The sequence below is a fragment of the Dendrobates tinctorius genome, unplaced genomic scaffold (assembly GCF_039654945.1).
Source record: "Dendrobates tinctorius isolate UK_male_01 unplaced genomic scaffold, ASM3965494v1 ptg000127l, whole genome shotgun sequence".
NCBI lineage: Eukaryota > Metazoa > Chordata > Amphibia > Anura > Dendrobatidae > Dendrobates > Dendrobates tinctorius.
The window spans coordinates 14,815,994-14,870,082 of NW_027361795.1; the positions used below are offsets into that span (position 1 = coordinate 14,815,994).

General features: G+C 43.8%; 1 protein-coding gene across 2 annotated transcripts; it reads right to left on the minus strand.

The window, feature by feature from the left end:
- Window positions 1-3,203: 3,203 nt before the first annotated feature.
- Window positions 3,204-51,159, minus strand: SHISA4 (shisa family member 4). Of its 2 annotated transcripts, none has more exons than XM_073542542.1 (5): window positions 50,985-51,159; window positions 25,976-26,147; window positions 21,474-21,610; window positions 8,686-8,961; window positions 3,204-4,101 (listed from the first exon to the last, which is right to left on the minus strand). In XM_073542542.1, exons 1-5 carry the CDS (start codon window positions 51,040-51,042, stop codon window positions 4,067-4,069), a joined length of 678 nt encoding a protein of 225 aa, XP_073398643.1. In that variant the 5' UTR covers window positions 51,043-51,159; the 3' UTR covers window positions 3,204-4,066. The 2 variants fall into 2 exon arrangements, with proteins under 2 accessions (XP_073398643.1, XP_073398644.1); XM_073542543.1 differs by having other exon boundaries at window positions 21,474-21,607; window positions 50,985-51,144.
- Between the last annotated feature and the right edge of the window lie 2,930 nt (window positions 51,160-54,089).

Sequence of the window (54,089 nt, forward strand, 5' to 3'; positions counted from 1 at the left end):
GATAGTGGGTTTGGCTCAGCAGCTGGTCCGACAACAGAATGTAGGTGTAGCTTCAGAACGACGAAGGCAGGGATGATGATTGTCGAGGACGACAATGGACAAAGGAAGGGAGAGTGTAGGGAAGGTGACCTGACGGACGGACGGACTAGTCAGAGTGAAGAAGGAAAGGTTTGCACAGTGTAGGTAGGTGTCAGTTATTACAGTGGGGAAACAGCTAGGAAAGTGTAGTGGATGTGCAGTACCTTGGGTTGACCATTAGATGGCAGGGAGGAGTGTGAGCAAAGGACTTGATAACAGCTTAGGGCTTTAGAAACCGTTGGTCATGGGGGGCGTGGTTACAGTGACAGGGGACCGGGAGAGCTATAAATACTGAGGGAGGGTTCCAGAAGGTTCCAGTCCCCAGGGGGAGCTCCAGTGACAGGAGGACTGCGACAGTCTGTGCGCTGTGAGGAGAATCTAAACCAGGGGGACTGAGGAGAGAGAACGTCAGGGGGGTGGTTCTGACAGAAAGAACCGCAGAAGGGACGAGGCACTGGGTGTGAGACACCATATTTGACACGACGACTGATTAGTGGAAGCGCTGTTGGTTTACAGGCCTAAGGCGGCCACAGTGACGGACCTGTCAGAAGCGTCGACGAGTGAGGAGGGGACGGTGTGTGCAGACACGTCCCCAGCATAAAGTATGGTGTGAGAAGCGGCTCTGGAAACGGAGGGCCGACAAGGGAAAGTGTATTGCTTGGAAGTGCGGTATACTTGAAGGCTGTCAAGTGGACGGCCAGAGAATAAACTTGGACCTGCTGCACCCAAAATCTGCCTCCATCGTGTCTCTGCGCGGTAAGAAGAGGGACCACCCCCCCAGCTCGGCCCCACCGACCCTGCACATGCACCCGCCATTTGCTTCCCGGAAGACGCCACCGGCCGGGGGACATCACAGGGGGATGCAGGAGAGTCCAGTGACACCGGAGGTACCGGGGGGGGAAATCGGCAGACCCCATTTCTCTCTCCTTTAACGTGCGATCACTTCAGGGGAGAGAGAAATTAAATGGGAAATCAGACTTATTTGTGGTTGCCGTTATTCTGTGAAAAACCGTGATCGCAACACTGGGGTAGGTAAAAACGGACCCAAATCATGTTCTCTCCGGGGTCTCAACTACCCCCGGTATCCGAGACCCCAGAGAATTTCCGCCGCTGGGGGGCACTATACACTTATTTCTCAGTGCCGTTAAAAGCGACGCAAAGGAACAAGTACCCTTAACTGCCACCGTTACAAGGTGTATCAGCGGTCGTTAAGGGGTTAAAGAAGTAGACACAGGAATAGTTTCTATTTGAAGTTTAGCTCGTTCATTTAGTCCTCATGAACCACGTTACCAGAAAACATAAATACAGCCTTTGTCTGGCACAAGGTAAAACAAAAAGTAACAAGTCCATACAATAGTGCCGGTTAGCCCACATGGCTCATAATCCAGTTGCTTAGTCCTTTTAGCAAAGGCATTCAATCCAGGAGAACTACACACCTCCATACACACAGCCCTGTGTGAGAGAAACAGCTCTCAATTTACAAAGTGAACTACACCCAGGGGTGAAGATATGGCGAGTAGCAGTCTCTCCCAACTCATAGGCTGCTCACAATCAAACTGTCGTGGCCGAATAACCACTCAGCACTTAAGAGTGCTGAAATATTTTCCTATATGTACTAAAGCATTACTGTCACGATTCAGTTGTTGGGTGTTCAGGGAAACCTTCCCTGTCCCTAACGCTAGGGGCACCCTAGCTCGCCCTTTTCCCCAGGTTACTTCTGATGGTGAAGATGCGAGGGCCATGTACCTTGCCTTAGCTCCTGAATCAGCCCTCAGTCTGCACCCAGGGACGAGGGTAGTAGAAGTAGTGTACCATAATACACCAACCAGAGTAACAAGGTAATACGAACAGGGGTAACGAAAAATACCAAACATACAAATATACACACATAAACAACAGAGGTATGCACCAGGGAGTGGAGGAAGGAGTTAAACCAAAGTAGGAGAAGAAAGGGAATTATCACACACTCAAGACCTAGCAACAGTCACAGATAAATCCACCAACAACCTCCAGCCATGCAGCATAAGCTATCTCTGACAATGATGCTATCCAAGACCCAGTTTGTATAGGAGATGGGAGTGGCCAACAATGCACATCTGAGAGCCTTAGCTGGAGGAGCTCTCAACAGAGCAGAGTAACCTCTGCACTGCCAAAAGAAATTTACACTTTAATAAGAGGGTGAAGTGGGTGAAGTGCTTCTAATCAGTCCAAGAGTAGTAGAAATCAGTTGCTGCGGTATTCTGGCTCTTCTCTGTCGCGGTAAACCCGTGACAATTACTTCAAGTTTATCTCCCAACCACTAGGTGTCCGACAGCCAGCTTACAATGTATACATTTGCATAGTGGTAATTACAAACCATACAGATGCTGTGTGATTTAGGCCACATTCACACATTATGTATTTTACATCAGTATTTGTAAGCCAAAATCAGGAGTGGAACAATCAGAGGAAAAATATAACAGAAACACGTCACCTCTTCTGCATTTTTCACTCACTCCTGATTTTGGCTTACAAATACTGATGTAAAATACTGACCAAATACTGAATGTGTGAACGTAGTCTAAAATAAATTATTGGACTAACATTGTTATTATAGACAATGAGACACAGACATTTATTGCTTTTTGGGGAACTTACACATTGTTATTTGCTCGTCTCATGAGCTGCCATCATAACCTGGATACATCTGATGGCATATACAAGTCCAAGATGCTTCACGTTGGCTAAGGTCATGGTAGTCAGGGTTCCTTTTGTCCCACAGTTCTGGCCTCTCCTGCACCAGGACGATCAGCATCTCCACATTTATGTGTGGGACCATGGTTCTAATCTCAGTGTAGGCATGTGCTTTTTTTTATAGGTTGCCTGGATGCTTTGGGCTTACAACTTCCTCCTTTTGAGACTATTGGTCTTGGCATAGTGGACATTATATAGTAGCAGAGTGGTGCTATTTTTTTTTATTCCGTAACTATAGTCAGTTTTACATATTTGTCAGTTTTCTTTTTTATGGGGACAGTCTCTAACACAGACTATCAACGCCACAAGGGCCAGGAACGTGTGCGTGCGTATGTGTGTACCGGACTCTAGTTAGTTACTGAATGGTGGATAATACAAGGCTACCACGCAAATAAAACACCTGTTTTGTTTATTATGACACAAATTGCTGGTACTGGTAATTACATATAAACAATGCAAACGTTAACATATTTGTGAATTTAGAGTCCTTCAATATATCACTATCATTCGTAAATATGTAATTAAACCCTTAAAGAAGTTGTCCGATCTTAGAAGAGAAGTCTGCAGTCACTCTACGACTGCAGACAATCAAGCTGTTACAGTGTGCAATGCGCACGCACACTGTCACGATTCCACTGTATTGCCTGTGCAGGTGGGTGGTCACGTCACGAATACGATTTACATACTGCCAGTCTCAGGCAGACTAAACACTGGCACTTCTCTCAATTATCTTCAAATGAGTGTAGAAGTGTGAGAATAGTTGGCCCGTGAATGCAAGTATGCAAATTGCATGCATGTAGCCACTGTCACTATTCAGCTGTCTAGTCACATGGAGTGACTGCAGACTTTTCATCGGAGACTAGACAACCCCGTAAAGGAACATTGGTTGTATTTACATGGGACTGATAAAGTTCTGCTGTTGAACGGATAATCTATAATTAAAATGCTAGTAACTTAATTTGCTATAAACAGTCTGAGAGCTCTGACAAAGATGTATCCCTGCACATTCAACAGTTTAATGGACATCATGTTAGTCCACAAGAATAAATACATATATACCCATGCAACTCAGGGTCATAAAGGAGGGAAGGCTTCCTGATAAAGGCATGTACATTTTCATTATATGGTAGAACAGTGGTTATTCAGAAGGTCTGTGATGAAACAAAAATAAATATAGAGTATCCTTCTGAGATGATCAATACATGCCACGATGATGAAATGAACCAGTAGCATCCATTTTTCTTCCTTTGTCTCGTCATACTCCAGGATACATTGTGTTTGGAGGTGCAACTAAGGAAAAGAAAGTCGGTTACCATAATTGTCAGAAATTTGGTGAAAATTTAGTAATTTTTAAACTTTTAATTCTTGTGCCATTAAACCAGAGCTATGTCACACAAAATACACTGCTCAAAAAAATAAAGGGAACACTTAAACAACAGAATAATACTCCAAGTAAATCAAACTTCTGTGAAATCAAACTGTCCACTTAGGACGCAACACTGATTGACAATCAATTTCACATGCGGTTGTGCAAATGGAATAGACAACAGATGGAAATTATTGTCAATTATCAAGACACCCTCAATAAAGGAGTGGTTCTGCATGTGGTGACCACAGACCACATCTCAGTACCAATGCTTTCTGGCTGATGTTTTGGTCACCTTTGAATGTTGGTTGTGCTTTTACACTCGTGGTAGCATGAGACGGACTCTACAACCCACACAAGTGGCTCAGGTAGTGCAGCTCATCCAGGATGGCACATCAATGTGAGCTGTGGCAAGAAGGTTTGCTGTGTCTGTCAGCATAGTGTCCAGAGGCTGGAGGCGCTATCAGGAGACAGGCCAGTACACCAGGCGACGAGGAGGGGGCCGTAGGAGCAGAACCACTGCCTCCGCCTTTGTGCAAGGAGGAACAGGAGAAGCACTGCCAGATCCCTGCAAAATGACCTCCAGCAGGCCACAAATGTGCATGTGTCTGCACAAACAGTTAGAAACCAGCTCCATGAGGATGGTCTGAGGGCCTGAAGTCCATAGATGATACTTGAAAAAGGCCATAATATGGCCGAAACGTTGTATTTTTCACTGGCAGAATAAATCTTTGATACAATTATTCACCCAGATTGGATGCTGCGCTCTCTCTTTTCAATAAATGTGGTTTAGGCATTCTGCAACATTGTGGTGCTCAGCAGGGGGGTGAAGAGCCATAGCGCTTTTCTCGAACCTTTGTGCTACCACTAAGTGGTAGCCCCCTATAATCCTGTTAACAGATGATGGACCTGAGTGGGGCTTGCTTTTTTGTGAATTGAGTTCAAGCTTTTGAGAACATTTTACATCACGTTTATCTGGTGCTCTACGCTGACCACTTACATTGGGGTTTCCATTTAAATCTTCAAATGACACGATTCAGATTAAGCCCTAGAGGGATCCATTAACTATAAATGAGGCAGCAGAGTTACTCTGGATTCCATCTGGCCTCTCTTCAGCTGTGTCCTTTTTAGAGGCGCACTGTGGCTGATGGCACTTTTATGCACGTCTACAAAGACCGACACCGCCGAATCACAGGTTAGACAGCATCAACCTTGCCGCCATCTGTCTCATTACAGGGAATAATCTGCTGGGAATTCAGTCACGTATTTCAGAGGTTTACACGGAGATAAACCCTGGTGTAAGCACTCAGCGTAGAAAGCAAGATAAATGTAAGCCAAGACTTACTGCAATCTTTGGAAGGCAAAATTAACAAATCAAAAACAGTTGAAGAATTGGTTTTCTTTATTTTTTTAAGCAGTAAGACTACTTTATTCTTCAGGTTGGTGTGATTACAGAGATTCCAGATTTATATCAGGTTTTTATGTTTGGCTGCTGACACACATTAAAAGATGCTTTTTTTGAATAAACAAAAAAACAAAAACTAGTTTTTGCATCACCATATTTTGAGAGCTATCATTTTTCTATATTTCTGTGATGGCTTGTTTTTTTGCGGGACGAGTTGACGTTTTTATTGGTACCATTTTCGGGAACATGACTTTTTTTTATCACTTTCTATTCCGATTTTTGGGAGGCAAATGAACAAATATCAGTAATTCAGGAATTGCTTTTTGGGGTTTTCTTTATGCCGTTCTGTGTGTGGTAAGATTGATAAGGCAGCTTTATTCTTCGGGTCAGAACACAATAAAAGCTAATTTTATAGAAAAAAGAATTATGCATCGCTCTATTCTAAGAGCTATAGCTTTTTATTTTTCGGCTGATGGTGCTATATGGCAGCTTGTTTTTTGCATTTTCAGCTATACCATTTTTTATTTACATTTGTCTTTTTGATCCCGTTTTATTACACTTTTTGTTTGGTGGTATGATGAAATGGCATTTTTTTTTGCAATTTTTTTTATTTTTACGATGTTCACTGTAGGGGTTAACTTGTGTGACGCTTTATAGGTCGAGGTGCTCCAGATGCGGCGATACCAAATGTGTGTACTTTATTTTTCTAAAAATACTTATATATACACACATACACAGTGATTCCAGTGGTGATAGGGGTCGCTGTTCCAAGGGCTCTTAAGTTGGGAAAATGGCTGCAACAGATCCCAGGAGCAACATCTGAACCCTCTATTCAGAAAAGCGCAATGCTGGGATCCGAGAATGAGAAAGGACAAGAGAAGGGGGGTGAGAAGGAAGTTTTTATATATTAATTTGTCTTATTTTGTGATTTAAACAAATAATAAAAACAAACAAAAAAAAACAATTTTATTTTATCACTTGCTTTATTCATGGTCGCAGCATTTGGAGGATTAAACTGCCAGGAGCGGTGCGGGCAGGTGATCGTTTGCACACAGCTCGTGTGAGCGCAAAAATCAAAATGACGTATCCATACGTCAAAGGTCGGGAAGTGGTTAAAGAGGTCCAACTTCATTTTGAAGAGACTATTTTCATACTTAAACTCCCAGAGGAGCATTGCATTGCCTACAAGTCATCTTAAGCAGATTTGGCACTCTTCACAAGAAGACATGTTACCTCTTAAACCAGAGGCCTCTCACCCAGCAAAATCAGACTTACTACTTTAACCCCTTAGTGACAGAGCCAATTTGGTACTTAATGACCAAGCCAATTTTTACAATTCTGACCACTATCAATTTATCAGGTTATAGCTCTGGAACGCTTCAACGGATCCCACTGATTGAGAATGTTTTTTCGTGACATATTGTACTTCACGTTAGTGGTAAAATTTCTTCGATATAACGTGCAGTTATTTATGAAAAACGGAAATTTGGCAAACATTTTGAAAATTTAGCAATTTTCAAACTTTTACATTTTATACACTTAAATCAGAGTGGTGTCACACAAAATAGTTCATAAATAACATTTCCCACATGTCTACTTTGTATCAGCACAATTTTGGAAACAATTTTTTATTTGTTAGGACATTATAAGGGTTAAAATTTGACCAGCAATTTCTCATTTTTCCAACAAAATTTACAAAAGCATTTTTTTAGGAACCACCTCACATTTGATGTGAGCTTGGGGGGGGTCAATATAACAGAAAATATCCAAAAGTGACAGCATTCTAAAAACTGCACCCCTGAAGATGCGCAAAATTCGCATTCAAGGAGTTTATTAACCCTTCAAGTGCTCTACGAGAACTAAAGCAATATAGAAGGAAAAAATTTACATTTTACTTTTTTCACAAAATAATTACTTTGGAACCAATTTTTTTTATTTTCACAAAGGTATCAGGAGAAAATGGACCATAAAATTTGTTGTGCGGTTTCTCCTGAGTACGCCGATACCCCATATGTGGGAGAAAGCCACTGATTGGGCGCATGGCAGGGCTCAGAAGGGAGCACCGTTTTACTTTTTGAACGCAAAATTGGCTGGAATCAATGGTGGTGCCATGTCGCATTTGGAGACCCCCTGATGTACCTAAACAGTGGAACACTCCCAATTCTAACTCCAACCCTAACTCCAACACATCCCTAACCCTAACCCCAACACACCCCCTAACCATAACCCTAACCCCAATATACCCCTGACCCCAACTCACTTCTAACCCTAACAATAAACCCAACACACCCCTAACACCAACACACCCCTAACCACAAACCTAACCCTAACCGTAATTCCAACAATAACCACAACCCTAACCCTAATACACCCCTATCCCTAACTCAAACACACCCCTGACCCACTTTAGCCCAGACCCACTTTAGCCCAATTTAAGGCCGTTAAAAAGCGGTGCTGTGGCATAAGTACACTTAACTGCCGCCGTTAAAAGGTGTATCAGTGGTCGTTAAGGGGTTAATCTGTGGGGTAAACACCTTGAAACAAGTTTGGAAAGAGTTTCTGGTTTGGCTTCTTATTATAAGTTATGTGGCATGAATGGATAAAAGGATTGAAGTTTACTTTTAGGATTACTAATTCCTAATTCCAATAGGTCATTCAATAGGTCCAGTTCTTGAGGTACAGTTCTCTTCTTTCTGAAGAGACTATTTGCATATTTAAACACAGCACAGCCTATAAGCCTCCTTAAGTCAACTTGACACTCTCAACAAGTAGAAACATTCCTCCATTAAAGGCACAGAATGAATGTTCAAACCAAGTACAGGCACTCGGTCTACTCTTGGCATGACCAAACATTTAAATGAACCTTTCTCACTTGTTTTCCCTATATCTCCACACCCCCATACTTTGGTTGACAATTTTGGCTGTCAATCAACGAAGCAAAGAGCCATAGAAGGGCAGAGACAGACAGAAAACAAATAGGTGGGAAGGTGCACTGAAATGTTTGGCCGCGCCATGGTGCAACCAGCACCTGTACTTGGCTTGATCAGTCGTTCTGTGCCGATAATCCCTTTAAAAAAACAAAATAAAACATGGTGTGTCTTACCATTTGGATTGTACAATGGAGGTCCTGATGGGTACATAGGGTATTGTGGTCTTGGACCACTTGGTTGATACACAGGCACAGGTTCATATCCTGGTGGTGATGACGCAAACTTAGGGTCCATTGGGTACGGTGGTTGTGGGGGATAAGGAGACTGCATAGGGTATGGAGGTTGCATTGGATATGCAGGTTGCATAGGATACGTAGGCTGTGTAGGATATGAAGGCTGTGTAGGATATGGTGGTTGCTGAGAAATTCCTGACATCTGAGTTTCTTGCACTAAAAGACAAAATAAATATATGATTAGTGACTGTTTTTTCCTCTCCTTTTCCAATAGCCATAACTTTTGTATTTTTTTGTCGATATAGCCATATGCTTTTTTATGGGACAATTTGTAGTTTTGAATGGCACAATTTCTTTTTGGATAGAATGTACAGGAAAAATAAAAATCCAGATGTGGTGAAATTCTGGGAAAAAATCTGCAATTCCACCATTATTTTTTTTAAGGCATTCATTGTGTGGTGAAATTGATCTGGCAACATAATTCTCCAAGTCAGTACAATTACACCTATACCAGTTTTTGTATCAAATTATTTTTATTGAGTTTTTCAAGATTATAAAGTCAACCATTTAAACCAGGGATCAAAAAACATTGGAATTAACTGGGAAAAGGGAAAAAGGAGTAGGAGAAATGTGAGGAGAGATGGAAACCTAACAAACTTAATTGGGCAGGAAGGTCTCCGAGCATTACAGAAAAACATGAGTATATGCTGTGAACTCAGATTACTATTACAAACCAATAATTGAGAAACTAAAATCAATCAAAGTTTGGTATTCAAGATTCTGACCATCTTAGACATTTGTATTAGTGGTGCTATTGGCCTTGGATTAGAATTCATTATTCCAGAAATACCATCTGACTATATTTTTGGAGAGTCATTTTTAATTTCGAAGGATCGTTTGAATGTGTTATGGAATTATATTTTATCTATTATATCTTCAATAGAAAGATTATTGGACGACTTCCAATTTGTTGCCTACAAAGGTTTCGTAACCAAAAAGGTATTATCAAAATGTATCTGCAATAAGTACGGAAGTCATGTATTTCTAGCAAAAATAATAAGAGGGAGGCTTCCTTAAGAATATTTAAGCTGGTAATTTTCTTTAAAATAACCAAGAAATCATCCCCTAGTTTACTGATCTTGGGGCAATCCCAGAAAATACGATAGAGATTAGCTCTAATTCCGTAATTTTTCCAACATTTGTCCAAACAGTCAGAGAAGGCATGTTTTAACCTTGGGGGACTGTAGTACCATTTAGTTAAAAGCTTAAAGAAGGACTCAATGAAGAGTGACGTTAGTTGTAGCTGTATAACTACCGGTAAGTTTAAAGGCTGTTTGCCATTTTTTAACATTAAATCGCTTACCTAACTCTTTTTCTCATTTAAGAGAGTATGAAGGCTTGGAAAAAGAGGAGTCTGAGTTAAATATTGCATAGATTGCCCTGATGGAATTCCCATAGAACTCTATAAAAGATATATTGATCAGATAGTCCCCGTTTTATTGCAGGCCTTTTCCGAGGCATTGGCTGGACACTCGCTCCCCCAATCATTTTATGATGCCACTATAGTGGTAATTCCAAAACCAGATAAACCTGCTGAGGAGTGTGGCTCTTATTGACCCATATCTCTACTCAATACCGACTATAAAATACTCACGAAACCTATCACCAATAGGCATAAAGCAGTAATTCTTAACATAACACATGAAGATCAATCCGGCTTTATGCCAGGGAGTGTTATGAACGGCGGAACACACTAAATAAAAATATAAATAAAGTGTGTTCGCCGCTCGGGGTCCACCGTGCGGTGGATGAAAAAACCGCAGCTAGGTGATGACAGAGCAATGTGGCGGTAGTGTGCACAGGGTTTGACGTCACCCAAGTACACAGGGCAATCTCTTAACTCACAGAGCTGCAACACAGAGAGAAACACAATAAGTCTGAGCCTGTTAGTGTCACAGGTACTCAGAGTAACACACGCGGTAATGCGGTCACAGGAGTAGCCCAAGATGGCAGTACTATGTCCGTCTAGACCTACCGTAGATATTCGTGTGTAGAGCGTCGCAAACGCGGACGCCCAAATAAGCTGCTATTACAGCGCGGCGTGAATAGTGCCACAGAGTGACACCGCTGAACAGCAGGCGCGATGTCTGACGCTAGCAAGTGTGCCTGGAGCAATGGCGCGCTGGTACTCAATCCCACACACAGTCGTAATATCCAAGGAAAGGGGTTTCAAATGAGTCATTCTCCAGATCATGCATCCATCAACATACACACAGCAGCAAGTATGACTATACTAGCGCATGGCGGAACAGCCAAGCGAGCTTTTTATAGCAAATGGGACCTTCCGGAAGTCTCCAGATCTCTGAGCTGAGCCAATGGAATCTGGAGCAGGACCTGAGCACCTGACTCCCGAACTCCAATGGGAGATCGTCCCATGAGCATGCCCAGAGGAAGGAACGAAGGACTTAGCCTCTAGAGAGTTTCTGCAAAGCAATCTCCTATGCAATCTCCTCTGCAGTGGACAAAGAGCAGGAGACTGCAGAATGTGAGGGTCTTGATTCCTGCATAGCAAGGGCAGAAAACTGACTCCTAACAGGGAGATCCACCTCCTCTAATATCAGAAGGGTGCAGGTTTTAACTATGCAAGCTTATATCTGGTAACCAGCTCTTTCAATCTCTGCTCTGAATCAACTCCTGTGTTTCTCCACTCCATTCAATGTCAGCAAGCAGTTAATCCTGAAGGCTATATATGTGTTTTCAACTATGCAAGCTTATATCTGGTATATAGTTATTTCAACTTACTCTGCTTGCCCCCTTATGTTGTGAGGTCAAGAAACTTTTCAAAGTGCTTTATGATCCATGTAGTGCTGGACATCTGTTTATCTGACCACAACATTCTATTGGGTCCTGCTGTCTCAATTTAGTTTGATTGATTAACGAGAAGAGAGAGAGCACAAAAAAAAATAAATCTAAGCCTTAGCCTCCTATATATTCAGACATAGCTTGGGGGAGCATTTATGCACATGTAATCGAAGTACATGTATCAAAGTACTGGCAGTTATAACATGGCAGTTAGACAGGGCAGGAGACAGGTAAGACATTTATATACATCTACTCCCTGTACATTTGGATTACAACAAATATATACCATATGCATTTGTGTAATTTATATCCTGGCCGCTGCATTCACACACATCCACCGCCCTGGCATTAACTCTCTACACTCCATCCATATCGGCCCCTCGCTCCTTTCCTCTCCTATGTATAGCACTCACGCTATTTTCACATTGTTAAATTGCACAGATCCAGTCAGTCCCACCATTCAACATAAGAGACGCTCTCACAAATCACTAAACCATCTGCTCACTCTTTCTATCCTCCTTCTCCTAGTCGCAGGAGACATTGCTCCCAACCCTGGTCCCCCATGTTATAGAAAGTCAAACCCCCCAACTGCTACACTCAGAAACCCCTCTAATCTTATTAATATTCCCTGCATGCCATCTGTCTCTCTTAATTGTGCCCTTTGGATTTCTCGCTCAGTGTGTAACAAACTTGCCTTCATTCATGACTTTTTCCTTTCTAATTCTCTTAACCTCCTGGCTCTTACTGAAACCTGGATCCAGCAGTCAGACACTACTGCTGCTGCTGCTCTTTCATATGGTGGACTACACTTCTCTCATACCCCAAGATCAGACAATAGAGCAGGTGGAGGCGTTGGTCTGCTCCTATAACCAAAATGTACCTTTCAGGTTATCCCTCAACTACCCTCACTAGTCTTCCCTTCTTTTGAGGTCCATGCCGTCAGACTCTACACCCCCGTCTCCATGCGAGTGGCGGTGGTATATCGTCCTCCCGGACCCTCCCATCAGTTCCTGGATCATTTTGCCACTTGGCTTCCACATTTTCTCTCCTGTGACATCTCTACCCTCATCATGGGAGATTTCAACATCCCCATTGCTCTTCCCCTCTCCTCACCTGCTACTCACCTTTTATCTCTAACCTCCTCGTTTGGCCTTTTGCAGCTTACTAATTCTCCAACGCATGAAGACGGAAACTCCCTCGACTTGGTCTTCTCTCGGCTTTGTGCAGTGGATGATTTTGCAAACTCCCCTCTCCCGCTCTCTGACCACAATCTTCTTTCATTCTCTATCAAGAACTGCCAGGCTGCTCAGGTCACCCCCACTGTCAATACTTATAGAAACATACAGGCCATTAACACCCAGAAACTTATGAAGAACTTGCAGTCTTCATTGGCCCCCATCTCCTCCCTCTCATGTCCTGATTCTGCATTGAAGCATTACAATGAAACACTTCAAAGTGCCCTGGATGAATTTGCACCCCCTATAAATAGACCACAACACAGACAGCGACAACCCTGGCACACCCTGCAAACACGTTTCCTGGAGCGGTGCTCCAGGTGCGCCGAACGTCTGTGGAGAAAATCCAATCTACACGAAGATTTCATCCATTATAAGTTTATGCTTAGAACATACACTGCCCTTCACCTCTCCAAACAAACCTATTTCAACACCCTCATCACCTCACTGTCCAATAACTCGAAACGTTTCTGACACTTTTCATTCCCTACTTAACCCAAGAGTACAAGCCCCAACCACGGAGCTCCGAGCTGACGATCTGGCCAGTTACTTCAAAGAAAAGATTGACTAGATTCGACAGGAAATTATCTCCCAATCACCTCATACCTTGCACTGTCCTCCCTCCCCCACTGCATCTAGCTCACTCTCTGATTTTGAACCAGTCACAGAAGTAGTAAGCAGGCTCCTTGCATCTTCTTGCCCAACCACTTGCACCAGTGACCCATTTCCGTCACATCTCCTCCAGTCCCTTTCCCCTGCTGTCACCCCTCACCTAACTAAAATAATTAACATCTCTCTCTCTCTCTTCTGGTATCTTTCTTTCATCATTTAAGCATGCCATCATACATCCATTACTTAAAAAACCATCCCTCGACCAAAACTGTGCCGCTAACTATAGACCTGTCTTTAATCTTCCCTTCATCTCTAAACTCCTGGAACGCCTGGTCCACTCCCGTCTTATCCGTTATCTCTTTGATAACTCTCTTCTCGACCCTCTCCAATCCGGTTTCCGCTCTTTACACTCTACTGAAACTGCCCTCACTAAAGTCTCTAATGATCTACTAACAGCTAAATCAAATGGTCATTACTCCATGCTAATTCTCTTGGATCTCTCTGCAGCATTCGACACTGTGGATCATCAGCTCCTCCTCACTATGCTCCATTCCATTGGCCTCAAGAACTCCGTTCTCTCCTGGTTCTCCTCCTATCTCTCTGACCGCTCCTTTACTGTATCTTTTGCCGGTTCCTCCTCCTCTCACCTACCCCTTACTGTTAGGGTTCCTCAAGGATCGGTTCTAGGCCCCCTCCTCTTCTCCTTGTACACTGCCCCTATTGGTCAAACAATCAGTAGATTTGGCTTCCAGTACCATCTCTATGCTGACGACACCCAATTATACGCTTCTTCTCCTGACATCACGCCAGCCTTTGTAGAAAACACCGGCGATTGTCTAAATGCTGTGTCTAACATCATGTCCTCATCTGAAACTGAACCTCTCAAAGACTGAACTCCTTGTGTTTCCTCCCTCTACTAATGTACCTATACCCGACATTGCCATTTCCGTGTGTGGTTCCACTATTACTCCTCAGCAACATGCCCCCTGTCTTGGGGTCATACTTGACTCCGAGCTTTCCTTTGCCCCCCACATTTGACCACTGGCTCGCTCTTGTTATCTGCACCTCAAAAACATTTCTAGAATTCGACCTTTTCTTACTTTTGACTCTGCAAAAACTCTTACTGTTTCTCTTATTCATTCTCGTCTCGACTATTGTAACTCTCTTCTAATCGGTCTCCCTCTTACCAAACTCTCCCCTCTCCAATCTGTCTTGAATGCTGCAGCCAGGATCATATTCCTCACCAATCATTACACCGATGCCTCTACCTTGTGCCAGTCATTACAATGGCTACGCATCCACTCCAGAATTCAGTATAAACTTATTACCCTCACCCACAAAGCCCTCCATGGCTCAGCACCATCCTACATCTCCTCCCTTGTTTCAGTATACCATCCTACCCGCACCCTCCATTCTGCTGATGACCTGAGGTTAGCATCCTCAATAATCAGAACCTCCCACTCCTGTCTCCAAGACTTTACACGTGCTGCGCCAATTCTTTGGAATGCACTTCCCAGGTCAATACGATTAATCCCCAATCCCCACAATTTTACGCGTGCCCTGAAAACGCATCTATTCAGACTGGCCCATCGCCTCAACACATTAACCTAATCTATCCCTGTGTGGCACAGCCAAAAGTTTTACCATAACCAGGTTCCCCGCATCATGTTCCCACATTCTTTATGCATCCATTAGCCCTCTGTCTGTACTGTAATACACTTAACATTATGGCTGGTCCATACAATCAGGGCAACTGTTACCACCCACCTTTCGTGTCTACCTCTTTCCTCATAGACTGTAAGCTTGCGAGCAGGGCCCTCATTCCTCTTGGTATTTGTTATAATCTATGTGATTATTGTTATGCTGTAATGTCTATTGTCTGTACAAATCCCCTCTGAAATGTAAAGTGCTGCGGAATATGTCGGCGCTATAGAAATAAAATTCATTATTATTATTATTATTATTAACGCAAATAGGACATAAATATAAGAAACCTTGGGCGACAGCCTTTTTAGACACTGCAAAGGCTTTTGATTCAATGGAGTGGGGTTTCCTGCAGCGGGTGCTCCGGAGATTTGGTTTTTCTGATAAATTTCGTAAGTGGATTAAATTACTCTATTATAGGCCCAGAGCTAATATCCTTGTTAATGGTTTATTATCGGATTATTTTGATTTAGGCAGGGGAACTAGACAGGGTTGCCCACTATCCCCAATGCTCTTTGCTCTTGCAATTGAGCCATTGCGCTAAGGATTAGACAGGATACCGTAGTGGAGAGAATCAGTATAAACTCCAGGATGGATAAAGTGGGATTATATGCTGATGATTTAGTATTTTTTCTGGACAAAATAGATCAATCTTTGAAAAGGGCAACTGACCTCAATCGATTTGGGGAACGATCCGGTCTTAAACTCAACTGGAGCAAATCTGTGATTATGCCGCTAGTGGATAACATAACTGTGCCTATGCCATGTGGCTTACAGGTAGTACAAAAATTTAAATATTTAGGTATAATAAGTCAAAACCCAATCGATGACCTTAAAGATAACATATATCCCCTGGGAGATATGATGAGGAAAAAATTAGAGATATGGTCCCGGCTTCCCGTCTGTTGCGGGCAGAATTGGATTAATAAAAATGATAATCCTTCCCAAAATGTTTATATATGCTGGAGCACATATCAATAAGGGTTCCTAAGGGTTTCTTTAAAAAAAATACATAGCATGATAGCAACGTTTGTATGGGGAATGTCTAGATCTAGATTGAGTACTGGATCCCTGCAGAGGCCCAAAAACCAGGGTGGCTATGCTCTCCCTGACTTGTACTTCTATTATTTAGCTAGTCAGTTGCGTTATTGAAAACACTGGTTAATTGGAGATAGCCCCAGTAATGCAGAGGCACATCGCGTGCACTTTTTGGATGGGCATACACCGTGGGCAAAATTGGAAGGTTCATACAGTATAGACCACCCCAGGGATTGTTATTTGCGCATAAATTAGTGATACAAATTTGGCAAGAAAGTAAAATATTATAAAGTTCAATGATCTGATTGGGGATGTTCAGAAATGGGATAATCCCGAGTACCCACACCTTCAGAGTTTACAAGATTCAAGTTTTTGGAATCAGAATGGAATAATAACAGTCAGATTTTTTAAAACAATATTTTATTATCGTTTGAACAAATTCATGTAAGATTTGGAGTTTCTTATAGAGATTTTTATAGATATCTGCAGCTGAGACACGCCATAATGTATCAATTTCCTTTTCCTAGAATGAGAATATCTAAATACCCATTTATAGGAATATTATCAACCCAGGGACCTCTCTTTATACCTTTTTATTGAATTCTAAAATTGTATCCACTCAGCTTGTTGTAGAAAGTAAGTGGCGCCATTTGATACCTTCTATCACTGATGAACAGTGGAATGATGCCCTAGAGGCACATACAATGGTGTCACCAGCTGCAAACAAGTTAATCCAATTGCACACTGCTCAAAAAAATAAAGGGAACACTTAAACAACAGAATATAACTCCAAGGAAATCAAACTTCTGTGAAATCAAACTGTCCACTTAGGAAGCAACACTGATTGACAATCAATTTCACATGCGGTTGTGCAAATGGAATAGACAACAGATAGAAATTATTGCCGATTATCAAGACACACTCAATAAAGGAGTGGTTCTGCAGATGGGGACCACAGCCCACATCTCAGTACCAATGCTTTCTGGCTGATGTTTTGGTCACTTTTGAATGTTGGTTGTGCTTTCACATTTGTGGTAGCATGAGACTGACACTACAACCAAGACAAGTATGTGATTCTTATGGATATAAAAAAATTTTTTTTACAATAAAAATATTTTTGTATTATTTTTTGCTTCAGTCATCCTTTTTTCTCCATTCATTTTTGGAGTTGTATTATTCAGTGAGTGTATGTGTGCAACAGTGTCCATTAAGTAACAGTGTGTGCACGCAATATACCATGTGTCAGTGGCATGACACTAATAGTGGTGGCAGACCATGTGGCTGTAATGGAGGTGAAACAAGTGGCGCCCTTTCCCCCTCAGCGTCACTATTTCAATGGTACCTGGATACTTGTTATGCAGGTACAGTGAAATTCAGTGGTAAAAGAGGGAGCCTGCTCCACCAACCTGCGTGTGCATGTGAATCTGAGCGCAGCATTTGTAGCATCATACTTTGCTGAGGGCACTGTGGGGTAATTATACTATGTGTGAGGGTACTAGGGCAAAAAAAAATACTGTGGTGAAATCATATGTGTGGCCCATTTTGAGGGGCTTAATACTTTATAAGAGCCATGAAAGTGAGTGAGCACACTAATGGGCTTCAGTAGGGGTACGATTTCTGTGCTAGTTCCGCAATACATATCTCTCTCCCTGTATTTGAAAGTTGGAAAGTACGCCCTTTTTTGACATGCCGACTCCAAATATTTTTTGATTTTTAGGGGAAGGTTTAGGACTTTTGCTATGTGGCCCCATGATTCTATACATATCCCTGCAGTGTGTGTGTGTGTGTATACATAATGTATATGTGACAAGGACTGTGTCAAGCATGGAGTGTGTGTTCTAATATTCAGAGAATATGTAAAATACATTGTGTGTGTTTGTGTAACGAAGTGTGTAGGTGTATGAAATATACAGTGTGCATGTGTAGCAATGGAGTGTAGGTGTGTAACTTACGGAGTGTGTATCATGCAGAGCATGTGGCAGTGTGTGTGTTTAGTATGGAGTGCATATCTGTGTAGCATTCATTGTGTGCTGTATAGCATGGGGTGTGTAACATACATTATGTGTCTATCATAGAGTGAGTGAGATTGTTTGTGTGTGTACCATCCACATTTAAAAATACCAGCAGTGTAGATGACTGTTCAAAGTTTAAATGTGTCAGCAATCATTCAGCAAATGATCAAAATGTTCATTCATCGGGTGATTGGATTGTTTATGGTTGAACAAATATCCTTCTCAATAGCAGATCACAAAGTGCAAACAGGAAATGTGTTTGCAATAACATGATATTGAATGGGGGAATGATCATAGAATGATGGGGATAGAACAATCGCTTTTGTTCAGTTCCCATCATTCTTTGCTTGCCAGCTTCTTTACACCAGCTGGCAAACACCAAGCGTCTTGAACATGGTGGATTGGAAATTGGCTGAAGTAAATGTTTCAGGGTGATGGTGCAATATGATAGCATTTGGGACTTCCACATTTATCTTTGTGGACCTATTTTAGGAGGAAATACCTTAGTGAATGAATTGAGGAAAGAGCCACTGAATACTGAGATAAGTAATCTACCAAAAAAGTATTCAAGAGGCAAATATGAAGACGATATATGTACAAAAAAGTGTAACTTTATTTGTCAAAGAAAGACCATGTTTAAAAAACATATACCATGCCAGACAAAAATTAAAGACAAGAACAGCAAGGGACCAGATAATGTAATATGAAATTACTTGAAAATATATAATGAATAAATAGATAAGAGTCCTATGTTCATGCATAGTGAACACAAGCAATGTATATACTGGAGGTAATAATAATAATAATAATAATAATAATAATACATTTTATTTTTATAGCGCCGACATATTCCGCAGCACTTTACATTTCAGAGGGGATTTGTACAGACAATAGACATTACAGCATAACAATAATCACATACAGTAGATTATAACAAATACCAAGAGGAAAGAGGGCCCTGCTCGCAAGCTTACAGTCTATGAGGAAAGAGGGAGACACGAAAGGTGGGTGGTAACAGTTACCCTGATTGTATGGACCAGTCATAATGTTAAGTGTTTAACAGTACAGACACAGAGGGCTAATGGAGGCATAAAGCATGTGGGAACATGATGCGGGGAACCTGGTTATGGTAAAACTTTTGGCTCTGCCACACAGGGATAGATTAGGTTAATGTGTTGGGGTGGTAGGCCAGTCTGAATAAATGCGTTTTCAGGACACGCTTAAAATTGTGGGGATTGGGGACTAATCGTATTGACCTGGGAAGTGCATTCCAAAGAATTGGTGCGGCACATGTAAAGTCTTGGAGACGGGAGTGGGAGGTTCTGACTATTGAGGATGCTAATCTCAGGTCATCAGCAGAACGGAGGGCGCGGGTAGGGTGGTATACTGAAACAAGGGAGGAGATGTAGGGTGGTGCTGAGCCATGGAGGGCTTTGTGAGTGAGGGTAATAAGTTTATACTGAATTCTGGAGTGGATGGGTAGCCAGTGTAATGACTGGCACAAGGTAGAGGCATCAGTGTAACGATTGGTGAGGAATATGATCCTGGCTGCAGCATTCAAGACAGATTGGAGGGGGGAGAGTTTGGTAAGAGGGAGACCGATACTGTACTGTACTGGAGGTACTGTACATTGGGCAATGTGATTCGTACATATGAGGGCCATTATAAAAATATATACATAATTTATTGATTAATGGATAAAACTTCCAAAATATAAATATCAAAATATAAAGTCAAGTGTATAATGGGTATAAAAGTATAATAAAATGTATAATAAAGTCACAGTGGGATGAGGTATAAGGATTTACCGACCCAAATATGTTATATTACATCAATTACAGACCCCATTGCGTGATGAAGGTGGACTATTCCCGTACCACACAATCCAATGTGTGTTTCACGTATGCTTCCTCAGGGAGTGTGAGAGCAGGAGGTCCGTATATAACAAACAGATCAGCTGTATGTAATTACCTGATAAAGGGTGGCATCATCTTACCAGTCCACCACTCTGCGCACACCACAGCAATTGATGACAGTGCACTGAATTTTTTTAAAGGGGTTGAAATTCCTTTCCTTATCTTGTACTTTTACATATTCCACTCTGTGTATGTCTGATTCCCTCTCGGATGTGGCCGGCGTGACTTAGTGTCATGAACTGCAAACTCTATTGCATTTCATTAACCCGTTCCCACCAGCTAGGGTGGCATCTTGCACCCAAAAAGATGACACCACCTTTTATTAGGCAATAATACATACAGCTGACCTCTATGATATATATAGGTCTCTCTCCCTCATACTCCCTGAGGAAATCTAAGTGAAACGTACATTTTTTTACCTATTATATACTTGTATTTATATTTTTGAAGTTGTATTATACGTATTTTAATTTTGGTCCTCATATGCATGAATCAAATCATCCAATTTCCCTACAGTCAATGTGTCATTTTTCACTATGCAAGAACATTTCTTATCTATTTATTCATTTTATAATTTTGAGTAATTATATATACACACACACACACCATCTTTTCTTGTCATGGTGTATGGTCAATAAAGCAATCAATTTTTGTACATATTTCGTCTTCAGATGTGCGTCTTTTATACTTTTCTGGTATATAACTGTTCAGGGCCACACTTTGTCTAAAACTAAGAGGAAAAGAAAGTCCAGCAAAATCCAACGCGTTTGCAGATCATACAAAAAATTTAAAAATAGCAAAGTGGTTGTTTACTTCAAAATTAAGAAGACACATTTTATACCAGTCAGAATCGGGATGCTGGATTTTCTGTTTTTCCTCTTGTTTCCGTTGCATTGGACCTCACTGAGTCTGAGATTGGGACTATAGGCGAGCTGGCTTTCTGCTTCAATTTGTCTAAAACCAGCTGTAACTCCAATTCTGATTGTCACATCCACATCCGCATCCCCAAAGATCAGCCGTTTGCAGTGATGGTAGAAGCCAGATGTAACAGTGTACAAAGCGGAACAACACCCCTCTGTGACACTGTTTAGTGGCAGCTACAGGAAACTGCAGATCAGCTCCTATTCCAATAACGGCAGCTGATCTGCAGGATTAGGCAGCAGCCACCAAACCAGATAAATCCTCAATATCACAGAGTGCTAAATCACCAAAAACGTTCTAAATTCAGCGGTCTTCATGACGGACTTTACCCTGACGATGATGTTGGACTGAAGAAATGTTACTGTACTGCTTTTTAACTTCGCTAAAAACACAAGTTCACGGTGGTGTACATTTAAAATCAGACTCACCAAAGTATGGTGTTCCTCTCTGGTGTCGCCGCTTGTACAAATAGCAGCAAGAACACATAAAGCAGCAAATGAGTGTGACAATCACCACAAAGAAGAGAACGACAGCAAAGCCAATTCCAGCAATCGTCTTCGGGCTACTGGGGAACAAAATCTTGTTAGTTTGGAATCTCAGAATGCAGAAGTTCATATAAAGGAAGAATTATTCATATTGACATTATACAGTTCTAAGGCTACTTTCACACTTGCGTTTTTTTGCGCTGTGCACCGTCCGCAGTGCAAACGCACATAAAAAACGCATTATGCGTTTTTTGCGCGCGTTTCTTAAGCTGACATGCGCATTAACAGACTATAATGGGTGGTTGGGTGAAAAAAAATACGCATTGCGTGCGCATGCGTTTTTTGGGGGCAAGTCGGACGCTCAAAAAATGCAACAGAGTGCATTTTGTGCGCCCGAGCGCACACTACAAAAAAACGCATGCGCGTACAAACGCATGTGTATGCCCACCCATGTTAAGAATAGGGAGAAAAAAAAAACGCATGCTTTTTTTGCGTGAAAAAAAACAGCGCAAAAAAACGCAAGTGTGAAACCAGCCTTACTTGTGACAACCAATCATTGTAGATGAAAAACAGATTATGTGACACAGGAGTTCAATACAATGCAATATTCTTTAGGCAGAGCTTTACACAAGTACAAACACAGCAGATCCCAGCCCTTCATTAGACTAAATGAATTAGACTCAACCATTTAGAAGCTGAAGTCACTATTGACTGTGGCATCTAAGATGTTAAACTACTTTGAGCTAGCTTTGCCCCAGAAGACACAGGTGGGTGTGATCTGTAATGGGGTATGATCACACTAGCGTAGATATCAGGCCGATTATTCTAATGACAATCGGCTCAAACTCTGTCAGAGTGATCTGCGTCGCAACTGAGTGTGACCCCATTCTCACGCATGAGACAATCTCAGCACAGGTGCGGAAAAGATGGAGAACTTAACTCCTTTACCCCCAAGGGTGGTTTTAACTTTTTTTGCATAAAATTTACTTTAGATCCAATTTTTTTTATTTTACGATAGTAGCAATCGGGACCCCGCATCACGCCGCGGGGTCTCCTCTCCAAAGGCAGAGGGGCTGGATCAGATTCTGCTAGACAATAGAGAGGATCACATGGTCGGGTCCTCCAGGAGCATAGAGAGGATCACAACAGGCAGAGCAGAGACGGGCGCGCACACAGCAACGGCATGCAGCCATGAGGTACGCGTGCACACTAGCGATGGCGCAGAGCCATGAGTGGTAGCACATGTGCGCACAAGCAATGGCGTATAGCCATGAGATTGCGCACGAGGGCGCACCAGCAACGGCAGGCAGCCATGAGGTGAGGTGCGCATGCACACTGCTCCAGGAGTTACGCAGCACAACAGTCATGAGGTGCGCGTGCATACTGCTTCGGGGATCATGCAGCATAACAGTTATGAGGTGCGTGTGCACTAGGGTGACCGCAAAAAATCGATGTCGGAATTTTGTCCGTCTGGACCCCACAAAACGATTCCCCTTTCCAGATACTGAGATAGCCAAAATTTGAGCTCGATCAAACGACGTTAACCCGTGCCGCTCGTCGCTCAAAGTTTGAAAAAATCCAAATTGAGGTATTTTAAGATTTAGGTATTTTGCATAGTCTGTTAGACTATAAAGAATGTGACAACAACATTGCAGAAATAGCCCTGACCAAATTTTCGAACCATTTGTGGTATTTGAATGCAGAGTTGGTGGGATTATCGTTTTTTGATCCCACCATTACAGACAATGAAAAGTTGTTAATGGCTAATAAATTGCTCAGTAGCACAGATGAACCATCAGAGCACGCTAGGGTTGTAAATCCAAAAGTTAGGAAAGAAAAATTAAAAGAGGTAGGAAGTAACCGACTTTAACGACCTTCTGACAAAAGATGAAGAACAAAAGCAATATGTCCTGCAAGTTGTAAGCAAATGCCGAGCATTATATTCTGACGTTTCAAAAACTACTTTAACAAAAGCTCTAGAATAGATTAGATAACTATGTAAAATTATCAACTCATGTAGGTTAGCGTGCTCTGATGGTTCATCTGTGCTACTGAGCAATTTATTAGCCATTAACAACTTTTCATTGTCTGTAATAGTGGGATCAAAAAACGATAATCCCACCAACTCTGCATTCAAATACCACAAATGGTTCGAAAATTTGGTCAGGGCTATTTCTGCAATGTTGTTGTCACATTCTTTATAGTCTAACAGACTATGCAAAATACCTAAGTCTTAAAATACCTCAATTTGGATTTTTTCAAACTTTGAGCGACGAGCGGCACGGGTTAACGTCGTTTGATCGAGCTCAAATTTTGGCTCTCTCAATATCTGGAAAGGGGAATCGTTTTGTGGGGTCCAGACGAACAAGATTCTGACATTTTTCCCCCCCATATGAGATCCGGTCACCCTAGTGTGCACACTGCTCCAGGGATCACGCAGTATTCATGACAGGTATAACAATGAGGTGCGCGTGCACACTGCTCCATGGGTCATGCAGCATAACAGACATCACGGGCATGACAGTAGCTCCCTCCTGGCCACCTTAATAATACTGCACTGCAGGACTGCTGTAGAGTATGCGTAAGGAGTTTATCATTATCACTGGCCAGGTTCTCAGGAGCGCTCATAGTTAGAGTCTGTGCATTAGCTCCCTGCCTGGCAACCTCACTTCTGCACATTATCAATGGCCGGGTTGAATGCGCATAGCCAACCTATCTTTAAGCTCTATATGATTACATCCACACCTTTATCAGAAATTTGGATTGACATTTAGAGAAATGTATAGTTGAATTGTTATGCAAATAATCCACAAGTGCAGTGGGCAGGCAGAGCACTTGTAGCTCTGCTGTCCCTCTTTCCTAACACATGCCTCTTGTCAGTGATTGACAGGGCACTTTTCTTTCAGGGACCCGCCTCTCCTGCCCGAGATCTAGTGCAAGCACCATCATTACTGGTGTCGGTGCATGCTGAGTAAGGTCCGGATGAAGAAGACTATCATTATTTGGCACAATCTGTATCGTTTGCAGATTGGGCCAGACAGGGATCATATACTTCACTCCTACTGCTTGCTCCCACAACGGTCGTTCTAGTAAAGAGAGATGTCAGTGTCTAGCGCAGGGATGGGGAACCTCAGGCCCCAGAGCCATTTACGGCCCTCGATGACCTTTTATCAGGCCCCCAGGCAGATTCTCAGGGACCGCATTCTTGGACAGGGAGCAGTATTTTGATTGCCAGCAGCTCATTAATTTCTTCTTGCTCTGTTAGCACACACATGCAGTGTTCACTATTGAACACTGAAGGGCATGCAATGAAAGATTACATCCTGACACCAGTGCCAGAGTCAGGATGTAATTTGTGGGCGGAGTTTGTACGGCCCCCGAAGGATGGTATAAATATCCAAATGGCCCTTGGCAGAAAAAGATTCCCCACCCCTGGTCTAACGCAATATGTAAACTATGCAGATTGTGCCAAACACTGGTAGTCTTCTTCACCAGAAACTTCACCGATCGGTGAATGGCAGCGCTTGAACTAGATCTCGAGCAGGAGACGCAGGTCACTTAATGAGAAGTCGCCTGTCAATCACTGACAGGAGGCAAGCAGCAGATGGGGAATAGAGAAGACAGGCAGCACAGCTGTAAGTGCTCTCTACCCACCCACTGCACTTGAAGCTCATTTGCATAACAATTCAACAATAAATTTCTCTAAAATGTAAACCCAGATTTGTAAAATAAACATATTGATGTAATCAGCATCACAGCACCTTACATACATAGATGGTAATAGTTTGGGGTATAAAAACTTGATGATTATGAAGTTTACATACCCTGGCAGGATTTTTGCTTTCTTGGCCTTTTTTCAGAGAATATGAATGATAACACCAAAACGTTTTCTCCACTAATGGTTAGTGGTTGGGGGAAGCCATTTATTGTCAAACTACTGGTTTTTCTCTTACATACTAATATTAGAGCTATGCCAGCTTTTCTAAAAAAAAACTAAATACCATCATATTCTTTTTTATGTTAGGATATCTACACTGGACGGTGAAGTGTTTATAGTGTTTTTTTTCTTTCATTTTTTTTTCTTTATGCACCTAATATTTTTGCCATCATTATAATTAATTTAGCTTTGATTTCTATAACCCAAAAATTACATGTCTGTCAGGGACAGTACTTAAAATTGATTATGCTAGAATAACAGATCTTTATCCAATTACTTTTGAACCTCTAAAAGGAGTTGGTACCTTTTGAAAATTAGTAATTTTAGCGCCATCAATTTGATTTAGATAAAAATACCCTTACAGCAAGGCTGAGCCCATTATTTATCAACTTTTATTGTACTGCAGTAGACAGCCAAAATAATAACTTGTTCAAAGTTTACATACAGTACTTAAGGTCCCAACTGTGTATGAAAATGTGTTAAGAAGAACAATACCCCAAAAACTCACCTTATAAAAAGACAGCTCTTTTGCATCCTCTCCGTGATCAATTTACTAGGGTCGATACAACAATATCTGTGCTCACAGTTCCCACAACAAAATGTACCAAATCTACAATCAAACTTGGGACGCCAATATCCCCCAGGGTCATGGTAGCCAATGCAGTCTTCATCTCCCAAAACTAAAAAAAAAAAAGAATAGAAGCTATGTATTAATTTTAGTATAATCACAATAAAGGGCTTTGCATAATGTTATGAATGAAGCATCATCATTGTAATCTTTTTAGTTAACCAGTTTTTAAAGGGAGTCTGAAAGAAAGCTTTTACACCCCCATCTCCAAAATCTTTAATATGATTGTGTTGCCCTTTAAAAGGTAAGCTATGGAATCCCTTTCACCCCAAAGCACTGCTCCAGCACTCAGAAATCATGTTTTGAAGCGGTGTCTGGAAGTGCACTGGGTCGTGAAGATGCACTAGCTTCTCAGCTTCACATTGTATTTCCCCACCTAGAAGCATCCTCCCCTGGCTGACTGACGGGACTTTTGCTGTGATATACGGCCACTGATCTGTCAACCAGCCAGGGGAGGCTGAAAGAAACAATAGGAAATACAGCACAAGGCTGAGAAGCCGGAAGTGCATTGTTACGCCCCAATGCACTTCCAGAGACAATTTCAGGATGCAATCTCTCGCTCCTGGACATAAAGGGAACAGTGAGTTTTATCTTTTAAAGGGATACATAATTATACAAAGTATAACTTTTTTGGGGGGGTTGTTAAGTTTTTGTCAGTTTCTCTTTAAAGATAGCTAAGAAAATACAAACCTGCACTCTAGAATGTTAAATCTAGAAAATTGGAACTGCATTACTGCCATAGAAAGTTGGTTAAGTGCTTCATTATGTACATATGGAATTTTGGTAAACTGGAACTGCAATATTGCCATAGAAAGATACGGTGGCAGTTGGGCTCATACACATTAGAGCTAACATAGAAAAAATTCAAAAAAACTCATACCACAAGATATGGCCTTCCCAAAAACCTGGTCTGATGACAAATGCACATAAAGCAGGATGCAGCAGGCCTCCACTAATAAAGGCAAGGAGCAGCACAGGTGCAGACTACTGATAAAAACAACCACCCCACAATTACCAGACCATGGATTGGTTGGCTGCCTAGTAGAAAAAATGCACATAAATAAGGCTTGCATACGACGCCAGTCACACATGTAAGTGTGATGCAAAGTGTCTGGCTTGTAACCTATTAATGACACCCATAGTATTCTCAGGCGGGCTGCTCCAGCACTATAATATGCAACACACAGTGAAAGATGCCCCAATAGACCAAGCCAACAAAAAGAGGCCCGGCTGCATCATGCAAAAAATGATAAGTGCAAAAAATGAATGCATACAATGAGTACATTAAATGACGTAATGGTTAATATTTTGGCCAAAATAGATAGAGCCTGCAAAACGCGTCAATGCTCCTCATAATTTGCAGGTCCCTAACACTAATATCAAAACAGCTAACATTGAAAAAATTCAAAAAAACTCATACCACAAGATATGGCCTTCCCAAAAACTTGGTCTGATGACAAATGCACATACAGCAGGATTCCTTTATTAGTGGAGGCCTGCTGCATCCTGCTATATGTGCATAAGGATTGTACTTTTAATGGAGTTAATCTTGACTTGGGAATGTTTACAATCCATCCCAACTCTATTAGAGTTGACGTCACGTTTTTTAATTGCTGAGAGCAGTGGGCCTCTGATCTTTCTACCACAAGAAAGTCGTCCAGGTATGGGACGATCATTTTGTCCCGGGATCGAAGGTATGACGTTACTTTGGCCATCACTTTGGTGAAGACCCTGGGAGCTGTAGACCCTAGACCGGTCGAATGGGAGGGCTGTGTACTGATAGTGTTTGACCTGTCCCTGGACATAAAGTGCTACCCTCAGGTACTTCCGATACTCCCGATGGATTGGGATGTGGTAATATGCATCTTTTAAAGTCTATTACTGCCATGAGGCAGTGGTGGAACAAGATCTTTATGGCTGTACTGATTGACTCCATCTTGAAGGAGCAATTGTCTAACCACTGATTGAGCTTCTTTAGATTGACTATGGTTCTTCAAGAACCATCTGGTTTGTGTATCAAAAAGAAGGGGGGGGAGTAAAACCCTCTTCCTTCCTCCTGAGTTGGGACTTCCTGTAGGACTTGTTTTTGTACTAGTCATGTACCCAACATTGGCATTTCCGTGTGTGGTTCTACTATTACTCCCCAGCAACATGCCCGCTGTCTTGGGGTCATACTTGACTCTGAGCTTTCCTTTGTCCCCCACATCCGATCACTGGCTCACTCTTGTTATCTGCACCTCAAAAACATTTCTAGAATTCGACCTTTTCTTACTTTTGATTCTGCAAAAACTCTTACTGTTTCTCTTATTCATTCTCGTCTCGACTATTGTAACTCCCTTCTAATCGGTCTCCCTCTTACCAAACTCTCCCCCCTCCAATCTGTCTTGAATGCAGCTGCCAGGATCATATTCCTCGCCAATCGTTACACCGATGCCTCTACCTTGTGCCAGTCATTACACTGGCTACCCATCCACTCCAGAATCCAGTACAAACTTATTACCCTCACCCACAAAGCTCTTCATTGCTCAGTACCACCCTACATAACCTCCCTTGTTTCAGTATACCATCCTACTCGCCAGGGCTGTGGAGTCGGAGTCGGAGTTAGTTTTGGTTGGAGTCGGAGTCGGTAGAAATGTACCGACTCCAGCTTTAAAAAAAATGTATTAATATTTCATAATTGAACTTTCATATGAATTTTATAAATGTTACTCAAATATATATGTTCTATCAAACTATGAACAACAGTGATAAGCAGTTCTGCTGGAGATAGAGACATTTCTTACTTCTTGTGTGTCACTGTTCTCCACTGCCCTTATCTAATCTTATACTTGGTTAACCTCATGCTGCCCCAACCCCCCTACTTACAATGTATGAAACTGAAAGTGAAAATGTGTTGCAAATTCTTAGTAGTAAAGCTCCTCCTCTAGACTAGATCATACTAGGTGTGCGTCTTCCAAGCATCTCACAGCTGCCTGCTACTCAGAAGAGGAAGACTGTAAGAAGTATTATCCTTTCAACAAACTTTGCATCAGTTAACTGTGAGTACATGAGGAATAATAACAGTATTACTGACCACTATATCAGTTGTACGACCTGGCAATAATTTTGTACAATTGTTTTTAGGAAACACAATTGTCATTTGGATTGTGAATGCAGAATTAAAAACCTGAGAATGTCAAAGAAGCATCACATTAAATCAGCTGTATTTGAACATTTCACCATCACTCAAGATAGAAAACATTATGTCTGTCAGTGTATGACAAATGATCCAGACGAAAACAAATGCTGTGAAGACAAGATGAGTGCATATTCAGGCAAAGATAAAAATGCTCCTACCAGAGCTTCTAATCTAAAGAGACATTTACAGCGCTTTCATCCAGAAGTACTGAAAGCAGTGGATGAGAAAGACTGCATCCAAACCAATGAACCAGTGCCCAGCTCTTCCAGCCAAACAAAGGAGCAGAGAACTTTGCAGCCATCAGTTGCAAGATATTTTGTCAGTGACAAAGTTACTGTGACAATGACAGTAGATACATTTAAAAAACAGATCATAGAGCTTGTTGTAAAGGATAGTGTGCCTATTTCATTATTTTCACGACCAGCTTTTATGTGTCTGAATGGGGAAATGGCCCGCAAGCTTGGTGTTTCTCTGGAGAGAGAGAGAGTGTATTAGAAAATTAGTAATCGAAGAAGCTTTTAAACAAAAGGAAGAACTTAAAAAAAACTCTCGAGGGACGCTTTCTGTTTCTTAAAATGGATGCCTGCACATGTCACAGAGTGAACTATTTTGCCATCAATGTCCGATTTGTTTGTGACAAAAATGAAATAGTTACCAAGACATTGGCAGTAAAAGACACCAAAGCTAATCACACCAGTGAGTTTCTCCAGGTCTTGGTGGAAAAGGTTCTGCAAGACTATGAACTTAAAAAAGAGCAAGTTCTTTCTGTCGTAACTGACAATGCTTCAAATATGATAAGTACTATTAAGCTAATGAATGAGAGTAATGATGGTGACCAGCAGCTAGAAGAACATTCTGGGTCCACAGACACAGAAATGTTTGAAATAGAAGAACACAGTATTGTAACTGAGGAGCAAACTGAAGTTGCTTCAGATGAACAGCAACATGATAGTTTAGATGATCTTGTTGAAACTGTGTCAATATGTTCTTTCATTCATCACATGCGCTGTGTTGTGCACACGCTACAGCTGGCTATAAGAGACAGTCTGCAAGAAGGACATGCTGCTGCACTGATTGGCAAGGTGAGAAAATTGGCTACTGTTGCCAGAACCCCTAAAGTTGACTCAATTTTGAAGAGACGTGCTGGAAAAGGGGCAATTATTGATCAAGCCACACGATGGGGCAGTACTTACTTAATGATTCAGCGCTTGGTTGAACTGAAAACCTTTCTTGTAGACATGGCTAACCCTCAACTGACGCCAAATGAAAATCAGTGGAATCAGGTGACTGAGCTGGAAAAATTGCTAGAGCACCCATTTACAGTGACTAAAAAATTACAAGCAGAGGACTTAACTCCAGGTATTTTCTTATAGGAGTGGAAGAACCTGATGTTTCGCCTGTCCCAAAGAGGAGGGTTAATTGCAAGTGGCATTGCTACATCAATGAAACGGAGAGAGGAGCTACTATTACAAAATAACATTCTTTTGGCAGCTGTTTATGTAGACCCAATGCATCGGATTCTTCTAGATGATCAACAGCTAAGTAAAGGAAAAGAAGCTCTGTTTGAAATAGCAGTAAGGATGAAAGGGTTGCAGAACAGTCAGGAGGAACAAGAAGAATTTGGTCGTCCTGCCACATCTTCACCCTCATCATCAACTGATGAAGAATTTAATTTCGAAAAATATTTGGATCACAAGGACCGTGCAAAGCGTTCCCGCATAGAAGAAGAGTCATCCCCATCAAGGAACACAGCCAGTACATTTCAGCAGAATTTTTCATGTGCACTAAAAGAAATTGAGAAATTTGACCGTTCATCAAAAATAACAGTGCAACAAGCAATTCCTCTGTATCCTGACATTGTCAGAGCCCGAGTGGTTACTGCTTTGCCACCAACACAAGTTAGTGTAGAGAGGTTGTTCTCTGCTCTCAAAATAATTAGATCAGATTTGAGGGCATCCATGAAGGAGGATCTGACAGAGGCAATACTTTTTCTGAGGACAAATTTATAGATTTCTTCTTATTAACCCCTTTCTGCCATCCGACGTACTATCCCGTCCACGGTACCCGAGCCCGTATGACCGGGGACGGGATAGTACGTCGGCGTGATCAGCGGCGCCCACGTGGTGAGCGCCACTGATCGCGGCCGGGTGTCAGCTGATTATCACAGCTGACACCCGGCACAATGTGTCAGGGGCGGTCACGGACCGCCCCGACACGTTAACCCCTTGCACACCGCGATCAAACACGATCGCGGTGTTCCGGGGGTTAAAGGGAAGCATCGGCAGGGAGGGGGCTCCCTCCGTGCTTCCCTGAGCCCCCCACGGCAGCGCAATGTGCAGCGCTGCTGCGGGGGACTCCCTTCCTCCAGGCCCCCGAATCCAAGATGGCGACGGGGGCCTTCGGGGGCCTGCGGAAGCTGGCTTCCTCAGTGCCTGCAAAGCGCAGGCATGAGGAAGCCTTCTGCAGTGCCTGTGTCAGATCGCTGATCTGTCACAGTGATCTGTGATGTGACAGATCAGCGATCTGTCACAGGACAGTGATGTCCCACCTGGGACTATTTAATAAAGTAAAAAAAAAAATAAAAAAAAGTGTAAAAATAATTAAAAAAAAAAATCGCCAAATAAATTAGAAAAAAAAAAAAAAATATTCCCCCAATAAATCCATTTTTTGGAAATAATAAAAAAAAAAAAAAAACAATAAAAGTACACATATTAGGTATCGCCGCGTCCGTAACGGCCCGCCCTATAAAACTGTCCCATTAGTTAACCCCTTTAGCGAACCCCTTAAAAAATAAAAATAAAAAACGAAGCAAAAAATAATGATTTATTATCATACCGCCAAACATAAAGTGTAATAACGCGCGATCAAAAAGACGCATATAAATAGCCATGGTACCGCTGAAAACGCCATCTTGTCCCGCAAAAAACGAGCCGCCACACTGCATCATCAGCGAAAAAATAAAAAAGTTATAGCTCGCTGAATAAAGCGATGCAAAAATAATTATTTTTTATATAAAATAGTTTTCATTGCATAAAACCGACAAAAACATAAAAAACGACCTAAATGAGGTATCGCTGTAACCGTACTGACCTGAAGAATAAAACCGCTTTATCAATTTTACCGCACGCGGAACGGTGTAAACGCACCCCCCCCAAAAGAAATTCATGAAACGCTGGTTTTTGTTCATTCTGCGTCCCAAAAATCGGAATAAAAAGCGATCAAAAAAATTTCATGTGCCCGAAAATGGTACCAATAAAAACGTCAACTTGTCCCGCAAAAAATAAGACCTCACATGACTCGGTGAGTCAAAATACGGAAAAATTATAGCTCTCAATATGTGGTGATGCAAAAACTATTTTTACAATAAAAAGCGTCTTTTAGCGTGCGACAGCCGCCAAACATAAAAACCGCAATAAATAGTAAATCAAACCCCCCGTTATCACCCCCTTAGTTAGGGAAAAATAATAAAATAAAAAAAATGTTTTTATTTCCATTTTTCCATTAGGGTTAGGGCTAGGGCTAGGGGTGTGTTGGGGTAGAGTTAGGGTTAGGGTTAGGGCTAGGGTTAGGGGCGTGTTGGGGTTCGGGTTGGAGTTAGAATTGGGGGTTTCCACTGTTTGGGCACATCAGGGGCTCTCCAAATGCAACATGGCATCTGATCTCAATTCCAGCCAATTCTGAGTTGAAAAAGTCAAATGGTGCTCCTTCCCTTCCAAGCTCTGCTATGCGCCCAAACAGTGTTTTACCCCCACATGTAGGGTATCAGCCTACTCAGGACAAATTGCAAAACAATTTTTGGGGTCCAATTTCTCCTGTTACCCTTAGGAAAATAAAAAATTGGGGGCAAAAATATCATTTTTGTGGAAAAAAATGATTTTTTTATTTTCACGTCCGAGTGTTATAAACTTCTGTGAAGCACTTGGGGGTTCAAAGTGCTCACCACACATCTAGATAAGTTCCGTGGGGGGTCTAGTGTCCAAAATGGGGTCACTTGTGGGGAGTTTCAATAGTTTAGGTACATCAGGGGCTCTCCAAACGCACATGACACCCGCAGACCATTCCATCAAAGTCTGCATTCCAAAACGTCACTGCTTCCCTTCCGAGCCCCGACGTGTGTCCATACAGTAGTTTTCTCCCACATATGGGGTGTCAGCGTACTCAGGACAAATTGGACAACAACCCTTGGGGTCCAATTTCTCCTGTTACCCTTGGGAAAATGAAAAAATTGGGGACTAATTGATCATGTTTGTGGAAAAAATACGATTTTTTTTTTTTCATGCCCTGGCATTATAAACTTCTGTGAAGCCCTTGGGGGTTCAAAGTGCTCACCTCACATCTAGATACGTTCCTTAGTGGGTCTAGTATACAAAATGGTGTCATTTGTGGGGGGTTTCCAAAGTTTAGGTACATTAGGGGGCTCTCCAAAGGCAACATGACACCCGCAGACCATTCCATCAAAGTCTGCATTCCAAAACGTCACTACTTCCCTTCCGAGCCCCGACGTGTGCCCATACAGTAGTTTTCTCCCACATATGGGGTATCAGCATACTCAGGACAAATTGGACAACTTTTGGGGTCCAATTTCTCCTGGTACCCTTGGGAAAATAAAAAAATGGTGATTAAAAGATCATGTTTGTGGAAAAAATACGAATTTTTTATTTTCACGCCCGGGTGTTATAAACTTCTGTGAAGCACTGGGGGGGTCAAAGTGCTCACCACACATCTAGATAAGTTCCTTAGGGGGTCTAGTTTCCAAAATGGTGTCATTTGTGGGGGGGGTTCCACTGTTTTGGTACATCAGGAGTTTTCCAAACACGACATGGTGTCCGATCTCAATTCCAGCCCAAAACGTCAAATGGCGCTGCTTCCCTTCCGAGCTCTGCCATGCGCCCAAATAGTGGTTTACCCCCACATGTGGGGTATCAGCGTACTCAGGACAAATTGCACAATAACTTTTAGGGTCCTGTTACCCTTGGGAAAATAAAAATTGGGGTGAAAAGATCATTTTTGTGGAAAAAATATGATTTTTTAATTGTACCGCTGTACGTTATAAACTTCTGTAAAGCCCTTGTGGGTTCAAAGTTCTCACCACATATCTAGATAAGTTCCTTGGGGGGTCTAGTTTCCAAAATGGGGTCACTTGTAGGGGGTTTCCACTGTTTAGGTACATCAGGGACTCTCCAAACGTGACATGGCGTCCAATCTGAATTCCAGCCAATTTTGCATTGAAAAAGTCAAACGGCACTCCTTCCATTCTGAGCTCTGCCATGAGCCGAAACAGTCGTTCCCCCCCACATATCAGGTATCTGCGTACTCAGGACAAATTGCACAATAACTTTTGCAGTTCAATTTCTCCTGTTACCCTTGGTAAAATAAAAAAAATTGAACCTGAAGTATTTTTTTTATGAAAAAAAGTTAGATGTTCATTTTTTTTTAAATATTCAAAAAAATTCCTGTGACGCACCTAAAGGGTTAATAAACTTCTTGTATGTGGTTTTGAGCACCTTAAGGGGTGCAGTTTTTAGAATGGTGTCACTTTTGGGTATTTTCTATCATATAGACACCTCAAAGTGGCTTCAAATGTGATGTGGTCCTAAAAATAAAATGGTGTTGTAAAAATGAGAAATCGCTGGTCAACTTTTAACCCTTATAACTTCCTAACAAAAAAAAATTTTGGTTCCAAAATTGTGCTCATGTAAAGTAAACATGTGGGAAATGTTAGTTATCAAGTTTTTTGTGTGCCGTATCTCTGTGATTTAAGGGCATAAAAATTCAAAGTTGGAAAATCGCGAAATTTTCAAAATTTTCGCCAAATTTCCGTTTTTCTCACAAATAAACGCAAGTTATTTGAATGAAATTTTACCACTAACATGAAGTACAATATGTCACGAGAAAACAATGTCAGAATCACCGGGATCCATGGAAGCGTTCCAGAGTTATGACCTCATAAAGGTACAGTGGTCAGAATTGTAAAAATTGGCCCGGTCATGAACGTGCAAACCACCCTTGGGGGTGAAGGGGTTAACTGCATAAAAGTGTTTATTGCATATTTACTTACAGTTTAGAAAAGTTTATAAAAGTTATTTGCTATATTCTAATTGTATTCTAATAAATGTAGTTTTTGCTCTAAGTGGTCTAATTACTTATATGATGGTGAGAAACTGAATAAGCACGATGTTTAATATTTTACAACAGTAAATTTGTTGTTATGAATTGGCCATTTATGAAGGAGTCGGAGTCGGAGGCTGATAAAATCCAGGAGTCGGAGTCGCAACTGTGGCTTACCGACTCCACAGCCCTGCTACTCGCACCCTCCGTTCTGCTGATGACCTGAGGTTAGCATCCTCAATAATCAGAACCTCCCACTCCCGTCTTCAAGACTATACACGTGCTGCGCCAATTCTTTGGAATGCACTTCCCAGGTCAATACGATTAGTCCCCAATCCCCACAATTTTAAGCGTGCCCTGAAAACGCATTTATTCAGACTGGCCTACCGCCTCAACACATTAACCTAATCTATCCCTATGTGGCACAGCCAAAAGTTTTTTACTATAACCAGGTTCCCCGCATCATGTTCCCACATGCTTTATGCATCCATTAGCCCTCTGCATCCGTACTGTTACACACTTAACATTATGGCTGGTCCATACAATCAGGGCAACTGTTACCACCCACCTTTCGTGTCTCCCCTTTTTTCCCTCATAGATTGTAAGCTTGCGAGCAGGGCTCTCATTCCTCTTGGTATCTGTTATGATCTATGTGATTATTGTTATGCTGTAATGTATATTGTCTGTACAAGTCCCCTCTGAAATGTAAAGTGCTGCGGAATATGTCAGCGCAATAGAAATAAAATTTATTATTATTATTACTAGTCCCAATACCTCTGTCTCAAGGGCCAGTTGTTCCTCCTGGGACTTCCTTCGGGGTGTCATTATAAAAGTTTGCCTGGGTAGACGGATGAATTTTATTTTTAAACCGTCTTTGACTATATTTAAGACCCATGTACTGGGGGAGATGCTTACCCAGGCAGGGAGGAAGAGAGACAACCTTCCCCCTACCTCCGACCTAATGTCAATGGGGAGATTTTTTGGATTAAGTAGTGGGCCCCTTGAACATGTAGCCCACTCCTCTTTTTTCCTTAAAGTCCCAATTTTTCCTCTCCCCTGGCGGACGACCTCTGTTAAATGTTCTCCTCCGAAAGGACGGTTTTTTGGACTCTCCAGGAAACCGGGGGAAAGCCCTTCTTTTTATCCCCTGCATACTGCAAAATTTCCTCCAATTTTTTGCCAAAAAGGAACTGACCGTCACATGGGATAGAACACAGGCTATGTTTGGATGGCAAATCTCCCGGACACCCTTTAAGCCACAGGGCTTGTTTTGCCGCATTGGACAAGCCTGCCGCTCTGGCTGTTAATCTTGCAGAATCTGCCGAGGCATCTGCTAAGAATGCTGCTGCTCCATGCACTAGCGTCATTTGTTAGGTTGTCCCTTGGAACTTTATCCATTATCTGATCCTCTATCTGCTGTAGCCAGACCATGAGTTCACGGGTGGTACATGTGCCAGCTATTGCCGGTTTTAAACCCCCTGCTGACGCTTCCCAGATGCATCTCAAGAATGCATCTGCTTTTTTTATCGAGCGGGTCATTTAGCATGCCCGAGTCCTCTAATGGTAGGGATAATTTTTTTGAGGACTTAGCCACGGCACCATCAATTTTAGGGGTTTTTCCCAAGCTTCGGAATCTTTCTCAAATGGGTACCTCCTCTTTGATGCAGAAGGTAAGGTACCCGACCTCTCCGGCTTTTTCCATTCCCTATCAATTAATGCTTTTATTTTGTCATGGAAGGGAAAGTGCGTTTTCTTTTCTCCTCCAACCCTCCGAACATAACGTCCTCTAATGACCTAGGCGGTTTTTCCTCTTTAAGGCCCATTGTAGACCTGACTACTTTGACCAGTCTTTCTACATCCTCAGCTGGAAAACATGGTCGGCACCTGGTATCAGTGTCCGAGGAGGAATCTGAGGACTGAGGAGAGGCGGAAGAAGCAGAGGGAGACAGGGATTTTTCCCGACCCTCCTGCACTAGGGACCTCGGAATCAGAATCCACTTTGCGGCTTCTTTTTTCTGTTTTTTTAAGGGCTGCTTTTACAGAGCCTTTTACTTCCTCCTGAATTATAGCCCTAAGGCTAGTGACGAAGTCAAGGGTCTCATCCTGTATGGTCTTATTAATACAGTCAGCACAGAGATTTTTCTGCCACTGAACTGCCAGCGGGTTTTTACACAGGGCGCATTCTCTGTTCTATGTTTTGCCACTAGACTTCCTCGACCCCTAGTGATCAAGCAGAAATATGGACCCCGTTACCATAAGAGTGACATTCAGGTAGATCACTCACCACCGCTGTCAATCAAAGGTACCGATTTCAGAGGCTGATCAGATGCACGTGTGATGTCCCTCCTGGACGTCGGAGGGTCTTGCCGGTCAGGATGACTGCTGCTCCTCCTACCACTTGAGCGGCTACTCCTGGTATGCTGGCGGCTCGGCAAGGCATCTGGTGAGAGCTCCTGCAGAAATGTCTGCTGCTTCGGTGACTATTCCTGCCCCACTTTCATTATGAAGCTCTGGGCACGAGTGCGTTTTCTGCACTCGCCGCCTCCTCCAGTGCCCATCGACGGCCCCTCCCCCGGCGCCACGCCGCTGGGATAGATTTTGCCGGCCGGTGTTCTCTTCATGGGTGCTGCCATCTTGGATCCGGCGCCACCCCTGACGTCAAGCGGGCACATGCATTCCCAGCGTGCCTTGCGCGTGACGTCAGACGTGCGTGACCTGGAAGCGGCCTCCCCTCCTGGATCTTCCTGGATGCCGGCAGAGGGGGGAGGGCGGCGTAGCAGACATGGAAGAGCCACTGGACCCCCGCCGTGCTGCACCCACGCCCACACGGACGCTGAGCCCCGGGGGGACCCGCGGACGGCGCTTCCATCTCCCGACGCTCAGCGCACAGGGCCTGCCTGATCTTCCACGCCGGCACGGGAGAGGGAAGGTAAAACTTGCGACCGCCGTCTTCAGTGTACGGGTCCCTATCAGGACAGGAAACCCAACTGAAGGGAGGAAGAGGTACTGCCCTTTTATCTTCAGTAGGGTTCCTGTCCTGAACAGGCAGATCCCCTCTCTCATGTGTGCTGTCATGGGAGACGGGAAAATGGGAGTGCGTCTTATAGTCGGGTGCCGCAGAATGAGTCGGACGATTCTGCGGTGGTCCCGGGCCGATGCTGCCAGGCGATGATCAAACTCCCTTCCCAGGCTGGTGCGGCAGGTTCGGCAGTGGTCCTCTTTGGTGCGGCGGGGCTCCGCCGGCATTTTGTGAAAGCCTGGAGGCACCACACATCCATTGCTGCGATGCGATGGGCTCCGGGAAAAATGGCCTCCGGGGGCTGCGCAAGCTGAGATTGAGATCTCGTCCAGAAATCTCATCACGAGATCTTGTTGCCGATATCTCAAATCAGCTGCGATGCGGTGTCCGCTGGGAAAATAGCCGCCGGGGGCGGCGCATGCTCAGATTGAGATCTTGGCAACTAGATCTCGTTGCCAAGATCTCAATCTGAGCATGCGCTGCCCCCGGCGGCTATTTTTCTAGAGGCCACCGCATCACATCTATGGATATGGGGGGCCTCCGGGCTTTCACAAGATGCAGGCAGAGTCCCGAGTACCACCGCCGAACCTGCCTGGGATGGGATTTCCCAGAGGTCACCGCACCAGCCTGGGAGTCATATTGCCAGACCACTGAACATGTCCTGTGACCCCGCTCCACCAGCGCTGCTGATCCCTTCCGGGTAAGCTGACTTCAGACTAAAGCCCCCGTTACACACAGCGAGATCGCTAGCAATATCGCTGAAATGTCACTGGTTTTGTGACGCAGCAGCGATATTGCTATGTCTGATACTTACCTGCGACTGGCTCCCCCGCTGGTTATCGCTGATCGCACGAGAAGGTCCTGGACCATTTCTCGTCGGGCGCTTCCTGCTGGGCTTCCTGTGGCGCCGACGAGCGATGCGTGGACGTGGGCGGGAGGACGTCAGGATTGCCGCGTCTGACAGGTAAGTAGCGACCCCCGACCGCTGCTATGTCGCTGGTGAGATCTGCTTGTGTGGCAGCTCACTAGCGACCACTTAGCTATGCACCAGCGATCCATATCGTTGTCGGGATCGCTGGTGCATCGCTTAGTGTAACGGTACCCTAAGACGGACCCCTATTTGACACATTTAATTTTTTTCCCCTATTTTCCTTCTGGAAATTTGGGGTGCGTATTATGGTCTGGTGCGTCTTATAGTCCGAAAAATAAGGTACAGCTCACCTGCAAGCCTCTGGAGGATCCTACACTTTGAATTTCACAAAACTCAAAGGCACCAGCAGTATGGCCCTACTGCTTTTGGCAGCAGAGACCTTTTTTCTTTACAATATTGCTAGAAACCTGTGCTCTGCTTAATAATTTGTTATAGCCTTCTTAAGTAGCTTTCTTTTAATTTGGCTCAACTGGCAAACTAATTATCATAAGTGCTTCGGACTGATTTCACTGATCCAAAGAGAATTTAGTAACAATACCATCCATTTGTTTAAATGAAAAACAAACAAAATTATACCGTAATTGATACTTAAATCCAATTTGCATAATAATTTGGAATGTGGTGTATATCGAGAAAAACTCCTCGTATACATTTTGATCACAGCCTTATTTTCAGTGGTAATTTATGAAACCTGTTTCAGCTGCAAATTAATAAACATGCAACACATAATAAAGAAATAAACGTAACTTTCAAAATATTTTTACAATCTAGTGGTGAAGGTGATGTCAGTTGTGATCTAACTTATTGTAGCGTTCAAAAAAATAATTATAGGAAAATATCTTCCATGTGTGGTTTACCCTAAGCTTTTGTGGAGCTGTAATTTTCCTATAATAACACAGGCAAACCTAAAGTAAATTATAGTCTGAGAAAGGAAAGAAAGAAAAAAAAATGGAAACTTTAAGTAACTTCCAGTCATTCTCACAATTACTTATATGTATACGTTTGGTAAGAAACGTTAAAAGATATGGGACACCTTTGTGAGTATTTTTCTTAAATACTAATTTTTGACTTAAAACACCACTCCAACGGTTTTCTGTATTTCAGTGCTGGAGTGGTAGTATCACTAATCCATGTTCTCTGCACCTAATATTATATTCACCAGCGACTGTCTTCAGCTGCTCTCAGAGCTACTCCGATCCCAATCCGCCATCTTTTGACAGCAACTTCTGACTGATCGGAAGTCAGAAGTCTTGGTCACAAGCTCTTAATGCAAGTCTATGAGAGCCTTGTTCTGGCTCCCATAGACTTAAATTTAGTAGTGACTACCGGCTCACCCAGCAAACACGAGCGATACAGGAGGTCACAAACTGCAGAAAACAACCAGAGCGCCACCAAGAACAGATGAAGACGGCAGCAGGTAAGTATAAGACTAGGCACAGGGAACTTAGATTAGTGGCATCATTCCAGTGGTAAAATAAAAAATGCTGGAGTGTTGCTATAAGCACTTGGATATTTGTTCTAATAAACATTTTTGTATCTGACGCCTTTAGGGTGTGTGCACACGTTGCGGCTTCTGCTGCGGATCCGCGTATTTGGCCCTGTGGTGGTTTCTGCTGCGGTGTACAGTACCTTTATTTTCAATGGAAAACAAAAACCGCAGTGCACATGCTGCAGATTTGCGGCGGTTTCAAATCCGCAGCATGTCACTTCTTTGTGCGGAATCCGCAGCGATTTCACACCTGCTCCTTTGTAGAGATGTCAAACCGCAGGAGAAAACCACAGGCTACTCCGCAGATATTTTGCAAAATCCACACGGAAAATTCTGCAGCAGAATCCGCCACGTGTGCACACACCCTTATGCATCACATTACATAGCAGACTCCAAAACTAAGTTAAAGTGCTTCTCTGGCCACATGATCCTGATGCGCTATCCTTAGGAACGTTAAGGGGGTTTGGTTTCTCCAAATTAAACAAAATAATATCACTTTTAATGACTACTGAAGTCTCAGAATTATTCAAACCACGCATCACACCACGGCTCTATTAGAAATGTTTGCCCCTGCTCTGTCCACTTCTATGGGAGCAGTGATGCAATGTGCCCCCCTGCTCTGTCCACATCTATGGGAGCAGTGGTGTAATTTTGCTTTAAATCTCCAGGGGAGGGGAATAACAACCATACTGTGGGTGGAAAAATGTGTGACCAATGCAGGGATTAAATGCCCCTGCAGAGCTTGGCCTTGTGCTTTTTCTCTGGGTAGGTCATGATGACATATTGTGAGCAGGGCCGGTTTTAGGCAAAGTGGGGCCCTAGGCAAAGTTTAAAAGGGGGCCCCAAATGCTATCATACTACACATCACACAGAAGCATTTTGATTGTAGTTACATGCGCTGCGTTCAGGCCGCTAAATGAGTGTGATCGACAATATTGAACTCATTCAACACTTGTTTCCCGGCCTCTTTCCACCGTCTGAGAAAGAATGATGGGGACAGAACAATCACTATTAGATCAATCTGTCCCCATACAGTATCGTGTTATCCGCAGCACATCTACAGTTTACACCCCATAGTCCTCCATATAGTATAATACACTCAGTCCTCCATATAATATAATGTGCCCCATAGTCCTCCATATAGTATAATACACTCCTCATAGCCCTCCATATATTAAAATACACTGCCCAGTCCTCCATATAGTATAATACACTCCTGATAGTCCTCCATATAGTATAATGCACCGCCATAGTCATCCATGTAGTACAATTCACTTCCCATAGTATAATGCACCCCATAGTTCATAGAATCATAGAATCGTAGAGTTGGAAGGGACCTCCTGGGCCATCTGGTCCAACCCCCTGCTCAAAGCAGGATTCGCTAAATCATCCCAGTCAGATGTCTGTCCAGCCTCTGTTTGAAGACTTCCATTGAAGGAGAACTCACCACTTCTCGTGGCAGCCTGTTCCACTCATTAATCACTCTAACTGTCAAAAAGTTTTTTCTAATATCTAATCTGTGTCTCTTCCCATTCAGTTTCATCCCATTGCTTCTAGTCTTTCCTTGTGCAAATGAGAATAAAGTTGATCCTTCTACAATGTGACAGCCCTTTAGATATTTGTAGACAGCTATTAAGTCTCCTCTCAGTCTTCTCTTTTGCAAACTAAATATTCCCAAATCCTGCAACCTTTCCTCATAAGACAGGGTTTGCAGACCGGTCACCATTCTGGTCGCTCTTTTCTGAACTTGCTCCAGTTTGTTGATGTCTTTTTTAAAATGTGGTGCCCAAAACTGGACACAATATTCCAGATGAGGTCTGACCAAAGAGGAGTAGAGGGAAATAATGACTTCACGTGATCTAGACTGTATGCTTCTGTTAATACATCCTAGAATTGCATTTGCCTTTTTTGCTGCTGCATCACACTGTTGACTCATATTCAGTCTGTGATCTATTAGTATACCCAAGTCTTTTTCACATGTGCTGTCACTTAGCCCTATTCCTCCCATTCTATATATGCTTTTTTCATTTTTATTGCCCAGATGTAGTACTTTGCATTTCTCCCTGTTAAAAACCATTCTGTTAGTTGCTGCCCACTTCTCCAGTTTATTTAAATCTTTTTGAATCCTCTCTCTCTCTTCTCTAGTATTAGCTATCCCTCCTAGCTTTGTGTCATCAGCAAATTTAATCAGTTTACCCTCAATTCCTTCATCTAAATCGTTGATAAAGATGTTGAACAATACAGGGCCCAGGACAGAGCCCTGTGGTACCCCACTTGAGACATTCTTCCAACTGGATGTGCAGCCATTTACGACCACTCTTTGGGTCCGATCACTAAGCCAGTTATGAATCCACCTAACAGTTGCCTTGTCCATTCCATACTTAGTCATTTTTTCAATAAGGATTGTATGAGAGACTTTGTCAAATGCTTTGCTGAAGTCAAGATATACTATATCTACAGCATTTCCTTGATCCACCCAATCAGTGATACCGTCATAGAAGGAAATTAAGTTAGTCTGACATGACTTATTAGTTACAAACCCATGCTGACTCTGTTTAATCACTTCATTCTTATCCAGGTATTGACATACATGTTGTTTAATAATTTGTTCAAAGATTTTTCCTGGTATAGAAGTCAGACTCACCAGCCTATAGTTGCCTGGGTCCACCTTCTTCCCCTTTTTGAAGATAGGAACAACATTTGCTCTTCTCCAGTCTTCTGGCACTTCTCCTGTTCTCCAAGAATTTTCAAAGATTATGGAGAGGGGTTCAAAAATTTCTTCTGCTATCTCCTTCAGTACTCTGGGGTGTAATTCATCTGGACCTGGAGACTTGAATTCATTTAGGTTAGCTAAGTGTTTCCTCACTATCTTTCTGTTTATAGATATCCTGGATTCTTCTATTCCCTTAATAGGACAGTGAATAACAGTTGATGTTGCATTTCCTTTCTGAGAGAAAACAGATGCAAAATAGGAATTTAAAAGTTCAGCCTTCTCAACATCCTGTCTTACCATTTCATCATTCTCATCCTGTAAAAATCCTATAGCATCTTTGACTTTTCTTTTACTTTTGACATATCCCCAAAATCCTTTATTATTGCTTTTGACATCTCTTGCAAGCCTCAGTTCATTTTCAGCTTTAGATAATCTGATTTGTGCCCTGCAGGTTCTGCAGACAGCATTATATTCTTCTTTAGATATGCCTCCCTCTTTCCATTTTATAAACATTTTTTTCTTCCTTTTTAGCATGTGCTTAAGTTCTGTGTTCATCCATCCTGGTTTCCTTAAATGCTTCCTATTCTTCCCTCTTTTCGGAATTGTTAACAACTGTGCTTTGAGAATTTCATTTTTCAAGATTTCCCATCCTTCCTGGACATTTTTGTCTTTAAGGATATCCAGCCATTGGATCCCTCCAATTCTCTTTCTGAATCCCTTAAAATCTGCCTTTCTGAAATCTAACCTTGACGTCTGAGTCTTCACAGGTCTTCCACCTCTAGTTATCCAAAATTCTAAAATAGCATGGTCGCTACCTCCTAGGGTCCCAGCCACTTTTACCTCCTCAACCATTTCCTCCCTGTTTATAAGGATTAGATCCAAGGTAGCAGTTCCCCTTGTTTTCTCCCTTACCTTTTGGAAGATAAAGTTGTCAGCAAGAGAGGATAAGAATTTCCTTGACCTGTTAGTTTTGCCTGAGAGAGATTCCCAACAAATGTCTGGATAGTTGAAATCTCCCATGACAACTATGTCATATTTTTTGGAGAACTTGGCCATCTGATGCATAAAGAGTTCATCTATATCTTCGGCTTGCACAGGCGGCCTGTAGTAAATGCCTACAATGGTGTCCTTTCCATTGTTCTGTCCTTGTATTCTTACCCAAACAGTTTCCACAGAACTCCCAGTCTCTGAAGCTTCAATCTCTGTGCAGATATACGCGTTTCGAACATACAATGCGACACCCCCTCCTCGTTTATCAAGTCTGTTTCTTGCAAATAAGTTGTATCCTTCTAGTCTTGTATTCCAATCATGTGTATTGTCCCACCAAGTTTCAGTGATTCCAATGACATCATATTTCTTTTCCTGTGTTAGTAGTTCCAATTCTCCTTGTTTGTTGCCCATGCTTTGTGCATTAGTATAGAAACATTTTAGTTTGTGATTGGTTTCTCTTTCTCCAATATTTTTATTAATTAGATTCTTTCGTCTTTGTTCTTCCTTTCCACTTCTAATAGCAGAGTTCTCAATAGCATTTGTCAGGTGTATGGCTTTTTCTGGTCTTTTGCTTCCCTTCCCATGTTGTTCTAGTTTAAAGCTCTCCTTACAAGTGTAGCAAGGCGACTTCCAAATACATGCTTTCCAGTCTTCGTAAGGTGCACCCCATCTCTAGCAAGTAGTCCATCGTATAAGTAGTTCACTCCGTGATCCAGAAATCCAAATCGTTGCTGACGGCACCATCGACGTAGCCAGTTGTTCACCTGCAGAATCTTATTCCACCTCCTTGTTCCATGGCCATCCACTGGGAGGATGGAAGAGAAGACCACCTGCGCTCCCAGTTCTTTCACTTTCTTGCCTAAGTCTTCAAAGTCTCTGCAGATGATTTCCAGGTCGTTTCTTGCGGTGTCATTTGTCCCCACATGTAGTAGCAGGAATGGGTAGTCATCTGTAGGTCTGAAGAGTCCTGATATCCTGTCAGACACATCTTTAATTTTTGCACCTGGAAGACAGCACATTTCTCTTGTAGTTATATCCGGTCTGCAGATAGCGGCCTCTGTTCCTCTCAGCAAGGAATCCCCCATGACCACCACTCTCCGTTTCTTCTTCACATCATTTTTCTTTCTCCATCCAGGAGGACTCTGAGGGCGTACAAGGTTGCTGTTTGTTGGCAAAGTCTTATCCTGATGTATTTCTTCATCGTTTTCCTGCGTGAGAGCCTGGTACTGGTTTCTGAGCAGTATGGGTGCTGACTGCCTCCTGATCCTCCTGCTTCTCTGGGTCACATGTCTCCATTCCTCTGTTTCTTCAGGTGCACTTCGAACTTCTTCTCTTTCTGTAACATGAAGAGATAATTCTGCTCTGTCCAAGAACTCTTCACCTTCCTTAATGATCTTCAACGTAGCTAACCTCTCTTCGAGATTTTGCAACTTTTCCTCCAACAGGGACACAAGCTTGCATTTGTGGCATGTGAAGTTTGGCTTTTCCACTGGTAAATCTGTGAACATGTAGCAAGAAATGCAGCTCACCAAATGGCTCCTGGCCTCTTCCATCTTGAGATTTCTTAAAAACGATGAAAGATGAGCCAAATTTCGCACGCCGATAGGCGCGCGGTTTTTCCGATTTCCTCTTTTCAGCTGCAACGGCCAAAACCCAGTGATCGTTGAGCTCACGGAGACTCTTCACTTATCCCAGAAGGCACTGGGAATATGCAAATGATCTCCTCAAGACTCTTCCCCTGGTTTTCCGACTTCCTCTTTTCAGCTGCAACGGCCAAAACCCAGTGATCGTTGAGCTCGCGGAGACTCTTCACTTATCCCAGAAGGCACTGGGAATATGCAAATGATCTCCTCAAGACTCTTCCCCTGGTTCTTCATATAATGTATTTCCCATAGTCCTCAATATAGTATAATGCAGCCCACATACAGTACAATGCAGCCACCCATAGAGTATAATGCAGCCCCGCCATACAATATAATTTAACCAACATAGAATATTATGCAGCCCCCCTCTTATAGGATAATGCAGCCACCCCTTAGAGCATAATGGAGCTACCCCACAGAATATAATGTAACCCCACTATAGAATATAATGCAGCCCCCCTCATAGTATATTGCAGCCCCCCATAAAATATAATGCAGCCCCTTATATAGTATAATGTAGCCCCTTCATAGAATACAATGTAGCCCCCTTCAAAGTCTAATCAAGCCCTCATACAATATAATCTAGCTCCCATAGAATATAATGCAGCCACCCATAGAATAAAATGTAGCCTCCTCATATAATATAATGTAGCCACCTCATAGAGTATGATACAATCACCCCCATAGAATATAATATAATACAGCCCCCCCCATAGAATAGAATATAATGTACCCCCCATATTACATAACACAGCCTCCCCCATAGAATATAACGTAAAATGTACCCCCCCATGGTATATAACAGCCACATAGTATATAGCCCAGCACCACATGGTATACATAGCGCCCAGCACCACATGGTATACATAGCGCCCAGCACCACATGGTATACATAGCGCCCAGCACCACATGGTATACATAGCGCCCAGCACCACATGGTATACATAGCGCCCAGCACCACATGGTATACATAGCGCCCAGCACCACATGGTATATACCCCCCCCTCCCCGCCGAGAATGGCCCCACACAGTCCATCACACACAACGATATATTAATTAAAAAAAAAACAAAACATTATTCTCACCTCCTCCTCGTGCCTGCGCTGCTCCGGCTCCTGTCTCCTGCTCCTCTGCCTGGCTGGCACATAGTGAGAGCGCGATGACGTCATCGCGCACCCGCTGTGTCACAGGCAGAGCGGGGAATGATGGGAGAGGGAGCGTCAGCTGACGCTCTCTCCTCCATCATTGCGACGGCGGCGGCAGGCGGTGCTGGGGGGGCAGGCGGAGGGGGAAGTCGGCGCTGGGGACAGGCGGGCCTCCCTGCCTCACAGGGGCCCCATAGCAGGCGGCGGCATGATGTGCCGCTAGCTGGGGGCCCCTGGGGGAGCGGGGGCCCTAGGCCGCTTCCTGGTTTGCCTGCCCCTAACTTCAGCCCTGATTGTGAGGGAAGTAGGCAAGCAACAGAGGGGACCACCAGCCTCCCATGTGGCAGCCCCTCCCCCGCAACCAGGCCTTTTATCTGACTGGTAACTGACTCTTATATTCTGCATACTTTGCCCTACCACTATCGTATTTGCATATCTGACTATTGTATATGTATAACCTTTGTGTATATAGTGTATTGTTTAATGTGCCCTTAAGGTTATTAAATATATCATTTAACCTTGGACTGCTCTTTTATCTTGATCCATATGTCCATTTCTTGGTTAAACTTTCCATGCTATCAGGGCTGGTTTCTGGCCCGATATAATTCTGTTAACAGACTGGGCTTATATCTAACAAGGAACTGGTGGCAGTACTACCAGGCTGACCAGACTCTGTTTCACTGTGGCCTCTCAACCTGTCAGGGTGTGTGAACACGCTGCGGACTCTGCTGCTGTGGATTCGCAGCGGATTTCGCCAATGGCGGATCTTAATAGGGGCGGATTGGGCGGTCGCCCCGGGCCCAAGCTTTTTTAGGGGGCCGAGGGGCAGGGGCGGGCTGGGCCGGGTGTCAGAGAGGCAAATGCCCCCCGGGCCGCTCCCCCAGCACCTGTACAGTGCCGGCCGTGCCCTGTGCTGTGACGCCGCCGGCAGCAGACAGCCGCCCGCGTCACATTCTATGAGGCCAGGGCCGGGAGCTGTGCACGGCCGTCACCTTGACGGCTGCTCAGCTCCGGCTCCCTCCGGCTGTACTTCCGGGTCAGATGTCGGGCGTGCGCGATGACGTCATCGTGCACGCGCCGACATGTCCCGGAGGATGCTGAAGGCAGAGGCGCTGCTGGGAAGCGAGCCGGCTGTGAGGTAAGTATGGGGAACTTTTTTTATTTATTTTTTATTTATAAAATGAATTAAATGGGGGAGGGGGGTGAGTGGGGGCTGTACACAATGAAGGGGGGGGTGACTGGGGCCTGTATATGATGACGGGGGGGTGACTGGGGGCTGTATATGATGAAGGGGGGTGACTGGGGGCTGTATATGATGAAGGGGGGTGACTGGGGGCTGTATATGATGAAGGGGGGGATGAGTGGGGCTACACAGGATGAAGAGGGTTGAGTGGGGTTGTACAGGATGAAGGGGGGTGACTGGGGTTACACAGGATGAAGGGGGATGACTGGGGTTGTACAGGATGAAGGGGGGGATGACTGGGGGCTGCATATGATGAAGGGGGGGTGAGTGGGGGCTTCACATGATGAAGGGCGGGTGAGTGGGGCTGCACATGATGAAGGGGGGGTGAGTGGGACTGAACATGATGAAGTGGGGGATAAGGGGGACTGCACATGATGAATTAAGGGGTAAGGGGGACTGCACATGATGAATTAAGGGGTAAGGGGGACTGCACATGATGAATTAAGGGGTAAGGGGGACTGCACATGATGAATTAAGGGGTAAGGGGGACTGCACATGATGAATTAAGGGGTAAGGGGGACTGCACATGATGAATTAAGGGGTAAGGGGGACTGCACATGATGAATTAAGGGGTAAGGGGGACTGCACATGATAAATTAAGGGGTAAGGGGGACTGCACATGATAAATTAAGGGGTAAGGGGGACTGCACATGATGAATTAAGGGGTAAGGGGGACTGCACATGATGAATTAAGGGGTAAGGGGGACTGCACATGATGAATTAAGGGGTAAGGGGGACTGCACATGATGAATTAAGGGGTAAGGGGGACTGCACATGATGAATTAAGGGGTAAGGGGGACTGCACATGATGAATTAAGGGATAAGTGGGACTGCACATGATGAATTGGGGGTAAGGGGGACTGCACATGATGAATTAAGGGATAAGTGGGACTGCACATGATGAATTGGGGGTAAGGGGGACTGCACATGATGAATTGGGGGTAAGGGGCACTGAACATGATGAATTGGGGGTAAGGGGCACTGCACATGATGAATTGGGGGTAAGGGGGACTGCACATGATGAAATGGAAGGGGGGATAAGGGGCTGCAAATGATGAAGCGGCACTGCGGATGAAGTGAGTGGGTGATAGGGGACTGCAATGGATGAAGGGGACTTCAAATTAAAGTGGGGACATTAAAGTAGCTCCCCTATGGCCAGGATCACGTTGGGTGATTTTGTGCGTATTGGCCGTAGGCCTACAGCTTATGTGCAACGTCTTTTTAGGCCATGTCCACACGTGGTGGAATGATGGCGGGTTTTCCGTATGGACCCGCAGCAAACCAAGTGCTGCGGTCCGTACGGCTGTCAATTCCCGCACGGGGACCGCAGCGCTCAGGTGGGAAGGGGGGTACAGGGGCCCAGGTGTTATGAACAGCCCCGGGCCCATAGTCCACTTAATCCGCCACTGGATTTCGCCCTGCGGATCCGCAGCAGTTTCTGCTGCGTTGTACAGTACCTCTATTTTCTATGCAAAATGAAAACCGCAGTGCAGATGCTGCAGAATTTTACGCACGGATTTGCTGCGGTTTCAAATCCGCAGAAAGAATTGACATGTCAATTCTTTCTGTGGATTCCGCTGCGGTTTGCCATCTGCTCCATTGTAGAGATGATAAACCGCAGGGGAAACCCGCAGGCTAATCCACAGGTCTTCTGACCTGCGGATTTTACTAAATCAGCGCGGAAAAATCCGCAGAGCATTCCGCAGAGTGTGCACACACCCTCAGGGTTGTGGGCGAGTGTGGCGTCACATCAGTGACTGCGTGGACCACATCCTCTCACTCACCGTGTGGACATGGGGGGTGTCTCTCTAAAAATGTGCCAATCTGACCTTATGTGACCTCGAGATACTGAACGTCCCGTTGGAACAAGTGGGGAAACGCACTACATGATACCACTGACGTAACAGTGATGTCAAGCGCGGGGCGGGTCTCTCAACACTCATGAGAATGTGGCTTACATGTCCTACATCTGCACAGGGTTAATTCTGCCATGTGTATTGCTGATACTCCAGTGTTCCCCGCCCTTCTCATTCCAGGAGCCAAGACCACTGCCGCCAGTCACTGGTCATTCTGGTGCCATGCCATCGCTGCTAAGGCTAGTGACTGGCTGCAGCGTTCCATGTCCAGAGTGGCAGCTCTTTATTATGGCTGGTCGCTGGAGGGTTTGCATAGAGGACCCCCTTTAAATGACAATATCTTATTGAGACCACACCGTGGAACACACACAGCTGCGGGTCTAGTCACACAGAAACATCTGGGTACAATGGTATTCAAAGGCACGGAGACCCCCACAATGACGTCACAGCTAGTATGACGCACATGTCCAATGTCGTCACCCGCACACACATCACGTCAGGGCCACCCAGAAGTACACTCACTGCATCCCACACTAAGTAACGACCGGCAGCTGTACTGAAGAGAGCGGCTCACCGAGGGTTGACAAGGCGGACAGCACAATGCAGGCGGCTCCCAGCAGCGACGCTGCCATCTTCTGTCTCCAGCAGAACTGATGAGGTATTTGTGAGCCCGAGCCTACAGTGGAGACACGGCTGATGACGTAGGAAGACACTCGGTCACATGACCTCTCCTGTTGTGTGCGGCGCTGAGACGCAAGGAGTGGGAGTCAGCCTGCACAAGGCTCGGCTCACGGGAGGATGGCGGCTGCGAGACATGCTGAGCGCATTGGCTTCATCAGACAGTAATGGCGGGCTGGAGGTGCTGAGGAGAATGACTGGGGAAAATAAACCCCAGCACAAACTGCTCAAGCCCGCAGTGCTGCCCAGTCTGAGGGGCTTACTAAACAGTGTGCGCCCATCCCCCTTAGGCTATGTGCACACGTAGTTTTTTGGGTGTGCGGATTTTGGAGAGAAAACCGCAGGTAAATCTTTGCCCTGCGGTTTTGAGGTGTAAAACTGCAGCGTTTCTGCACCAAGCAATTGAGATGCTACGGATTGTAAACCGCGCGGAAAAATCCGCAGCATGTGCACAGCATTTTTTTCCATTGAAAATAAAGGTACTGTACAACGCAGCACAATCTGCTGCGTTTCCGCAGAGCCAAAATCGCTGCGGAAACGCAGCAGATTTCACTAAGTATGAACATACCCTTAGGGTGTGTGCACACGCTGCAGATTCTGCTGCGGATTGATCCGCACGGATTTAGCAAAATCCTGCAGTTTACCTGCGGATTAGCCTGTGGTTTATCACCTCTACAATGGAGGAGATGGTAAACCGCAGCGGAATCCGCAGAAAGAACTGACATGTCAATTCTTTCTGCGGATTAGAAACCACAGCAAATCCGCGCGGAAAAGTCCACACCGTCTGCACTGCGGTTTCCATTTCCCATAGGATATTATGGTACTGTACACCGCAGCAGAATCCGCAGCGTGTGCACACACCCTTACTGTGCAGGGTGGTTTATGGGCCCTTTGTGGCCATTATGCACCTCCATGGCCCCCATTCACCCACACTTGTGATTTTCTCTCCAGTCCAGATGAGGGGTCGTGTAGGATTCTGACGCTCTTGGTTCGTTAGGAGGCACGCTGCTGTTAATGGTTCGGGAGTGTCTGACGGGGGGGCTTGCACCTCAGTGAGTCTAGCCGTAAGGCTTACTTCATCGACTGGAGTAAGATTTCTGGTGTAAGTAATACCGCCGCTCATCATGGAAATGGCGTGAAAATGCCAAAAGTTGCAATATTTTATGTACAAAAATTTTCAGCTGTGGCAAATTGAGCCTTGGCCTGTACGTCTGTGACAGAAGCGGTTTGCAGTGTTGCAGGTAGACGACCACTCGCCCCCCAAGCTGCTGCAGTTTTCACCAATGGTACCTCTCCCTTGGCCTCAGTGCAGTCTGACATTTCCTCATATAGCTAGGATGAGAAACTGGAGTATCCGGGACTTTGTGAAAAAGAAAAAGTGTGCTACTTACCTACCTGTTACGCCGGGCGCTGTTCTCCAGTGCAGAGCGGTCACAGACCACTCCTGCCGGGCATTCAGCTGCCTCTGCTGACATGTCTACAGAGCGACGGCTTCTTTTCCTGTCTGTTCTGATGATGGATTGTGGCTTCCATCATCATTCTGACTGACAATCGGATTCCCGCTGCCTAACCGGGGGAGCCAGCTGTCAATCAAAATGATATCGGAAGTCCAACCGGTCAACCGAGCGGAAAAGAAGCCGCTGCTTTGTCGATGGGATGTCAGTACAGATGGCTGAATCCCATTCAGGAGCCGTCTGTGCCAGGGAAGAACGGCGCCATTTTCCCAACAGTCAGGTAGCAACTACATGCCTGTTAGGGCTTAGGATCACTTTTTGTTTTTCAGAAAGTCCTGGATATCCCCTTTAAGAAAAACAAGGTTTTAATAGAAACCTCACCACGGCTGCTGATTATGGCTCCCTACGGCGTATACAGTGTGTGTGGTGCATACGGCATATACAGAGTGTAGGTGGTGCATACGGCATATACAGTGTGTGTACAGCGTATACAGTGTTTGGTGTGTACGGTGTCCGCTGGTGGTACCGCGCAAGAGGCTGATACCACCAGCAGTTTCCATATTGAGACACCCATCACTTGGGTGTCCCAATATGGCGGTCGGTGAACTTCCGCCGCTTGGAATTCTGGGATCCGGACACATCTGGACGGAAAAGGATGTGAAGACATTACAAGGTAAATTTATATTAGATGATAATAAGATAAACACGGACAGTTCTTATGACCCAACTCAAGGTTTCTCATTAGGTTTCATATAGGGCATGACCTCCATATCGCCATTAAAAGGGGTTTTCCACTTTTGGACAGCTCCAGCTTAATTTCAGAAGCAAAATGCAAATAAAAACTGGATACTCATTTCCTGTAGCAGACCTGTTCCAGCCATGTCAGCGCCACTGTTCCTGGAGAGTGACGTGACTTGTGACGTGCAGGCTGCATCCAAAAAACATCCACTCGTTAGCTGTGGCATTTACTACGTCTGCCCTGACGGATGGAATGTTGATGAGCTGCTGCCAGGGTCGGACTGGGGTGTCTGGGACCCACAGTGGGAATTGACCCTGGGGGCCAACCCTATAGCTATATGCAAATATCTGTTAGCTGTTATCTCTGTTATGGTAAAGCATTGACTGTAAAACACAGGCGGCTCCTGCACATCTACTATGCACACACCATAACTGTGATGTACAATTACAGTAATTTGCATTAAAGGGCTTCTTTGGTGAAAAGAAGTTATAATAATACCATATACAAAGTAGAAATACCCCCACACCATGATTATATCCCACCACATAGTGAACAAAGAATACCACATACAAGGGACAAATACCGCCACATCATGACCAGACCACATATTACCACCACTTAGTGACCGAATAATACTACATACAGAGACAAATACCACCACACCATGACCAGACCACATATTACCACAACATAGTGACGAATACTACAATACTGATCATGAATAAAAACCACAATACTAGCAACACTGTTATTACTACTAGTGACATTATGCACAGGAGTGTATGGTGTCAGTGTACAGGTAATTCAG

Excerpts from the sequence above, each read along its gene's own strand:
- SHISA4 (XM_073542542.1), bottom strand. The coding sequence starts at position 51,042 with ATGGCAGCGTCGCTGCTGGGAGCCGCCTGCATTGTGCTGTCCGCCTTG. Across the intron at positions 26,148-50,984 it reads GTCCGCCTTGTCAACCCTCG|TTTTGGGAGATGAAGACTGC; the intron begins GTGAGCCGCTCT and ends TTTTTTTTTTAG. Across the intron at positions 4,102-8,685 it reads TCCATTGTACAATCCAAATG|TTGCACCTCCAAACACAATG; the intron begins GTAAGACACACC and ends TCTTTTCCTTAG.